Source organism: Lemur catta, chromosome 20, assembly GCF_020740605.2.
Source record: "Lemur catta isolate mLemCat1 chromosome 20, mLemCat1.pri, whole genome shotgun sequence".
Taxonomy (NCBI): Eukaryota; Metazoa; Chordata; class Mammalia; order Primates; family Lemuridae; genus Lemur; species Lemur catta.
In genome coordinates this window covers 9,771,048-9,838,054 of record NC_059147.1, presented here as the reverse complement: position 1 = coordinate 9,838,054, position 67,007 = coordinate 9,771,048, and the positions used below count along the sequence as shown (strand labels likewise).

Here is a 67,007-nt window from a genome sequence, read left to right as displayed (position 1 = left end):
AGCTGCCTCCATCCTGCAAGGCTACTTCCCCACCCCTGCCCTTACACAGCCCCTTCCCTATCTCCCCCTCTGCCCCCCTGCCCCAGCCCTGAGATGCCCAGGTGCTGGTTCCAGTGTCATCTGGTAATGACCCCTGCCTAAAGGCCTAAAACGCACCCCCCTTTCCAGTTGTGAAACGTCCCATGAAGACGGCAAACCATGAAGTTATCAGCGGTGTGGGGGAATTTGTAAGTTCCCTTTCTAGCTCCATACTCACTGTTCAGAGACAGGGCAAAAGAGGGATATTTTCTCTCTTTTAGAATGGCTTGCAGCCTGTTTTTGAAAATGTTATTGGAATACTTTTGTAAAAGTGTCACTGGAACACAGCCACACCCTCTTGTCTACGGCTGCCTTTGCATCGCAATGACAAAGTAGTTGCAGGAGAGATAACTCAACACTGATTGAGTTACCTGGGCCCTGCCCGTGCATTTGACCTCAAGTGCAGGAAAGCCCCAGTGAGGAAGATAGTAAAGGATGCGTGGCATGTCACCAGAAAGGGAAAAGAAGAGGGAAGGCCCACCAAACGGAAACACTGGCTGCTGCACAGGTGGCATGGCACTGGCTGTCCCTGCCAGGGTCTACCCCAGGAAACCAGCCAATGGGAGAGAGGGCGTACAGGCCGGAGGGTGGGAAACAAAGCTGGACAAGTCCCCTGGTCAGGTGGTGAGAGGCTTTGTGGATGTTGCTGCAAAGTGGAGAAGTGAGAGGCAAGAGGGTGTCTCTAAAGGATTTAAGCAAGGGCATGAAATGATCAGATCTCATTTTAGGAAGATCACTGTGACAGCAGGGTCGAGGCAGACGGGGTAGGGATGTCTATGCTCTCCCCTAGGCTGCTCTACCCTCTCCACCATGCCCACTCAGAAACCTCCTCCTCACCCTTTCCTACGCACCCCGTGCAGTTCCACCCCTTCCTCCGGCTCGTAGGGCACCTTCTAGACAACTGCAGAAATGGTATATTTCCCATCCCTAATTGCCACTATCCGAACTGCCTCCTGGTCCCATGCTTCTTCTATCTGTAGTGAAAGGCCAAAGGTTTGTTTCTTTGTAATTTCTGATCCGCTGTAGAAAGGTATTCTTATAAAATACAAAATCGTACACGTGAGTGTCATGGCAATGTCAACGTGCTATACAAGTCTCTAGATGCTGTCTCTCATTTTGTGCATTTATCTTGTCACAGGTCAACAAAAAATGCTTGTGGACTTCCAGTTTCCAGTCTGGCATGTAAAGGGCTTGGATGTTACCACTCCATCTCAACAAGGAAAAAGCTGAACAAACTGAAAAGTCAACAAATTTTCTTAGATCTGTAAGAGTGAGGTCACAAGACAAACTGCTGCCCCCAGAACTGGAGAGACACACAGGTAGATACAGAAAACAACTTGGAGCAAAACCCTCTGCAGGATCCAGGGTTAGGGTAGGAACATCTGAATTGTAACTGACCAATTGCCAGAGACTCAGTGCACAAGTCTGACAGTTAAAACCGCCAGGAGGACCCAGTCACGGAGGCCTACAGCTTTGTGCAGTTTACCTCCCGGAGCTCCAGGTTATCACAGTGAGTACTGGGGGTTTGGGGTGAGGAAATAACCATTTTAAAATATTCCAGAGCATTCTGTTCTATTCTGTTCTTCTTAACAAGATCTGCCTTCAAGAGAAACTACTGAACCAGAGCCCGCTAGGGCTCTAGTGGGGTATTATCAGAGCCCAACTGGCTCGAGGGAAGTGAAACACCCCATTTCTGCCCCCTCTAGACTTCCACAGGGGACAAGGAAAATATCCAGCCTCAGCCCCCTCTAGTCATCCTGTCCCATCTAAGAGGAGGACTAAGAAACGTGGGAAGTTCACGGTCCGAGGCACAGACTCACCAAAACACTGAGACCTGCTCACAGGTCTGTGGAAAGCCTCCCCTGCCCCACAAGTCACCACCACGGTACTACAGGCCTATTTACAGCAGTTCCTTTACCCAGAACGACATTGCCAGCTACCGGAGTACAATTACAAGGCACACTAAAGGGCACAAAAACACAGTTTGATGTGACAGAGTTAGCATCAGACCCAGACTCAGATATGGCAAAAACGTTGAAGTATCAGATTGGAAATTTAAAACAACTGTGATTGCTATGGCTTGATTGTTTTTGTCCCCTCTAAAACTCCTGTGTTGGAAACTTAATCCCGAACGCAACAGTGGTGAGAGTAGGCCTAACTGAAAGTGCTTGGGTCATGAGGCCCCACCCTCATGAGTAGATTCATGCCACTATAGAAAGGGCTTGCAGGAGTAGCTTCTCTCTTTTGGCTCTTCTGCCATGTGAGGACACAGTGTTCATCCCTGTTTGCCTTTCTGCCTTCTGCCATGTGAGGACACAGCACGAAGCCTTCACCAGACACCAGGTGATGGCGCCTTGATCTTGGACTTCCCAGCCTTCACAACTGTCAGAAATAAATTTCTGTTCTTTATAAATTACCCAGTCTGTGGTATTGTGTTACAGTACCACAAACAGACTAAGACAATGATGAAGATGCTAACAGTTCTAATGGATGAAGTAGAGAGCATGACAGGATAGATGGGAAATGTAAGCAGAGATATGGAAATTCTCAAAAAGAATCAAAAAGAAATGCTAGAGATCAAAAACACTATAACAGAAATGAAGAATGTGTTTGATGGGCTCGTGAATAGACGGAGGAAAGAATCTGGGCTTGAAGATATCTCAATCAAAACTGCCAAAACTGAAAAGTAAAGAGAAAAATGTCTGAACAAAATTGAACAGAATTTGCAAGAACTGTGGGACAACTACAAAAAGTTGTAGCCATGTGTAATGAGAATACTCGAAAGAGAAGAAACAGAGAAAGGAACACACCAAAAAAATATTTGAAGCCATAATCATTGAGAATTTTCCCAAATTAATGTCAGATAACAAACCACAAATCCAAGAAGTTCTGAGAACACCAAGCAGAACTGATGCCAAAAAAACTGCACACCTAGGCATATCATATTCAAATTACAGAAAATCAAAGATAAAGAAAAAATCTTGAAAGAATACAGAGGAAAAAACATTTTTTCTACAGATGAGTTAAGATAAGAGTTACATTTTACTTTTCAGAAGCCACGCCAGCAAGAAGAGAGTAGAGTGAAATATTTGAAGTGTTAAGAAGAAAAGAATCCCACCAACATAGAATCCTATACCCTGCAAAACAACCCTTCAAAAGCAAAGGAGAAATAAATACTTTCTCAGACAAACAAAAATTGAGGACATGTGTTACAAATAAACCTGCCTTGTAGGAAATTGTTAAAAAAATTTCTTTAGAGAGAAGGAAAATTATATAAGTCAGAAACTTGGATCTACATAAAGAAAGGAAGAAATCAGAGAAGGAATAAATGAAGGAAAAATAAAAACATCTATTTTTCTTATTCTTAATTGATTTAACAGATAATAGGTTGTTCAAAATAATGCTAGCAACAATAGTGTTTTATTATATATGCTTCCTATAGGTGCATATGTTTAAGTAAAATGAATGACAGCAATGATATAAGGAATAGGATGGAGGAATTAAGATTATTTTGTTATTAAAAGGTAATCACATTACCTGTGGATCAGTACAATTTTATTTGAAAGAAGACTTGGATTGATTGTAAAGGTATATTATAAACTCTAGGGCAGCCACTAAAAAACATTCAAAAAAGAAGTATAACTGATATGGTAGGAAAGGAGAGAAAATAGAAGTACGTAAAATGCATAGTTAAAACCACAAAAGGCAGAAAAAAAGTAGAAGACAAAAATAGAAAAAAAGAACAATGGCAACAAATAGAAAATGGTAACAAATATGGTACATATTAATCCAACTATATCAATAGTCAGTCTAGACATCAATGGTCTAAAGGTACCAATTAAAAGACAGAGACTGTAAGAGAGTGGATCAAAAAAAAAAGACCTAACTATACATTCTCTATAAGAAATCCATTTTAAATATAAACACACATGCAGATTAAAAGTAAATGGGTGGAGGAAGCCATACCATGCTAACACTAAAACACTAATCAAAACAAAGTAGAAGTAGCAATATTAGTTTCAGACAGAGTAGATTTCAGAGCAAGGAAAGTTATCACTGATAAAGAGGGGCATTACAGAACAATAAAGGGGTCAATTCTCCAAGACATAATAATCCTTAATGTGTAAGTACTCAATGAAAGAGTGTCAAAAATACATGAGGCAAAAACTGATAGAACTGCAAGGAGAAACAGATGAATCCACTGTTACAGTTGGAGACTTCAACACCCCTATATCAGAAATGGGCAGATACAGCAGGCAGAAAATCAGTAAGGACAAAGTTGAACTCAACAGCATCATCAATCAATTGTACATAACTGACACCTAGAAACTTTTTCAGTAACAGCAGAATACACATTCTTTATAAACTCACATGGAACATTCATCAAACTAGAACACATTCTGGGTCATAAAACATACCTTAACTAACTTAAAAGAATATAAATCATACAATATCTACTCTAAAAACAATGCAATTGAACTAGAAATCATAAACAGAAAGATAGCTAGGAAGTCCCAAAATAATTGAAGATTAAACAACACACTTGTATAATAGATAACATATGGGTCAAAGAAGGAATCTCAAGAGAAATTTCAAAACAGTCTGAACTAATGAAAAATGAAAACACAACTTATGAAACTAGAAAAAGAAGAACAAATTAAATCCAAAGTAAGCAGGCAAAAGAAATTTAAAAAATAATAAATAATAAAAATTACAGTAAGCTTGAAGTTAATATACAAGTCAATTGCTTTCCCAAATACCTGCAATAAACAAGTATAATTTTAAATTAAAAACACAATATCATTTACATTAGCACCACCAAAAATAAAATAGTTATAAATCTAACAAAATATGTACAAGATCTATATGAAGAAAACTACAAAACTGATGAAAAAATCAAAGAATTAAATAAATGGAGAGATATTCCATGTTCATGGATAAAAAGACTCAATATTGCCAAGATGTCTGTTATTCCCAATTTGATCTACAAATTCAATACAATCTCAATCAAAATCCTAGAAAGTTATTTTGCAGACTTCAACAAACTTTTCTAAAGTTTATGTGGAGAAGCAAAAGACCCAAATTAGATCGCACAGTATTAAAAGGGAAGAACAAAATTGAAGGAGTGACACTACCAACTTCAAGACTTTAAAGTTACAGTAATGAAGACAGTGTGAGAGTGGTAAAAAAGTAGACAAATAGATCAATAGAATCCAGAAATAGACTCATATAAATATAGTCAATTGATTTTTGTCAAAGGAACACAGGCTAATACAATGGAGAAAAGATAATCTTTTCAACAAATGATGCTGGAACAACTGGACATCCACATGAAAAAAACGAATCTAGACACAGGCCTTATACCCTTCACAAAAATTGACTAAAAATGGATCATAAACCTAAATTTAAAATGCAAAACTATAAAACTCTTGGAAGATAACGTAAGAGAAAATCTAGATGACTGGTGTTTGGCAATGACTTTTTACATACAACACCAAAGGCATCATCCGTGAAAGAAAGAATTGATAAGCTGGGTCTCATTAAAATTAAACATTTCTGCTCTGTGAAAGACACCATCAAGAGAATGAAAAGACAAGCCACAGATTGAGAGAAAATATTTGGAAAAGACATAGCTGATAAACGATTGCTATCCAAAATATACAAAGAACTTTTAAAACTCAACAATAAGGAAACAAGCAACCTGATTTAAAAAATAGGCCAAACACCTTAACAGACATCTCATTGGAAAGTCATCCCATGCATATATGGTCAACTGGGTGCCAAGAATACACAAGGGGAAAGGATTGTTTCTTTAACAAATGGTGCTGGGAAAACTGGATATCTACATGTAAAAGAATGAAATTGGATCCTTATTTTATACCATAAACAAAAATTAACTCAAATACATCAAAGACTTAAATATAAGACCTGAAACTGTAAAATTCCTAGAAGAAAACATAGGGGAAAAGTTTTATAACATTGGTCTTGGCAATGATTTCATGGATATAACACCAAAAGCACAGGCAACAAAAGCAAAAATAGACAAGTGGGACTACATCAAACTAAGAAGCTTTTGCACAATAAAGGAAACAACAGAATGAAAAGGCAACCTAAGGAATGGGAGAAAATATTTGTAAACCATTTGTCAGATAAAAGGTTAATAATTTTTGCTGTTGCTATAACTCAACAGCAAAAAAACTAATAACTCAATTAAAAAATGGGCTAGACTTGGAATAGACATTTCCTCAAAGAAGACAAAAAATGGTCAGCATGTATATGAAAAGATGCTAAATATCACTAATCGTGAGAGAAATGCAAATCAAAACCACAAGATATCATCTCACACCTTTTAAGATGGCCATTATATTAAAAAAAAAAAAGGCCCCAAAGACATGTATTGGTAAGGATATGGAAAAATTGGGAATCTTGTACTATTTGTGGAAATGCAAAATGATGCAGACACTATGGAAAATAGCGTGGAGATTCCTCAAAAAATTAAAAATAATGCTATCATATGATGCAACAATTCCATTTCTGGCAATCCCAAAATAATTGAAATCAGGATCTCAAGGAGATATTAGTACTCCAATGCTCATTGCAACACTATTCACAATAGTCAAGATGTGGAAACAATCTAAATGTTCGTTGACAGATGAATGGATTTAAAAAATGTGGTCTATATGTACAATGGATTACAATTTAGCCTTAAAAAAGAAAATTCTGATACATGCTACAACATGAATGAATATTGGGGACATTAGGATAAGTGAAATAAGCCAGTCACAGAAGGAAAAATACTGCATGATTCCTATACATATATGAGGTCCCCAAAATAGTCAGACTCACAGAATCAGAGAGCAGAATTATGGTTGTCAGGGAGTAGTGGCAGAGGGAATGAGAGTTGCTAATCATTAGGAAATAAAGGCTCAGTTATGAAAGATGAATAACTTCTAAAGATTAGATGTACAACATTGTCTCTATAGTTAGCAATATTGTACACTTAAATATTTGTTAAGAGGCTAGATCTCATGTTAAGCATTTTTACCAAAATATTTTTTAAAAAGAAGAAGTACAGGCTGGGCTCAAGTGGCTCACATCTGTAATCCTAGGACTCTGGGAGGCCAAGGTTGGAGGGTTGCTTGAGGCCAGCCAGGAGTTTGAGACCAGCCTGAGCAAGAGCGCAACCCCATCTCTACAAAAAATAGAAAAATTAGCCAGGTGTAGTAGCACACACCTGTAGTCCCAGATACTCAGGAGGCTGAGGCAGTAGGATCACTTAAGCCCAGGAGTTTGAGGTTGCTGTGAGCTATGATGACACCACTGAACTCTAGCCCAGGCAACAGAGTGAGATCTTGTTCAAAAGAAGAAGAAATGCAGATGGCAAATAGGCATATGAAAATATGTTCCATATCATATGTCATTAGGGAAATGCAAATTAAAATGAGATACCACTACACACTGATTAAAACAGCCAAAAGCTGGAATACTGAAAACACCAAATGCTAACAAGGATGTGGAGTAACAGTATCTCTCATTCATTGCTGGTGGGAATGCAAAGTGGTACAGCCACTTTGAAAGACAGTTTGGCAGCTTCTAACAAAACTAAGAATATTTTTAGTTTGACCTAGCAATCACATTCTTTGGTATTTACCCAAAGGAGCTGAAAACTTAGGTCCACATAAAAACCTGCATACAGATGTTTATAGCCACTTATTCGTAACTGCCAAAAGATGGAAGCAAGCAAGATGCTCTTCAGTAGGCGGATGGAAAAAAAACTGTGGTACGTCCAGATGGTAAAATACCATTTAGTGCTCAAAAGAAGTGAGGTATTAAGTCATGAAAAGACAAAAACAAATGTATATTACTATGTGAAAGAAGCCAGTCGTATGAGGCTACAATTCCAACTATATGATATTCTACAAAAGGCAAAACTGTGGAGACAGTAAAAGATCAGTGGTTGCCAGGAGTTAGGGAGTGAGGCATAAATAGGCAGAGCCCAGAGGATTTTCAGGGCAGTGAACTGACTCTGTACCATACCACAGTGGTGGGAACCTGTCATTACATATTTGTCCAAACCCACAGAATGTACAACACCAAGAGTGAACCCTAACGTAAACTATAGACTTTGGGTGATAATGATGTGTCACTGTAGGTTCATAAATTGCTACAAATGTGCCATTCTGGTGGGGGATGTTGATGATGGGAGAGGCTGTGCGTGTGTGGGAGCAGGGGAGGATATGGGAAATCTCTGCACTTTCTGCTCAATTTTGCCGTGAACTGAAAACTGCTCTAAAAATAGTCTATTAAAAGAAAAAATTGTGGCCTGTCAACAGTCCATAGACCATACTTAGAGTCATACCGTGGACTGTGGACTCTCTAGGCACAGAGACCTTGATTCCTCAACCCTGTGTCCCTAGCCCCTTGTTTCAAGTATCTCTGATGGTGGGAAAGACTAAGGTTTAGAAGACAGAATTGACCCAACCCGACAGAGAGGAACGCTGACCCGACTGGGTAACCGGGGAAAGAGCGATGCCAAGACGAGGTGCTGAGGGCACAGAGAGAGGCAGGCTCAGGCAGAGGAGACAGAGCAGGGCCACCAGGAGCTGTCCCACCCAGTAGACAGCTGAAGATCCCAGATTGGGGCTCAGGCAAAGGAGAGGACTGAGGCGGAGGGCAGCAGCACCCTAGAGAGCAGCGACCTTTGGGGGTACACCAAGGGAGGGAGCCCACAAGGCAACAGAGGCAGAGTCCAAGGAGGAACCCGGCAACAATATTATCTCAGGAGCCAGGGACACGGTCACATGCGCACAGAGCTTAAACAGGATGAGAACTGAAAACCACCAGAGTTGGCAACTAGACTTTTTTTACTTTTTTTTCCTTTTCATATTAAAACTTGTGATTTTTTTTAAAATTCCAGAATATTACAGGGGTATAAATGTTTTGGTCACATAAATTGCCTTTGCACCGCCCGAGTCAAAGCTACAAGCATGCCCATCGCCTTTGGATAACTAGAAAACCAGACAGCGTGGGGATGAATCAGAAATGGGAGTGGAGAAAGCTGACAGAAACACACGTCTCTACAAACACGGCTTTCTACCAGCCAGCAGTTAAGGACGCAAATAAACCCAGCGGAGCACAGAAGAAGACACTGAGTCTAGAGGGCTATTTTGCAATGGGAGTGACCGAGGAAAAGAAACTAAGCGAACAAGGAGAATTTTAAGACACAGAAGAGAGGTAAGAAATCAGAAGAAAATGGAAAAGAGAGAACAAATGTGATTAGCTAGACAGAAGAAGGGCTACCAATTCCCTTGAAAAATGAGAGACAGAGAGGTTGGGCACAGAAAAGAAACAGAAATAATGCATTGTGGTTTGCTTACAGAAAGATCTTATTCTCCTTCCACCGTGGGAGGACACAGAGAGGTGTCATCTATGAACCTGGAACCAGGTACTCAGCAGACACCAAATCTGCCTGTCCCTTGATCTTGGACTTCCAGCCTCCAGAACTGTGGGAAATAAATTTCTGCTGTTTGTAAGCCAGCCACCCAGTTAAGGCATTGTGTTATAGCAGCCCAAACAGATTAAGATAAGAATGTTCGGAGCCACACTCTTCATAATAGCCAAAAAATGGACACTGCCCTCATGTCCATTAACTGATGAATGGAATAAATGAAAGCAGCATATCCACACAATAGAATATTATTAAGCCACAAAAAGGAATAGAGTAATGATACTGATGTGTGCTACATGGATAAAACTGAAACGATTATGCTAAGTGGAAGCAGCCAGTTAGAAAAGATCACATATTGTGGGATTTGATTTATATGAAACTCCCAGAACAGAGAAATCTATAGACAGGAAGCAGATTAGTGGTTGCCAGGGAGAGAGTGAGAGAGGGAAAATGGTCTTATGTGGTTTCATAATTAGAAGTCTACATTAGTTCGCTTCTCAGTGTATTGGCAAGGTTTTCAAAGTCAAAATTTCAAGGAAATACCAGGTTCTAACTTCCTTCTAACTTTAAAACCTGCATATTCAATCTCTACTTTTTTATACTCACCCTTTTGAGAAAACAAGTCAAAACTCCTTATTTGTTAGCCATTCAGGAATAACTAGGAGCTACTGTCCATGTCTGGGGCTGTTCCCTGCCCTGAGGACTAATTCCACCCACCCCACCCCAACAGGCAAAAGTCAAGGCGGGCCTTTCTCTCTCTTTTTCTGTCTACCTGTGAGCACAGCAGTGCCTTCTCATAGGAATAATACATGCCCATTATTCTAGGATTTAAGAATCATAAGTTGTTCTCATGATGTGTATTCATTATATTAAGCAGATATTGACAGAAATTCCATATAATGCTATCTTCCAGTTTATAATCCACATCTAGACTATAAACTCCATGAGAGAAGGATCATGGCTACTGTGGTATCCACTCCATGGCTAACATTGTTCCAGTACTTAGTAGGTGCTGAATACATTCAGTCATATGTCACAGAATGACATTTTGGTCAACAACAGACCACATATACGATGGTGGTCCCATAAGATTACAATACCATATTTTTGCTGTACCTTTTCTATGCTCAGATATGTTCAGATACATAATTAATTGCCACTGTGTTACAGCTGCCTACAGTATTCAGTACAGTAACATGCTGGAGAGGTTTGCAGCCTAGGGAAATAGGCTGTACCATACAGCCTCAGTGTGCAGCGGGCTATACAGCCCAGGCTGGTGTAAGGACATTCTATGATGTTCATGCAGTGATGAAATCGCCTAATGATGCATTGCTCAGAACATATCCCCGTCATTAAATGACACATGACTGTGTTTGTGGAACGGCTGTTTGAGGTACTAAGATCTAGATAACAGCATGAAAACCTGAGAAGACACTAATCATTTATGCATACGTTGTAACCAAATTCATCGAGTTTCTAAAAACAAAAATATTCGTAAGTGCTTTTTTCTCTGAAATGTTTCACCCTTATCTATCTTTAAACCTCAAAGCACAATTGAAATTTATTCCACTTAATTCCTTGAAATCTTTAGGAGACAACTAGAGCTAGGAATATTCTTTCTCTTTCCTTCCTTTGCATACCTTTGAACCCTATCTTTTTCGAAATAAACATTGCTCAATAACATTGAAGTTTGTCTGAAGACTTGCTTTATACCAGGCCATTATAGCTGTATTATACAACAAAACACATTTAATAAAAAAGAAGACACATTTCTTGAGAAATTTGACCTTTAAGAGAAAAAAAATTACACGAATATGAAAGGATAGATCGTGAATTCCTTATTTTACTTGCACCTCAAAACCAACGGCTCGGCCCACACTGAACATGCATCCTTTTCCCCTCTAGACCTGCTTCTCAGGGGATCCATCTCAAAACATTACCAACACAACCTAATTGTTTAAGCCCTCTGGACACCCTGTCAACATGCTCTTCCTCTGCCTTCACATGTAATCAGTCACCAAGTCTGTTTATTTCTAGCGCCCGAGTATCTCCTATCAATTCATCAACATCTCTCTTTCCCCTGGATGCTGTCTTAGCTCAGGCAATTGTTCTCTCTCACCTGGACAGCTACTTGCCAAAACCTAACTGGTCTCTCTACATCCACTTTTGCAGGTCTCTAATGCACTCACATGCCACTGACAAAGTGGTATCTTTAAAATGCAGATCTGGTCAGGTGAATGCTTAAAACCTTTAAGGGGCTCCCCTTTTGGCAAGATGAAGCCCAAGCCCCTCTGCTAGGTACATGAAAGCCCTTCATAGCCTGGCCCCTGTCTACTCTCCTCTCTCTCCCATTTCTGCACACATCCCTCATGCTCCTCTCAAACTGGACTACTCCAAGGCTCTTGAGTCTTTGGTTCCCCTGCTTGGTCCTCTTCCCAGCAGAGTTCACCCCCGATGCTCTCTCCCCTGGGAAGCTTTCCTTAACCCCACTCACCACCCATCAGACTGGGCCCCTGTGCTTTCCCCTCTTACCACGCTACGCTGAAATGGTCTGTTTATGGCTTCATCTCCACAAAAGACACTAAGCTTCAAGCTCTCCAAGGGCAAAGACTGCATGCTCCAGGCCAGAGCCCAATGCCTACTTTGTTGAATTCAGGGAATATCTGACTCCCTGTATTTATCGCAATGTTAAAACACAGCAGATATGTCTGAATAACAATGAATAAACGGAATATTCTACTGGCTGAAATCCAGTTCTGAGATCAACACACTAATGTTTGCTACTTGTACCCATATCTTGTGCCAAAATGTGTCTATGACATACAAAAGGCAAGTAGACATTTATTTCTGACATGTATAGAATAAAATATTACTAAGAATAGGATTGTGATACAAACACCGATAAGTCAAATTTCCAGAAGTTGGGACAAGCACCTTCGAGTCAGCAGCATTTGCTTTAGAGTCAAAAGATAAGTTTAAATCCTAGCTTCAGAAGCCTGCAAGTGGAAGTGGCCTGCTATTTTTATGCATTGAGTTCGAAAGGCAGTTTAAATAAGAAAGCTCCTGGAAAAAATAAAATAGTCTACAGACACTTAAGTGTATTCATTATGTAAAGTGTAAAGACGGCACGTAGGTTAAAGTAATTTAGCAATAAGTCATTCTAAAATCATTTTGTGGAGGAAATATATATGAACAATTATAGACAAAATTATAAAGTGCCTGGTATTTTAAAAGAATGTGCAGTGAATACAGCAATCACTGCAGAGTCAGGAAGTCTAGTGGTAACCAACCTATGATTTGCAGTATTTGTAAAATTTTTTAAAAAACTGTTTATAAGTTCAACATTTTCTTTTTCAGTTATTTTTTAACTGCTATATAAACAGTATTACAAGATGATTCCAAAATGCTTTGTCATTATATATACTCAGAACTTTTAAGTGACTGGCCTAATGTAGCCCTTTCATAAAAACACAATTCGATTTGGCCTCCTTATTGGCAATGCCATATAGTTGGGGATACTGAATCAATATTATTACATATAAAATCCTGAGTATCTTAATTTTAATGTCTTTTATAATTACCTTGATCAAATCTGATTGTGTAAAGAAACTCTGATAGAAGCTCACATCTTCCACTTCCCAAGTTCCCAAGTTAGAGGGGCCTCAGCCTTATCAGAGCTTCCTGTTTTAGCCTCCTAAAACTGGATGCACATTTAGAAAAGGCTCTTAGCTCCCTTACTACCTTATATGCTTTAAAAAAGTAATGTACAGAAATACTTGTATTAGTATTTTCTTAGGTTGCTCAGAAGTTTTGTGGTAAAGCCATGAGCTTTGTGCATAATCTTACTGATGTATTCTTTATATAACTTTTGATCTATATGTGATCTTACAGTTTTAATTTTGGAGCTCTTCCAAGACAGCTTTAAGTTCTTTTGTTACTTTAAGCCTAAGATAAACTAAAATTTTAAAAAGTATTATAGTCTTACAGATTATGCATTTAAGGTACCAGAAAAGTATAAAATCTTATTCCTTATCAACTATAAAAAGATGACAATAATGTTGTTTTACATATAATCGCACACCCACATTCACGCACCCTCGCTCACAGTCACACACGTTGAGCCTCATAACCTAAAGGACTCTTTCAAGCCCTAGTTTTATGATGAAGACAACCCATTTGTTTTTCACTCAAACTCACATATTTAAATTCAAGTATTACGCTTTTTAAAAAGTATGCCTCATTTCTGGCCAGTTCCTAAAACATAGGAAACTGGTAAATGTGCTTTTGGGCAATGATATACCCTTTTGATGCCCCAAATTCTGAAATTCTAACCAGACCAGGTTCCACCTGCTTCCAATAAATCGTGTTCCAGTTCATTTCCCTCTATCTGATGCCCTCCTTTCTCCATATCACATAGATGCACCTTAAAAGTTCAAGCCTCTTGTTCGGGACAGAGAGGGGAGGAAGAGAGATTGGTCAATGAGTACAAAATTACGGATAGGAGGAATAAGTTCTGTTGTTCCACTGCACAGCAGAGGGACAACAGTTAACAATATTGTGTTGTACATTTCAAAATAACTAGAAGAGAGGATTTTGAATGTTCTCACCACAAAGAAATGATAAATATTTTTGAGGTGATGGATAAGCTATTTACCCTGATTTGATCATTACACAATGTATACATGTATTGAAACATCACATTGTACCCCACAAATATGTACAATTATTATGTGTCAGTCAAAAATAAAACCTAAAAAAAAAATCAAGCCTCTCCTTTTCTGTGAGGACTGCTGCAGCTCTACTAGTATTCTTCTCCTGAATTCTGGATGTTCAGAATTTCTAATAATGCATAATCATGTTGGTTTCTCAGTCGCTTTTTACTTTTTCCCCTGTCCTCACACACCAATCTAAGAGTTATGAGAACCATGCTAAGAGAACAGGGGCTGTGTTGTCTTCTTTACTATTAGCTTGCCAGTGCCTAGAAGTTCTAGAACACGAGATGCTTCAATACCTACTTAGTGAATGAATGACTTATACCGGCATTTAAAGATTCCATGTGTCTATCTCCTATCTTTTACCCAGGTCATTTTTAAGGGAAAAGAGCATTTTATTATCTTATGTTATTTGTATCACTGTGGTCATGACCATAATGGGCTAAAGATGAAACCATACTTAGATGTATTGAAAGACTGGAGTCCCCGGAGTACCACACTCAAAAAATGTTAAAGATTTATAATATTGACTGTTGTTAGAAGGATGACTGTGACCAGTTAACTATGTCCAATGTTTCTTAAAAAACAAAACAACAAAAAAGAATGGAGTTATTACATCTTTGGTAAGAGTTCTAAGACTACATATGATGAAAAATCAGAGTAAAAATTATCTTTGAAAATCATTTCAGTGAGTCTCCCCAAGAATATAATATACATGATTTTATACATACTTCACCATGTCTCAAAAACTATAATGTCATTTAGTATAATTTCCACCAGGGTTTGGTGGAAACAGAGTTGTCTCCCCCATTCTTCCAAACGTGTTTCTTCCAAACATCCATGATGTTTCTTCTAAGCACCACAAAAAGTAGCTGCATTTTTAGGGGTCATGTACTATAAAAAGACATTTTTATTAAATTTCTTTGTTTTTCCTTCCAAGTGCATATAGTTGAACTAAATGAGCATTTTCTGCAACAGCATAGAACACATCATTGTAAAGATAATGAGTTAATTCTACAAATACTGCAAGCAAGATGGTAGTGACAAAAATTAAGTCTATCAATTTAGAAACAATCATAATACATCCTTGAATGTCAAGTTTCTATTAATACTTGGAAAACTGTCCCCAAATTTTCCCAAGTACCCTGTCATCTCTGCAACATCTTTTCTATAGTCTATGTGTCTATATTTACTCCTTTACACAGAAATTATTTACCAAAAAAAAGAAGCAATTTTTTCAAAAGCTAAAATAAGAACAAAATCTAGGATCTACAAAATATACTTTCTTTTATCTGGCTACAAGTTAAGATAGTTTGTATGTTTTAAAATCATAAACAAATCTAGTGAAAACAAAAACACTACAGAAATCTAAATGCCCTCCTTGCCTCTCCCTCCCATAGACACAAAATCAATTTTACTCTTAAAAAGAAATACTCCATGTAATTACCATCTGACCCACAATTTTACTCCTGGGCATTTATCCCAGGAAAATGAAAACTTATGTTCACACAAAAACCTCTACAGAAATGTTTATAAGCAGTTTTATTTGTAATAATCAAAGATGAGAAACAACCCTGAAGTCCCAACCAGTGAATGGTTAAACAAATTGTGGTATACCCATACCACCGCATACTACTCAACAACAACAAAAAAGAAACAAACTATTGACACAAATAAGTTGAATCTCTAAAAAATGATGATGAATAAAAGAAGCAGATCCCAAAAGGTTATATACTATGATGCCACTTATGTAACATTCTTACAAGGACAAAATTATAGAAATGGAGAACATGCTAGTGCCTGCTAGGGTTAAGGAGGGGGTGAGATGGCAGAGAAGTAGGGGTGACTATAAAAGGGCAGTGTGAGGAGTCCACATAGTGATGGCAACATTCTCTGTCTTGCTGGTATCAATGTCAACATTGCAAAATGTTACTGTTGGGGAAAACTGGGTGAAGTATTCAAGGATCTCTCTGTATTATTTTGTACAACTGCATGTGAATCTGTAATTATCTCAAATACAAAGTTTAATTAAAAATAAAAAAATTAAATATTCTAGCCTAATAAATTTACATTACTATAGTGAGATCTAAGCTTAAGAATTCATTCTAGCCCTTGGATGCATTGTAAAAACTATAGAAGTGGATGAATTATATACTGTGTCACTCACAAAATAACTCCCAGCAATTTCTACAACTGTCATCAGCATCTGTGAATCTCCCCAGTGCCCTCCCTAAGGGCTGCTTCTGGCCAGACATACCCTTCGTTTCCCCCTGTTCATGCCACAGAGGCTGCAGGCCAGCCTGTACAGAGGAATCCTTCCCCTTTCTTATAGCTGCTACAAAGCCCACAAGAAGGAATTTCCCAATGGCAAGGTAATCTTTCATTACTCAGGCTACCCAAACGTAGGAATTCTGTGAAAGAACTAGATGTCAACCTTCTTTACATAAATCAAACACGTAACAAATGCTTTACCAGTTAAGGTAACTTTTTCTTGGATCGGAATTGAGCTAATAGATTTGTTCAAGGAGAAAGTGTTCTATTCCAGAGGGACTGATACAGAGAATTAAAATATACATAGGAATACCTGTCAAGTCTTTTTCCTCCCATAAATGTAATAGGGTCACATTAGAAAGTGATTTTAAACCCACTGTAATGATATCTGACTGTCAGAAGAATTACTATGAAGGAGAAAGGGATTTTTTTAACCTTCTTTTCCAGGTATAAACATTTATTCAACCCAATAAAAACATTTTAGAAAAAAGTCAACATATAAATTTTATTTTTCCTGTACCTTGATTAATACAAAAAATATTCAGTGATACTCTGTAATACTAAACATTTTCAATAAAGTTGGTGATCAAGAAGAGCTTAAACCACCTTCTGCGTGACAACTGAGGATTTTAATTGGAAAATACTGCAGTCTGCAAATAGGAAGATCCAAAACATATTTAAACCACTTGAACACTTGATTTTTCCATGTCCTTTGCATCTAGATTGAAACAGATCACAGGAAATGTCAAAGAGCACCAGCTGAATCTAAAAGAAAAAAAAATCCATTTAGTTGTCATGATCATTGTCACCATCAATCCCTAATATCTTATACCTCACTGATCACACTTAACTTTGCTATACTGCTTTATGCTTGGGAGAAGACAAATTATGAATCAATTATGTATACTAATTTAAAATGTTACCTTTAGGAGGCATTTTAATAACTTAGTAATAGGGGTGAAGTGTTTCCTTTAACTGCTTACTTTAAAACATTTTCAATAACGGTAGCTAGGATACACTGAACATTTGCAAACACTTAATGCTACTGTCTACATAAACTATCAAATTGCCCCCCAAAAGTGGTGGTACAATTCTGTAACTGGTTGAGGTCACGTGGAAAATAGAATTATATGCTAATTTGTTCCTATATTAAGTTATCATAGAAGGTCAGACCAAGAACAGTAAAATGAATTCTGGAAAAAAAATTAACTAAGTAGATTGGTATGTACCGTATCAAAGTAAACTGTTTATCTTAATAGATACAAATACAAGAAAGATTTTTAAAACAGGAGCATTTTCTCCTTTTAAAAAACAAATGTTTTAACCAACCCCAGTCAATGACTTGCATGATTTAAAAATACTTTATATAAACAGTTTTTCCCTAAAGGAGAACAAGGTATTTTCCCCCCCCAAAGGGAAAAAAGAAACGGAGAAGGGCACAGTATCCAAAAAAGAAAAATTTTCCCAGAAAAAGCTTTACTTTATCTACATGTTTCTTAAATTTAATTCACACAAATAGTTCTATACATGTACTATAAAATGAACATACAGGTTCAAACTAAATGATGAGGTCAGGAGTATTGACTACAATACGTTTATTATTTTACTCCAAAATAAACTAAACAACAATATAGGTGTTTTTCTTAGCATAGATTTATCTGAAGAAAATACGTTATAGTTAAAAAACTACTGAGGAAAAAAATCAATATTTTTTTTCTGGAAGGCGTAAGTAATTCTATGGTTACTATATCAACTTAAAAACCTATAAACCAACTTAAACGTTGAAGAATATGAGCTATCAGTTTCATATATGATGATGCTACATCTCTCATATTTCTATATTTCAAAGGTCTTTTTATAGAAAAAGGGAAAGAATTTAGAGGGGGTGATGGAGAAATGAAATACAACTTATGAAATCACAGGTCAAGTATTTTGTAAAGCACCCAGTTTCATTGCTTAGATACAACTAAGACAAGTGACAAAGATCATCTGTGTCACACCCTTAAGCAAATTCCTGGGAAAAAATAAAGTTATAATTTTGTGTTCTAGAGTCTATCCTGTTTTCCATTAAAAGATATATTCATGCTTTCCATTTTATTTCAACATTTCCAATGCCATGCTACAAGAGAACTAGTACTCACAAAGAGCCATCTGAATTTTCTTTAAATTATAACTCATTTTTAATTTCTAAGCGGATTTCACCTATTGACTTTTATAAAATTTTATTACTATTAGTTACCATAAAATAAGTTAGGTGCCCATGAAATATCAGTTTGACATCTTGTTCAAATACTTATTTTTCTGCTATATATTACCAGCATTGTTTGCCTTATTTTCTCCTTTCCAAGTTGAATATGGAGATACTAACTTAGGCAAAAAACCTCCAGATACCTTGATGGACTATAAAAATAAGGGTATATATTTCTTAGTATCATTCTTGTTTGAAGGATCATATGTATAGGGACCTTAATCTGTAATAAGTTGAGAATTACATAAAAAAGGGGGGGAGACAAGCCTGACAAAAATGAAAACATGCACTGATGCTTAAAAAAATCAGGACTTAAGTAAATTAATCTTCATTCCCATTGAAAGCAATCTGATGTCCAGAGACTGAGAGTTATTCTACCATAAAATACAGCACATTAAATACGACAATAACCCATTTGAAATGTCTTAATATAATTATGATGTCATCTATAAATGATTGTATATATATTTTAATATTCATTACTGGAGGTTCCAATGCAAAATATATTGGAATTATAAAAATATTGCATAGTTAAAGATAACATCAAACAAATCAGTACTATTCTATGACTAAAAGTAAGACTCAAAATAAGATTTGAAAATAATCACTAAAGGCAAGGGCAAAATATTTGGACCCTGGTTATCAGAAACAGTGCTATCATTCCTGATGGTTTCCTCATAAAACTCTGTATTTCCACCAGCTAGCTGAAAAGAATGAAAAGCTTCTTACAACCAGCTAAAAAGAAAGTCTTTACCATGCCCCTTGAAAAAGCTCATTTTCACATTACTCAGGCTTCATTATGCTAAATCAATATTCGTTTAGTCACTGGGGTTATTGACATATTTTAAAATAAAAGTATACCCTTCAGCTACTGCACTCATTACAGGTAATTTGTCTTGTCAGAGAGCAGGGAATATTATCCTAGTCTTTCAGGGGCTGACAGCCCATGGAAATACCTCCCCATGGTTACAACTGTAAATAATTTTAAGGTAAAATATTGAAAAATCAATGACTGTTTCCTGCAATCTGTCACAAACAAATCAATCATAATCTGTACTGCCAGAGAGTATGATTTGAAGGAGATGGGAGCAGATGTAATTCTTGGCTGGAATCTCTCATTTCAAAATCACTTCACATAATGGTGCCATCATTTAAACACTTAACAGTCAGTGCAACTGCCACTGTAACATCTAGTTGGACAAAACCACAAGGAGGAGGAGGAGAAAATGCCATCACTATTATGTTAACAAACATTTAATTTAAATGGTTGCTGCATTAGTAAATTTCAGCTGAAAACCGTTTTACCTGCCCCCTTTCACAGTTCTAAATTAATCAAGGCTGCTTTTCTATGTTCTGATACTTAGTAAATTAGCCCATGACTCAAATTTTACTCTCTAAAGCACATATACCTTTTATTTTAAAAGTCCATTATAGAGAATAAATTTGGAATTAATAAATGACATCTGGATTGTAGAATATCCATAATTCTGTCTATATAACCAAGACAAAAAGTGTCACAGATGTCAAGATCATATTTTTAAAGTAGGTTTAAAGGTCTGTTGCCCAGATATTAAATTTTATATTTTTCTTCTATTAATAAATATTACATTTCAACTTTGTAATACTGTAGCATATTTTAAGATGACCAGCAAGATCTAGCAATTCTAAAATATCCCTGCATTCCATATACATTATACCATAAACTGATATATTTAAAGTCAGAGTAATAACCCAAGTATATGAAGAGCAGAAGTTAGTGAAGGTCATAATATTGAATTGTTTTGCAAACGTAAACTACTTTCCAAGTAATCACTTTGATATCACCTTTTTTTCCTTGACTACGTTTTAATGGCTTCCTCAACTGCTTACAGCCTCTACACAGGCATGAGTAAAAGAATCTGAAATTGGTGTGTTCTCCCTTCCTGTTGTCTTAACCAAAAACACTACTTGACTTAAAGATTAAAGAGTCTTTTTCCTGAAGATTTTTGTTTTTACATGTATACTAGTTCCTTTAGTGGAAGAAATCAATTTTAGCCACCACATTTCTTACCAATTTCCTAATTATATAGATACCGTGAAGCCCTTCATTGTTTTATTAATATTCCTCCCCAGATATAGTTCAGGGGACAGGTATTTTTGAGGACTAGAAAAGTACATTATTCTTCTTAAAAGGACAACAAATAGATATAAATGCCATCGCACAATTTAAGCCTATACATACATTCTTAGATACAGTAATTGGTCTTTCATAAAAGAGTTTTACTCTGTTTTTAATTTAACTTGCATATTCAGTGTGACAACACAGCATCAGAGGACAGAATCTCTTCTGATAGATACAACTTGAACCCAGTATTTGTTCTTCAAGAATCTTAGATTGATTCTTCAACACCAATATCAGGGTTTTAAAAATGAAAAAGCATACAGGTAAATTATCAAAGAAATCATCCAGAATAAAACAGAACTCTCCATTCCATGTGAATCCCTGCAACAGCTGCAAAGTAAGTAGCAAGCCAACCTAGCAAGAGGAAAAGGATTACACAAAAAATGGAAAGGGACCTAAGGCTCTGAACCAGGAAAAAAACCCACGTGCAGGAGCTCCTGGCCTCCAGTACACTAGAACACCCCAGGCTGGGCCCAGCTAACTTCTTGGCAGAGCTCTGGAACCAGTTGCCAACCACCAGGTCTTCCACTGAGAGCTTGGTTGTGGCTGCCAGTAAATCACCCTGCAGAGAACACATACCCCCAAATGAAAGCAACAAAGAACTGGGAGGTAAATGAGGACAGTTAAACAACATGCTAACTGCATGCACATCAACCACAAACTAAAATGGCATCTACTAGAACTGTGCAGGACACCTTTGCAGATCTAATTCTCAGAAAGGAGCTATTTTAAGGATGCTGAGTATGGCTAAATGATATTTCTCAGCTCTCCCAACATAGTCCACAGCCCTAGGAGAAGCAGGCTCAAAAACTAAGCAGAAGAAATTAAGATAGTTTCTATATCCCAAATTTAAAGAAACTGCTGTCTACTGGACAAAGTTCTTATGTAATAAAGGTTCAGGATTACAGAGGAAAGTATTCTTTTAAAAGAGATAACATTACCTCCCTATCTTCAGAATCTCCTTCTTCCAATAGCCAATACAGTAGGTCCATTATGAACTGTAGACTCTTAAAGAGAAAAACAGCAATAGTTAGCTTCACCTTTAGTACTATTTCCTTTCTTCATGGAATTACAATTTAATTACCAATACTTCAATTGATTTTATTCCTGGATGATACATTTCTCAAAAAGCATATTCTTTAGCTATTTCCACTAGAGAACATTTAGAACAACCTTCTCAATTAAGCAACCATAACCCATTACTTCTGAAAGGATATGTTTTCTTCATATTTTCAAGAATGGGGAGCCCCCACATACATCTATTTTATACAAAAGGAATATTAGATACGACTCTTAATAAATTTGGCTGACAACAGATGTAAAACTCAACCAATCTTCATATGTGTTTATATTTTTCCTATATTAATCCTTAGGAGGAAAAAAGAGAAAATCAGTTTCCTTTATCTTTTAAATTCAGTAACTTTATATATGGTTTAAAAAAAAAACAAAAAATTAAGATTAAAGGCAAACAAAGAGGAATCAGAGTGCTCACTGCTTAACATTTTCTTTTTATTTGTGTTTGGGTTTTCTAACATCCTGCAATGCTTCAGCTCTCAGTCATACATGAAACCCCATTTCCACAAGACCCAACCAGTATTAGGGGAACACAAGGATGTTATTTAAAAACTATTATATATTAATTTATGTGACATTAAAAATCATTTTAATGTCTTGGAAAGTATTCAGAGAGAAACATTTGTTCTATTGCAGGCTATACTAACTATAGCTGCCTTCTGTAAAATTAGCTCATTTTTTGCCATACAACCACTCTTTTTCTTAATAAAATAGTCTATATCACTAAATCCAGTTCCTTGCTCTGCCCACTATACAACACAAATATTCTGCAAAATAATTCTTTCTCATAGCTTTTCTTATCTACCTGTACTCAGCAGCCTCTATTTTGATAAGAAATAACAAGTTTTATGTCTATCTGTATACCCTTTATCATTGAAAGAGTTTGGTTAACTATGACTAGAACTTATATTCCCACTAAATTTATTCTTAAAAGAATTAGGTAATTAAAATAACCAAAAAGTGTGATTTGGCATAAACAGATCATTTCTCTTAAGTAATAATACTATTTCTATAAAATATCATAAACTTCATCTTGATTTTTGTAAAAAGCACTGAATTTATAAATTTTGCTATCCAACCCATACTGTTAATTATTCAATGTAATTCCATGATAAATGACAAATAAATAAATGGTTCACTGTCATTTCATGAATTAAAAATTTTTATATTTACTGCACCCTTGTTTAACGCATTAATTTAATCGAAGGCCTCAAGTGACATTCTCTACATTCTGTACCCAGCCCCTATTCCCAATATAAACGCTTTGGTAAAACCAATGCTGATGTTACTTTGGCTTAACTCCACACACAAGCACGCTGTGTGCAGACACTCACTTGCAGATGAGCTTTGGGATGTACAAGGACAAATTTCAGCCAAAATTTGGAGGAACCCCATAGTTCAGAAGTGAACTTAGCTGACAACATCCAAATGTATTATGGAAGCATCATACCTATCACCTGCACAGAAAATGGAAATGATTCTGTTTAAGAAAACAGAAAACTAGTAATACTTTGGGGATATTAGCTATGAATATCTAATTTTCTCTAAGGTATCACTCCATATTATGGCAAATAAACAAATAAAAGCTGTATCAAGGTGTGGAATAACATTAGCTTGAGAAAAGAACAGAAAACTGGATTACATAAATGACAACTGCAGGAGAAAATTATATTCCCTTCTCCTGAACAAATGTTAAGTGCATCCTTACTAATAAAGACTTAAACTCAAACTACATTAGAATATACTGGTTTTCAATTTTGAAGCATCTAAGTTAATTTGCGAAGCTAAACTGGTGCTTAGGTATACCACAACTATAAAAACACTACAGATTTATGCAGAAATAAGTCATCCATGGGTATCATAATTCAAAGTAGTGCTATGAAAGCAAATCAGAGTCATTACTGAACAAGGAAAAAAGAATTTCTAGATTTTACATGTTCTTAGAGTTGCAACAGCTGTTGTTTTATTAGGAAAAAATATTCTCTACAAAACAACTAAAAATATACCAAAAAGATATTAAAACTACAAAAATAAACACCATATGGAAATTGAAGAAAAATATACAAAGATAGTAAGATACTACCACTGAAAATAGGCTACACTATCTCAAAGTTAAAACATTATTCCAAACTATGATATTGTGTTCATAATCTACTTTAAAGAACATGCTTAATTCACTCAGAATTCCATGATTTCATTTATTTCTGTGTTATCAACTAAAGAACATTTAAATTTTCCCTAAATAATTATCTGGTATTATTCATTAAAACGGGATGATGGGTAATTAGTTCATATTCCTCTTTCACCTCTTTTAGTGCAACATATCAAATTTGAAAATAACATGGATAATAGCATAAGGACACTGATTGTAGCTGCCAGAGAAAAAAATTTTTGATGGGAGTGGGGTGTGAGGGATACATAAAGCAATTATCTCCAAATTAATGCTCATTTTAGTTTCAGCAAACAAATCTAAATAAGTCTTTCTTTCAGTTTACCATGTAATTCTAACCAGCTAATTATCCTTAGAGTCAAGAATGAGCTGTGAAGCTACACCTGGCTTTTCCGATCATATGCCTATGGTCCCCTCTGCTTTCATTTCCTCTTTCTACAATGAGTTTTAATATTAAAGAAAAACACACACGCTCACACACTCATACACACTGATGGACAGCCAGCTTCCAGGAAATCATGAGCTACAAAGAGAGGTGAAAAATCTTAATGCAATACTTATGTTAAAGGGTATTAGGTGCTGGGTAAGCCAAGGGTAATAAGATCAACAGCATCCGTCTTGCCATTGTTTTTATATTTCGAGATTGGGAGTAAAGGACAGTAATATTATTTTAGTGGTCATTCAGGTTATGATTCAGATCCTTAAACTAATAAGAGGCTAAATGCGCTGTCTTCACTTACACATCAATTCAAATTTACAGAACAGTATTTTGGAAGAAATTATAGTTTTCTTTTATTCCTAGAAATATAAACAAGGCATTCCATAAAAATTGTAGCTAGATACTTGATGATATGAAAAAGATTTTAGATCACTAAGACACTCTAGGAGACTGTTTCTTTTCCAAAAAATGAAATGGCATAAATTTCTCACGTATTTACCTTTTTAGCATATTCCTGTTTCTGCACATTCACCATGCCTTCCTAGACAGATTTATTCTGAGCACTAATAAATAATATACTGCTCTATTTTATGCTTTCCTTTCAAAGTTAGAAACCATTATTCCACAAAGCTAAAGCACAAAGAAAGCTAACACAATGAAGGCATTGCCAAAAAGCCACAAGTAGTATTAGTACATGCCAGAACACTTAACATTAAACTATCATTTCTCTCTAAAACTTCTGTTGCCAAAGTGCTCACAAACTCTGGAAGCTCAAAGACAGGTTTCAAGTGCAATTAAATTCTCCAAAAGCCAAACTGTACAAAAATATGCCGCCCTTCTTATGTCACCATTTATAGACAACATTTTCTCAGGATCTTAATTAAGATAACGATGCACACCTGTGTCAACATTCTCTGGCAAGACAGCCTTATCAATCATAATCCTTTAAGCACACTCCAAAACAGCAAAGCGATATGACAGAAGCAATCTGTTGCCTTTCCGAGTGTTGCTGTTGTGTCTCTCACAAGAATGATGAGATCTTTAAAACACAGCAGACCTACTTTTATGAGTCTTTAAAGTTTTAGCTGTAAACAGCTATTACACTAAATAAACAGGAATAACCTCTTTTGCACTTGATTGAAACAATGACAACTGTACTGCCAAAACTTGAAGAGCAAGCTCTAGGGCCATGTCTTGGCAATACAATTGTGAATCTGATTTTAAAGCTTTAAATTTTAAGAGTTACGGGTAACTGAATCCGTGCAGACATGACAAACCACTAAGCCCTCAGGAAGTTTTAAAATGAGAATATTTAATAGTTGTACGTTAAAAACAATCAGAGCAAACCTATCCGTAGTGTAAGTTAAAATGTTTGGAAAGATACAAATGCAATAAAAATCAACAGTCTTCTTGGTAACCTGGGAATGCAGGCAGATAGACACCACCTCAGCTGGGGTAGAAAGAGCTTCAGTGACAAGAGACCAATGAAACTACCAGCTAAAAAGTAAGCAGGTTCCCAAACGGAAAAGCTGATAAACAGAAAGTAAAGAAGGGGGTTACAGGGGGACATATATCATCACCACTATCAAGATAAAAAGTTAAAAACTCGTGTTCACCAGCAAAAAACGGAGAAAACGTTCATATAAAAACGGAGAAAATCCGTCAGATGCTATCTGAGCTCCGTCCGCCTGCTAACGCCCAGCCCTTCGCTTTCACATGTTAACACAATTCTATCTCCGACGCCGGGCGGCCTCGGCCAGCCAAGCAGCAGAGCCATCAATGTGCAAATAAAGCAGAAAATAGAGACATCCTTAAGAAATGAGTCTTAAATTTGACGTAGAGCGGAGGTGACAACCACAGCAACAGAACCATAAATTTCTAACTGCTTCCATATCTTGCAGGATTCTTTCCAGTCCCCTGACACCAAAAAGACAGTAAACGGGAAGGGGCAAAAAAAACAAAACAAACGAGGGTGGGGGGACAGCGGTGTGGCCCAGAGTGGCAGGGTGATGTAATGAGGATGTCTGCGTGACAGACTCGGATTCTCGGGCACAAACCTTCATGGCTCCATTTCAGAAAGCATCGTCCCGGACGAGAGCCGAGGCGGCGATGGAGGGGACACGCGTGGACACAGGGGACACGGCCACGCGCGACCGCCAGGGCACCGGGATGTCAGGAGAGGCCGGTCCGACACTCACGGGGCCCAAGACCAAGGGGCGCGCGGCCGCGCGCGGGGCCCCGCCGCGTCCACCGGGTCCACTACCGGCCGCGCGGCACCGGGGACCCGGGGCGGGCGGGTGGGGCTCACCTCTCCGCCGCGGCGCGGGCGCGCGGGCCGCGGACGCTCCCTCGTGGCTGGCGCGGGCCCCCGGCGGGCGGCGCGCGCGGGCCGTTACCGACCGTTAGCGCCAGCGGCCGCGGCGGCGGCGGGCGGAGCCGGGGGCGGGCGCTGAGGCGCGGCGGGGCCGCGAGAGGCGTGAGCCGAGGGAGCGAGGCGGGGACGCTGCGGGGCGCTCCCCGTGACGACCGGGCCTACACCGAGCCCGGGAAGGAGCCGCCGAAGAGGCCGCCACTGGCCGGCTCCAGGCTCCCGCATTCCCGGGCCGCCCGGGCCGCTCCGCCTCGGTTTGGTATTGGCGGGCTGGCGGCCACCTCAACCCGGCAGTCCGGGGCACCGCAGCCGCCGGCTTCCCGTCTCCATGACAATAGCGCGGCCGAAGCCCAGCCCCGCCCCTTCGGCGCCGGACTTGGGGGGAAAGCGGGCGCGCGTCGCCAGGGGGCGGAGCCAATGGAGGCCGGCGTCCAATCAGAGGGGAAGGCAGTGCAAGGGAAGGGCTGGGCGGGCCGAGAGGTTCTCGGAGAATGTAGTCTAAAGCGGTGGGGGGGAGGGGCAGACGGAGGGGAGGAGTCAGCGCGTGCATGAAGGCGCGCCGCCGAGCGGGCGCCAGTGTGGTGTGGGTGGGCTGCTTAGTGTGAGCCGGGCTGGAGCTCGGGAAATAAAGTGTACCTCGCCGGTCAAAGTCAATGCGAGAAACTTTGCATGTAGTTATGCTTCGCCTGCGTGTGGCTTCCTGGTAGAAGGCCACAAAGTTCTGATACTACGGGCTCCAGCAGCGCGCCCACGCCGCGCCAGCCGTTCTCCTGGTTCACCAGCGCCCCTGTCTGTCCCAGAGTTCGAGTGCGCTCGTGGCTGCGGCGGCGGGAGGCGCGGAGGAGGGGAGCGGGTCTGTTTTGTATTCTAACTGTGTGGCCGTCGTGGGCAAGGACTGCCTGTGACTCAGTTGTGTGTTTGCCTCGCCAGCGCCTCGCTGCACAGACAGCGGTTGGGTTGGGCACTGCTCTGCCCAGTGTTTGCAGTGTAACATGGGCGGGCGCGAGGTGCGTGCGAAGGGCAAGGCGACTTAGTTGAACAAAAGGGAAGGGGACCCGCACCCTCCACCACCGACTTGGCCGGGCGAGCTGCGGATGGCAAGCCTGGAGAAAGAGGCTGGGACGCCTGGGGGTGGAGGTTGGCACGCCCCGAGACCTACTCAAGTGTAGCTGCTTCTCGATCTGGCAGTTCTTGCCCACTCTCTCTCCTCTAGAGAGATGCTAGCCCGGGAGTCCCCAGGTCCCCAGTGTGTCCCCCTCGCCGTCCAGTGAAGGTCGGTGAAAGGAAGGCGAGCCGGAGACGTGTAGACGTCTGAGGCCTGTCTCTCGCCCACCTGCTGCTGCTGGCACAGAGGGCCAGTCATCCCGACTCCCTGCGCCCAGAGCGCGGGCATCCATCTGGCTTTCCCGGGGACCTCCATTCCAGATCTTCAATTCGCTGTCCGGCCCCCTGGGTTGGGGGAAAAGCCGGCGAGGGTTGGCCACGTACCGCCTCAGAGCCAGCCTCCGGGAGGACGAGAAATCCGCAAACTCGGCGATTTACTGTGGCTGGGAGAGAGCGGAGCGTTCGCTGGAGCACAGTCCGCGGCCTTGCTCCCTTAGTGCCCCGACCCGCTCGCTGCCAGGGCGTTGGGACGGCCGCTGCGCCCGAGTTAGCAGGGCAGGAAAGTTGGAAGAGATCGGCGCGGCGAGGATGTGATTGTCATCCTGGGGCCGGCGCTCGAGAGTCTGGGAGAAAGAGAGAGGGAGAGACCAGGGAGGGGAGGGGAGCAGAAGGGAGGAGGGAGGCAGAGAGGAGGGGGAGAGAGGGCCGCGGAGGAGAGGCGGGCGCTGGGGAGGAGCGAGGGGAGCGCCAGCGAGCGGGAGAGGGAGCCGGGGAGGAAGAGGGAGAGGGCGAGGCGCGCCTGGCGGCCGGGTTGGCTGTGGCCGCCCAGAGGCTCCTGCCAGTCCTCCCACCGACTACACCCCGGGAAGGAGGAGCTTCGGGCGCTCACAAGGCGTCAGAATCCTCAATTTCCAACTTAGCATCTTGGCAGGACCTTTGCGAAGCCAAAAGCAGAGCCCCCCGGTGCAAAGAGCGAGGGGAAAAAAGAGAAAGCAGCAAGGGAGGGGAGGAAAAGAGGGGCCAACCCGGGCGAGCGAGGCGCGCAGAGGAGCGGGCGCGGCGGTCGCAGCCGGAGGCGCGCGGGAAGCCAGCGAGGAGGCGCGGCGGGCCGGAGCCCGGGAGCCGGGGCCGAGGAGCGGCGGCCCAGGGCAGCCAGAGGCCAGGTGCCCTCCCGCTCGCCCTCGCAGGGCGCCGCCCGGCTGGTTGGCGGCCGCGGCGCGGCGCGCCCCATGCCCGTGTGTGGCCATGTCCTACCCGCAGGGCTACTTGTACCAGCCGTCCGCCTCGCTGGCGCTCTACTCGTGCCCGGCGTACAGCACCAGCGTCATTTCGGGGCCCCGCACGGATGAGCTCGGCCGCTCGTCTTCGGGCTCCGCGTTCTCGCCCTATGCTGGCTCCACTGCCTTCACGGCGCCCTCGCCGGGCTACAACTCGCACCTCCAGTACGGCGCCGACCCCGCGGCCGCCGCCGCCGCCGCCTTCTCCTCGTACGTGGTGAGTGAGCGGGATCCGAGGCGGGCGAGGGCAACCGGGGTCCGCCGGCCGGCCCGCCGGGCGGGGGCTGCAGGGGACACGGGCCTAGGCGCCGCCGCCGCCGACCTCCCCCGCCAAGCTTCGCGGCCCCTGAAAACTTGGACGATTGTCTCGCTCGGCTTCGCCCGGGCCTCGGGCTCAAGAGTTGTTCGGAAAAGAGAGCCGCGGCTTGCTCGGATAGCTGAGCTGGCGGGAAAGGTTTTGGGGGGAGAGGTCGCTGCAATTAAAGAGCAGCATTTGGTTCAAACAGAAGCCCCAGTCCGCCCTGCAGATTTTATATTTTTGGTTTTGTCATTTTGGAAAAGTAGTCCGAAAAAATACACCTGAAATCTGAGCAGAAGAGTGCTAAGTCTATGTAAATGTGTTTGGCCTCGCTTTTAATTAGTCCTCCAAAATGTTGCAAATCCGTAATCCTATCTTCCCAATCCGATTTGGAGGTATTAAATTTCTGAAAAGTCGGCCGAGCTGCGGTGTATCCGGGATTTTTCGGCTGGGTTGTGACTGGTTTGGGGGAGCATTTTTGGAGAGTAGGAGTGCTGAGGCAAGCCTCAGCTTTTCGTTTGCGTTTCTTTGAGGGTTGAAAAGGAAAAAAAAGCCTTGACTTCCCTTGTTTCCCTCCTTGCGCCCAACGTGCAGCTGCCGGGCGCGGAGCGCAGAGCCGCCTTCGTTGCCCAGGCCTCTGTCTAGATCCAGGGCCGGGCCGCAGTGGCCAGATCTGTGCACAGGGGACTGACGTGCCCAGGCAGACGGGGGCCTACAGGGTGGCATCGAGGCTGGGACAGCTTCAAGGGTTCTCGAAGGACTGGACTCATGAATTGGGGGCCCCGCTGCCTTCTGAGGAGGGGGAGGAGTTGCTCTTGGGTTTGAAACCGCCAGCCCTGTCCCAAGGGAAGCTGGAGTGCGGGCCTTGCCCGTAGACCCCGGGGCATAGGGAGAACGCGATTCTGTCGTTTAGGTGGCAGTCAGACCATGGCCCGCGCTCACCTTCTCTCTGACTCTCCACCGCAGGGGTCTCCCTACGATCACACACCCGGCATGGCGGGCTCCTTGGGGTATCACCCCTATGCTGCGCCCCTGGGGTCGTACCCGTATGGGGACCCCGCATACCGGAAGAACGCCACACGGGACGCCACTGCTACGCTCAAGGCCTGGCTCAACGAGCACCGCAAGAACCCCTACCCCACCAAGGGCGAGAAGATCATGCTGGCCATCATCACCAAGATGACCCTCACCCAGGTGTCCACCTGGTTCGCCAACGCGCGCCGGCGCCTCAAGAAGGAGAACAAGATGACGTGGACGCCGCGGAACCGCAGCGAGGACGAGGAGGAAGAGGAGAACATTGACCTGGAGAAAAACGACGAGGACGAGCCCCAGAAGCCTGAGGACAAGGGCGACCCTGAGGGCCCTGAAGCAGGTTGGTGGACACGGGAAAGGGCGTGTTGGGCGGGAATAAGAAGGAAAAGGGGGGGCAGGCGGGGGCGCGCACGGGGCCTGGAGGTTGAGGGCAGGGGTCTCTGCCTTTGCGGGCGGGAACGTGGGCCCCGCCGCCTGGCCTCTGCGCCTCTGACAGCCAGGGTTTCGCCCACAGGAGGAGCGGAGCAGAAGGCGGCTTCGAGCTGCGACCGGCTGCAGGGGCCACCCACCCCCGCCGGCAAGGAGACCGAGGGCAGCCTCAGCGACCTGGATTTTAAAGAGCCGCCCTCGGAGGGCCGCCTCGACGCGTTGCCCGGGCCCCCCCGCGCCGGCGGGCCCTCCCCGGCTGGGCCAGCAGCAGCGCGGCTGGCCGAGGACCCGGCCCCTCACTACCCTGCGGGCGCGCCGGCGCCCGCCACGCACCCAGCAGCGGGAGAGCTGCCCCCCGGTCCCGGCGGGCCCTCGGTTATCCACTCGCCGCCGCCACCGCCGCCGCCGCCGGCAGCGGTGCTCGCCAAGCCCAAACTGTGGTCTTTGGCAGAGATCGCCACATCCTCGGACAAGGTCAAGGACGGGGGCGGCGGTAGCGAGGGCTCTCCATGCCCGCCGTGTCCCGGGCCCATAGCTGGGCAAGCCCTAGGAGGCAGCCGTGCGTCGCCGGCCCCGGCGCCGTCGCGCTCGCCCTCGGCGCAGTGTCCTTTTCCTGGCGGGACAGTGCTGTCCCGGCCTCTCTACTACACCGCGCCCTTCTATCCCGGCTACACGAACTATGGCTCCTTCGGACACCTCCATGGCCACCCGGGTCCCGGGCCAGGCCCCACAACCGGTCCGGGCGCTCATTTCAATGGATTAAACCAGACCGTGTTGAACCGAGCGGACGCTTTGGCTAAAGACCCGAAAATGTTGCGGAGCCAGTCTCAGCTAGACCTGTGCAAAGACTCTCCCTATGAATTGAAGAAAGGTATGTCCGACATTTAACGCGGGCTGCGTCGGTCCCGGACTTTTCTAATTTATTAAAAACATGGCCTTGGCAGTTATTTTTCCATCACCAAGAGAGATAAAAAAAACATAAACTACCCCTCCTATTCAAAAGTTTATAGTTTATGGAGATGGATACATAAAAATGTAAACATCTCCACACACAAATAATGTCTTAACCAACTGAAGAGAAAAATTACAAAAAAGGATTTGTATTAAATCTTATTCTGTATATTTAATGTAGCATTTTGTATTTAAATTGATAATTCAATATCTTTGAAGTAAATTATGAAATCAAGACACCTGTACAGGCATTTAATGTTTTTTTTGTAATGTAAATATATACATTTGTGTTTCCCCAAAACTGTTTCATAGTTTAAAAATACAAGTTTAATTTAATTTTTTACACCTATTGATTCTTCTGGGTATGAGCTAAAGTATTATTACAGAAAGGACACAGGTTATACTCTTAGATTTAAAAAGTAAAAGAAACTGCAGCCGCCTTTGTAAAATGCAAAATATTTAATTAAAAGAGATTTTAACATAATCAGAGCCACTCATTATTTTTTAGAAGCCTCAATAAACTGTCCATTGCCTTGGTCAAAAGGTGCAGCCTGCAACTTTTTTCAAAGTGGGGATTGAAAGGTTTCACAGACCTTCAGTGTGCCAGGGGAAAACCATAATTAGGCTGCAAACCCCGGGGAACCTGGCCCTGCCCGGAATGCAGATTTGGATCACCGATGCGGGCTGCTTGGGTGAGATTGGACCCTGGAGGAAGGCGAAGAGAGACCCAAGTGTGTGCCCAGAAGGGAGAAAAGATGGCAAAGCCAGCTAGGGACACGCACCACGCGAGCGCCATCGCTTAACCTAATTACTTCCAATCAGTGTCGTGTTTTATGCAAAGCAATCAGCTGGTGAACTTTGCTAATGAGTTCGATTTTATGCCGGATTTAGCCCTTATTACTATTTCAAAGGTGCTTCGGGCTAATACGGGCGGGGAGCGCGTTGGGGGATGCCAAGGGGGAGGCTTTCCCAAGTCACTGTCTTCTCTACCCCTTCAAAATTGGGCATTGATCTCTTCTTCGGATTTGATTAAATTAGTGAACGTTCCATCCGCGACGGTGCGGGTGGCGGGCGGCCCAGTAGATGCCCGCTCAGCTGTGGGGTTGGGGCCGCGGGACGGGCGAGGGGATGGTTTCCCCCTTTCACAGGTAGGTGTCACACTTGTCCTGAATTTCAAGCCTGCACTTCGCAGAGTCGGAGATTGCAGAGTGGGCGGAAGGGGAGGAGGGAGCGCCACAGCCACTTGCGGGGAGCTAGGGGAGCCCCCGAAAGTATCCCTCCCCCTCACCATGGGCCTCTTTTTGGACAAGTGGCCTTCAAAAGTTCGAGGCCATTTGCCTAGATAACAAGGTCCTTGTGGACTCGATAAGGCATGTCGTCGCTTTAGCACTTTTCCCAGGTCATATTCAATAGTCCGAGTAGCTACAAAAGTATTTCTGAGATTCTATTTTCTCATTTTAATTCCGTATATTTCATCTCAAAATTGAAAAGTCAGGATGTATCTCAATCCTAAATGAGGAAGAGCCACCGCCCCTCGGTGACCAACGCTGTGGGTTCGGCTTGGCTGCGGTGCTGGCGTCTACATTTTGCCCCGAGATAGGGAGCCGCCGACGTGCTGTATTTCGTGGGAAATTTTCGGTGGTCGGGGGAGGGGTGTGTGTTACAGCAAAAAGATAATCCGGCAAGGGGAATTAATTTGCTCTATTAAACCCAAGCCTGAGTGTTGAGAGAGAATGTGTTTGCACATAACACTGCTTTAATTAGGCTAAATCAAAATGCACATATTTGCATTTCTACTCAAGATTACTTTTAACCTTACTAGGTGTTTTAAACACACCCCAAAGTTTCACTGGAGTTGTTGGCTTTTGCTATTTTTTTTTCCCAAACCTGCAACCGGGCTCCTTTAGCTCATTCGAATTTAAACAAGTTTGAAAGCTGCATTGTCCAGATGTTTTAGCGAACAGCGGTCGACTTCAGGGTTTAAATTAGTGAGAAAATTCACGCAGGGAAAATGGTTTCAAAGCTGGAAGTGTGAATGATTAAATATGCATGAGACGATCGTATTTTATTTTGTCCCTTTAATTATAAATGATTTTTTAAACAATTGAATTCCAGAGATGACTTGCCCTCCCCCTCCTCCCCGCGCCTCACCCCCTCCACCCTTCTCTCCCTCCCCCAACAGCCTGGTTCACAATCAGCTTTTCCCCCTTGTTGAATATGCAGCCCCAGGAGTCACCTTCTCTTCTAAAAAAGTCAGAAGAATAGGCCAGTCCCCTTCTCTTAAGAGAGAGTTTAAGGACGACATCAACTCGGCGGGGTTTTGGAAGCACTGGCCCAAAACCCAGCCCAACGATTTTAAAAAGAAAATTACAGGCCTCCCTGAGTTCCCGGGAATATGCAAATGGCGCGGCGCGGGCCTCCCAAATCCGACTGCGAAGGCCCGGGGCTGAGAGCCGAGAGCCCGCCGGGCTGCCTGGGAACGGGACCTGCGCTCCCGGGAGCGCGCGGCATTTCTGTTCTTCGAGGGGCGGCGCGAGGAGCCTCCGGCAGGGGAGCAAAACCGCCGGGGGCTTGGCGGCGGGGGCCGCAATCTATCCCCTGCCCGCTGTCCCCAGCCCTTGGCCTCTGCAGGGTCTGCTTTGCGTGCTTGCTTTTGAGTTCCAGCCCCCAGTTAAGTCTAGGGGTTTCTGCTTTACAGAGCTGGGTTTTAGTGGCCAGTAGTTTTTCTGGTGTCTAGCGACTTTTCAGTTTGGGAGGTGGCCTGCCAGGCAGATCCGGGTTCGGGGCATTTAGGAAATGTGCCCTGCGTTTAATCTCAGAAGTAGCTGTGTGTCTGTAGGATCCCAAGTCCCTCCTCGAGCCTCTGCTTTGCCGAGTCTCGAGCCGTCCAGGAGGCCATGCGTCGTAGAAGCGCTGGGGGGAAAACGTCCGGGATGTACCGGGGTCGGGGTTTGTTCTCAGGCTTGGATTGGGGCGTGGAAGTCGCGTGAGGCAGCGCCTAAAACGCTTCAGTGCTGGGACTGCGCGGGCGTTTGCCACCTGCGTGTGGCTGGGCCGGCTCCGGACTCCGAGGAGGGCAGAGCTTGGCACCTAGCGGCAGAGGTCACGGGATCACCGCGTGGGGTCTCGCAGGCAGTCCCTGGAGGCAGCGCCAAGCCGGGGACCGGCCGGGTCTCTCACTCCTCTGCACGGGGCCGAATCACTTCATGGGATCACTCCTCTGTGCGGGGCCGAATCACTTCCTGTTCCCCGGCTCTGGGTACCAGGGCCGGAAATGTTCCCCAAGCCGGGGCGCGGGGCCTGCAGCGAGGCCTCCTGGTTAGCAAACCCCTCAGGGCCAATCATTCCCCCCGACGTGCGCAGCTCGTGGGGCCTGGAAGGTTGGGGGCAGGGAGGGTCATGCCTGCGGTTTCGGCACGACGACGGTGCCTCCCAGCCCACTTGTCCCCCACAACTAGCTGTTAACCTGGACCGAGGCACCAAATAGCGCAACGCAAAGAGCCCAAAGTGAAAGGAATGTGATTGCGCTCTCCAGAGGTGGCCGGACGCGGATGCAGTTTAGGAAGGGCGCCGCCTACTGGTCTCGGGGAGCCACGCGGGTCGCAGGGAGGGGGGAGCTAGGCGACATCCTACTATGCCCACACCCGCGACGGGCCCGTGGCTCCAAACTCCAGGCCGGACAAACGTAAGCTGCTTCGCCACCGCAATTCGGCAGAGCCCTGGACCCAGGACCCGGTTAGCATTGAGGATTTGGGGAGCAGGGCTTGGGACTAGAACAGTTTAACCCTACCATTCCCGCCACGGCTTCGGCACAGTTTCAAAATCCAGGCAGCGGGCAATTGAGAAACGTGCCTGCGGCTGAAACAGCCTGTGGGTGGGGCCCGCCGGGCGCAGCGCAGCGGGTGCGCTCCTGCTCCCGAGGCGCTTCAGGTGCACGCACTTCCACTCCTTGGGGCCTTTGGCGCTCCAGTTCTGGACCCTCCGCGGTCTTAATTTGCGGTTTGGCATATTGGGGAACTACCACGCAACCGCGTCCCCGAAGACCGTTTTGGTCTTAAGAGCTTTTGGCCGGTGGGGTGGACATCTATAGAAAAATGAAAAACACGCAAAACAAAACTACCCTCTCATTGCTTCAAACCCTCCTATTCCGAAAGTGCCTTTAATGAAGTCAGCGTGGCAAAGCATGCGGTGCTCACTTCCGCTTCCCCCGACCCCGGCACAAGCACGAATGGGTCGTATTAGCTGGTCTCCCTCAGATGCAGGGTCACTGGGAGAAAACGGGGCGCGCCGTCAGTCTGAATCTTTGCCTCCTTCGCCGCTCGACCATGTAACAGGAGGAAAATCGGACCCAGCTGGGACCTTGCCACCCGCCCTCCCCACAGACTAGCCGAAGATTGGGGACCTTCCCTAGACCCACCCCGCAGGTCTCCTTCTGTGGCCCGGCCAGAGCCAGTCTCCTTTTCGTTTTTGCGATAACTGCGACTTGGGCCCTGGGCACTAGGCGGGCCCGACTGCGGCCTAACAGGAGATCGCCTCGAGGGTCGGGCCGCAGCTCCTCCATCCTTCTTGCGTGGCCCGTCCCTCGGGGCCGCTGGGGGTCTCCGGCCTCTAGTCGGGCCTCCAGCCCCAGCCCCGAGTCCCCAAGGCCGCCTGCCGGGCAGCACTTGTTTCCGGTGCCCCAAAGAGCCCCGCGTGCCCAGACACCACTTTCCCAGTGAAATCTGCTTTTATTTGCTCCGAGCAAACCCCGGGCTCTCAGCGCTCCCGCCTGATGGATGCAAATGTAAATGTGCACTTATTTAATTGGATCAGGCCCCAAGATAAAAGAGATAAACGGCTCCCCGTTTGCTAACTTATTTTCTGAGGCATGCAGCGCCGCGTGGAGGGGAAGCTAATGAAGGAGCTGGCGGCGCTCGGCGCTCCACTTCTCCGCAGCCGCGACAAGCTGGCGGGCCGGCTCCGCGTGGGCTGTGACTCCTCGTCCACCTCCTTTGCACTGACTCTGCCCGTCAGGTAGGGTCCCCGCGGGACCTTCTGTGCGCCAGGCTGGGAGTTAGAAGGCGTTGGCGTCGCGCTTGCAAATACACCACCCTGCCACTATTTTTTCCACTTTGGCTCGTCCCTCCTCCCCCTTTCTTACCCAACTCCCCCGCGCTTGAGTCACACCGGCTGGGCCCCTTCGATAGAAAATCCTTTCTGTCTTCTTCCCCAGGCGTCGTCTTCCACCCCAGGTGGAGGTTTCAGAAAGAAAGACGCGAGGGCCACCAGGCGCCCCGTCCAGCCACCAGGGTTCCGTGGAGCCGCCCTCAAGAAGAAAGGACCTTCTCTGTTCCCAGATGGTCCTCTTTTGGAGCCTGAGATTTCTTTCAGAATCATCTGGAAGACATGGATTAACCCTTCCTCCTCCAAATAATGTACACAAATAAATGCACGCAGTACACACAACACTTCAATCATTTCCAGGGGTCGCGGGACCCCGACATCCAGACTTTAGGAAAAAGAGCTACCTGGTTCTTGCCTCCCCGGGCAGGGGGGAGGAGGAAGGTTGAAAGCTCATTGACCCAGCATCCTCCTTCGACACGAGTTCGTTCGTTTTCCAATTTGGGGTCTTGGTCCCCACCCCCCCACTCCCCGCAAAGTTTCTCTTCTGTTCAGAAGGAGTGGGCGGTGGAGAGAGGCCTGAAGAGACAGCCCGCAGAGAATGGGTAAAAGAGAGGGGGGCTAGGGGAGTCCTAGGCAGAGATCCAAATAGCCCCCCGAGTCTGGGCTGGGCAGGGCTGGGTCGCGTGAGGCCGGACTGGGCTGGGCGTCTGGCCGCGCCCCATCCCCGACGTGCTGATGGATTGGCTTGTCAGGAGGGCTCTGTGCGCGGAGCCCATCAGAAAGCACTTACCTCGCTAAACTGAAATTACTGTCTTTTCAGGGGCTAATTTGTGTAACTCCCATGGAGGGGCTTGGAGGGGGGTTGATGAGGCATAAAATGATGATTAATGAATTTATTGGCCGCTGCTCATCAAACAAGGGCTGGAGAGCGCGCGCGCGTCCGCACCGGCGACCTGGCGGCCGCGCTCAGCACAGCTGGGGTTCCGCCTGGGGCGGGGGGCGCTGAGCGTCTGCTAGGGTTTCCCCGAGTGCCGGTCCTGGGTGCTTTCTGCTGGTGGTCTCCCATTCCGGGTGCAGACTCCAGCTGCGCTGCCATCGCCCCCTGCGGGCCGGCTGCTCAAGCCTGGGGTAGGGGGAGGCCGGCTGCAGGCCACGGGGGTAGCGGCCTCTCCAAGACTTGAATGTGACTGTGACGCCTGAGGGAGCGTGGAGCTGGGAACGTGAGCTGTGGTCCAGAGACTGGGTGGGCGCATGGGCCTTGGTGGTTCAGCCCTGCCTCTGCAACTTACTAGCTATGTGTCCTTGGACAGGTCCAATACCCAATCAGCCTCAGTGACCTCATCTGTGAAATGGGGTTTACCACTCTGGGTCTTGTGAGGATTAGAGTGCGTGGCACATAGTTAATCTTCAATATAGTTATTAAAGTCATGCTATTTTAGACTGCAGTTTACTGGAGACACTAGCCAAAGCCTGGGGGAAAAGGCAGAGGGGCTTTGGGTTCTGACTTGAGGGGAGGATCCTGCCAGAATGGCAGATCTTCCTTAGCACTTCTCTCCCACTCCCTCCTTCCTTTGGCTATGCATCACTTTTGGGGGCTTGATGGTGGGACAGTGAAGAAGACTGGGAAGATAGTAAGACCCTAGAGTGACCTGCTCAGAGCTGAGCTTTGGGAAGCTGAATGGAGCTGCCTTGTGGCTCATTTTTGCAGGCAGAACCACACCTAACTTTGAGGTTCATCTGCAGAATGGTTCAGAACTTCTCCAGCTCATAACCCACCTTTTGTCTGCAGGCTCCTGTCTTTTGGAATCTGTCCACAAGGACCTTTTGGCTATTTGATGGTTTCAATCAAGAACCTGCAACCCATGAACTTACAGTTCACCTTGCACACACCCCCCGCCCTGCCAACTGCCCCTTTCACACCTCCCAAGAATTGGCTCCATCTTTGCCTCCCCTGGACATCCTGCCTTGCTGAAACAGAAGGCAGGAAAGACCTTGACATTGCCCTCTTCCATGAAATGCTTATGCTAGTCTCCGTGTTAGTGCAGCTCCTCTCAAGCTGTTCCCTTCCCTTCCTTCAACTTATGTTAACTGAGCACCTATAATATGCCGGATGCCCTGTTCTAGGTGCTGACCATGCAGCAATGAACAAAACAAAGTCTCCGCCCTTCTGGAGCTTACACTTTAGAGGGTAAGACAGAAAATAAACAAAGGACTGAGGTAATGACTTAGCACAACGTCCAGGTGATGAGGGTTATGAGAAAAGTTAAGTGGGTTGAGGGCTTAGTGAGGGCAGTCTGAGAAGCCTCCCTAGGTATTTCCGCAAAGACCTAGAAGTTAGGGAATAGGCCATGCAGATATTTGGGGGAAGAGAGTTGAAGGCAGAAGGAATAGCAAATACAAAATCCTGAGGTGGCAGCAGATTTGAGCAACATCAAGGAGACCTTTGTGGGAGGGGATGAGGCCAAGGCCAAGTCCAAACCAGGGTCAGGATCTATGGGGCCCTGTAGGTCCTGGTGAGATATTTGGGATTTTCGAGGGGGCGGGGGAGGAGGTGTGGAAGGGTTTTGAGAGGAGTGATAGGATCTAATTTATGTTTTAAACGCATCCCCAGGTCTGAGGAGCTGAAATTCAGGGAGGGCAGGAGTGGGAGCAGGGACCAGTTAGGAGGCTGATGGAGGGTCCAGGGGGAGGTCATGCTGCCTTGCACCCACCTCTACCTGGTGGTAGCCGCAGAGATGGGGAGAGGTGGTCAGGTTTGGGTTATATTTTGAAAGCAGAGTCAACAGACTTTGCTGACGTATTAGATGTAGGTAAAGAGTGGAGGGGAGTTCTGGATGCCTCTAGGAATTTGGGCCTGAGCACCAAGGGCAATGGGGGGATGCCATTTGCTGAGATATCAAACATTAAGGGAGGAACAGGGATTATTTTTTCAGGGAGAGGGGACGTAAGATACATTTTGCTCTGACCCTGAAGCCTCTTTGATCCAAAGGAACCGCTCTTATGGACATGTGGGACGTCCAGTGGCAAAGCACTGACATGTCCAGGGTGGAGGCACACGTCCAGGGAAAACTCTAACGTGAACACACACCCTCACTCCTGAAACATCGATCTCAGAGTCCTCTGACCACGTCTTCCTGTTGATTTCTGCCTCTTTACTAGTGGAGAAACTGAGGTTCAGGAAGTGAAAATGACTCCTCCAAGCTCACACGGTGAGTTTACAGGCAAAGCTGACTCTAAAACCCAGGTCTCCTACCTCCTCGGCTCGTGCTCTACCCTGACTCCTCTCAGTTCTCTAGGATATCTGTATTTTAACAGAGAACTCCTGGAAATAAAATGCCTTAACAGAGAGGAATGAATTTATAATGGTGGAATCTCAGACACAGTGACAGGCTGTCAAGGGAGATATTTTTAGGCTGGGCCAGGAAACATCTTAGCCCTCCTCAAACACTGCCAGAGGACGGCCGCCTCCTCGGGACTCCATGTGTGAAGTACAGATGAGGGAAGAGCTCGCATGTGCCATCTCTCCCAGAGACCCAACAACAAGGAGGAACTGGGACCGTCCCCCCTGCCAGGGAGTGTTTTCTTCCCTAAATAATTGCTATGTGAAAGGATTTGCTCATTTCTACTGTTCAGAGTGACTTCTGCACGCACACAATTATCTCACATGATGTACACAAAAATTAATGTTTCACTGTCTGTCATTTTACAGAGTGAGTTTTATCAAACAAAGATTTGGGTTGGGGGTAAGGCCCCAAATCATGGGTCTTTTCATGCTTTTGTTTTGAATTTCCTTTTTCCTTTCTTTCTTTCTTTGTGGTTCTTTTTTTTTTTTTTTTTGACATCTCAGTTTGACTGTTTTTTCTCAATCCTTTTCTTGACGTGGGGATTTTTTTTTTTTTCTGTAAACTTTCAGTGTCTTTGTCCTCAAGGGAACCCACAGGCCCTTAGGAACAGCATCTCAACATCTTTCAAGCTGAGTGAGACGCCTGTTAGCCCTAGATTCCGAATACCCTCACTGTTCCAGAATGTTCCAGACACTTTCCCCCGCTAACATGGTTTGACATCAGATACCACACGGTTGTTTCTGCGACTTCTTTGTTTTTCTTAGATCCAAACCACAAGCGTTTTTTGTTTGTTTGTTTGTTTGTTTTGTTTGCCCTCTATTTGTATCCGGTATCTAAATCCAAACTCTGTGGTAATAGGTGTCTCTTTTTCCAAATCCTCATCTGTGCAAAGACTGTCATTGGTAGCTGACGACCAGTTTTCCTGGATCATAAAAGAGTAGATTAGTGGCAACTCAGACAAAAGGGCTCATTTGAAATAAACACCACCTCTTTGCTCTCACGAAGAGCGGGGCAGAAACATCGCTAGTCTGGTTTATTTTGGTTGGTAGAGTTTATTTTTCTCTCCAGATTTTTTTTCCTTTCTTATCCTTTTTTTTTCTTTTAAATTTTGCCTTTCCATCTGGGATAAAGGCGTGACAAGTGCTAGAGCATTCATGAGGAATGTCTGAGAAGGCTTTGTAAGACCAGAGACTCCTCAAAACTCACTCATTCCAGCCCTCCTTGGTGTAGCCTCTAACTATTGGAGCTAATGTTTACAAAATAATTTCCTTCAAATTTTGTAATTTGCTTATTTTGAGAGGAATATTTATATTGCCACTGCCATTGAAACAGAAGACTAGTTGTTAAAAAAATTAATTCAGTGAGGTTTTTGGTCCCATGGGCATCTCTCAGGGTCTCAGGTTACTCCTGAGAGTTCCCTCAACCCCATTCTTTCTGCTTTGCAGGCTGCCCTCAAAGTTACGTGGGCTGCATGAGTATCTCTCCACCCCCACCTGAGATCCTCTAGGGCAGGGGTCCCCAACCTATGGTGAGTGGTATAATTATTTCATTATATATTACGATGTAATAATAATAGAGATAAAGTGTACAATAAATGCAATGCACTTCAATCATCCTGAAACCATCCCCCTACCCCCACCTCGGTCTATGGAAAAACTGTCTTCCAGGAAAACAGTCCCTGTTGCCAAAAAGGTTGGGGACCGCTGCTCTAATGTACCTGCAGAGGTGTACTTGCCCCCCTCTGGGAAATAGCAGCTGATGGTTTTACAGATATGCAAACTGAGGTCCTGGGAAGCTAAGCAACTTGCTGAAGATCACACACCTGGTGGGGCCAGAGCCTGGGTGGGGTTGCCTGCCCTCCCCACCAGCTCCCTCTGGGGGCTCCTTCTCATAAATCCCTCGCACTCTGGTCCTCATCTCAACATGGGAGGGCTCTTGCAAACCAGCAGAGCTCTTGTTCCTTCTATGCCATGGGCTCTGCGATGCCTGAACCCTTTTTCCTGTCTGTGGGTCACTCTCTGGGGTAAAAGGCCAAGACAATGACCGAACATGCCCTTTGACACCAGGAAGCACCCTGGCCCCTCTTTCATCCTGCAGGGATAGAAGAGGGGGCTGGGGTCCCCAGCTCTGAGCAAAGTCCAGGGTGTGGGGAGTTGGTGGTTCTCAGGTAACACCACAATGAGAAGGTGAATGCCATCTCTCTTCCAGAAGTTTCTGCCCCAGCTGCCCCTTCTATCTCCTTTCTCCAGCTGCTCACAACTCGGGGTTTTCCATCCCACTCCCCTACTTCCTGAAGCCAACCGTGGTGACACACGGAAACTGTTTAGTATTAACGAGTGGGGAGCTAGTGGGTTCCCAGCTGTAATGTCACTCAAAGTCAACACCCATTCTTTGCCCTATTCCCCCTCTTTTCTCCATGGCTGTGGAATGAGCTAGTTCTTCCCCTGCCTTCCCTGGAAGGTCAGCCCTTCAAGGGTGCGACAGTCACAGCTGGCTTAGCATCCAGCCCTGACTCTCACCCTCGCTCTCAGCCACACATCCAACTACCCAAATATGTACAGGTTGAGCATCTCTAGTCTGAAAATCCAAGATCCAAAATGCTCCAAATATAAAACTTTCTGAGCCACTGACATGACACCACAGGTGGAAAATTCCATACCTGACCTTATGTGACAGGTCACAGTCAAAATGCACACAACACACAGTTTATTCAGTGTCCCCAAGGGAAAAATAAAATGACCTTCAGGCTATACATATGCTGGGGATATGAAACATGAATGAAATTTGTGTTTAGACTTGAGTCCCATCCTCAAGATATCTCGTCACAGATATGCAAATATTCTAAAATCCGAAAACCACCTAAAATCCAAAACACTTCTGTGCCCCAAGCATTTCAGGGATAGGGGGTACTCAACCTGTATCTCCAGCTAGAAGGACCACATGCAACTCAAATTCAAAATTCCCCAAATGAAGTCACCTCCTTCCCATTCCTACCCTTAACCCAACCTCACATCAGCCTCTCTTCCTGCTGTCCTGCGTCTGGTCATCCAGTCCAGTGGAGGGACTTCAGAAACTTCCTGACACCTCTCTTGCCCGGACCCTCACATGCATTCCCCCCCCCTCCGGTTGCATGGATCCTTCTGACGGACCTCCTTCAATTCCCTCCCCTCCAGGGCACTAGTCTGAGCCTTTACCTCTGTTTTGCATACTATCGCGTATCCTCTAGAGCATCTTCCTGCCCCAGTCATCTTCATAGCACCCAACACGGAGCCCAAAGCCTGGTGTGTCCTGGGTGTTCAACAAATGTGCAAGGAAATGAAAACAAATGAATGGATCCCAAACTAATGTATTTGTTTGCACTTTGCCATAGAATTTTCCCATGAATTTTGAAAGAGTGCTGGTGTTGGACAGATGTGGGTTCAAATCCTGATGGTGCTCTGTTATTTTGAGTATATTAGTGAGCTGGATTAAATGACTCACTAGAAATCTGAACAGAGAGGCCCCAGGACCCGTGGTGAGTGAGAAGGTGGGCTCCGGAGCCCGGCTGCCTGCATTCCATTCCCATCTGTGCCATGTGCCAGTGGTGGGACCCCGGGCAAGTTCCTTCACCCCTCTGAGCCTCAGTGTGCCCATCTGTAAGACGGGGATGATAACAGTACCGAGCTCAGAGAGTAAATGAGAGACTGTGCAAAGCCCACCAAATCACATGGTTGACTCTCAATAAATATAAGCTCTAACCATTATTACTCAATAAATATTGTTTCATGTTATATCAAAAAGGACTTCATCTGAGAATTTCTAAAATTGTGTAGTGTGTTTTTCCCAGTTCTTAACTGCTTCACATCTTTTTGCTGACCAGCAATGTTTAAGATGTCAAGAGTTAAAAAAAAAAAAAAAAAAAGCTTATTTTAAGAATCACTCCTTGGAACATGATTTCATTACTTCAACTTGCTGCTGACTCATCTGTCCCTTGGTAACTGAGACTTTCTTTACCAATAACTTTAATTACATCAATCACTCATTTCCAAAACCGCTGAATAATGAAAACTCCTAGAGGTGACACCGTGGACTTCTGTCACACAAGCAGGGACTTGTGGAGGGAGAACAGGTTTTTCTTTTCTTTCTTTCTTCTTCTTTTTTTTTTTATAGCATTCAGTACTTCAAACAGGGAAAATATGTAGTTTTCATGATTTACTGTCTGTCTAGCTCTCTATGTATCTATAATTAGCAATATTCATAGCAGGAGAAAATGACAATTCATAACTTCTTCAATTAAATTGAATTTATTTCATCTTCTGACATTTCCAAGTGATAAGTCCCAAGCCTTTGCCTCTGGGGTAAAATAAATGATGTTTGAGAATTCCAACACCAATTACTTTGCTAAAAAGCTGCTAATCACATAGTTCAAGGGTTAACATATTATCTAAACAATCATCTTGATATCAATTATAATAGCTGCCTTATTAAGCTCTTAGTATATGCCTTTTATTGTACTAAAGGTTTTATGTACATGGTCTCAGTAGAGCCTCATCAAACCCTATGGAATAGATGCTATTATCATCCCCATTTTACAGATGAAGAAACTAAAGCACTGAAAGGCTAATTTGTCTATGTAGGTATCAAAGTAAGAAATGAGCCTGGGAATGTCTGTGTGTCTCATTTTTCTATGCCTTGACGGATCCCAGAGAGAGTGGCTGGCTGTTCTCCACTGCTGGAGGCATTAACTCCTTTCCTGGCTATTCGTGGCTCAGTTCTACTGCGAGTAAAATAAGGTACTTGCTATTTGCTAAGCTTGAAATGTTATCTGACTTTGCAGAGAAGCAGTGATCCTCTATTTGATGAGAGTAGGAGGATGCTAGGGTGGGATGTCACAAAACCCTGCCCCAAAGTGCACTCTCTTCCTTCCTTCCTTCCAGGCCCTGTCATCTTGCTCCTAGACTGTGACATCAGCCTCAATCTCTCTGTCTCCAGGATCTCTCTTCATCTTTCCATCTACATACCCTTTCCTTATTAGCCAGGAGACAGTGGAGCTATGGAAGGTTGTAGAGCAGGAGAGTGACAAAACCAAAGCAGCACTTCAAAAAGATGAAAGTCCCAGGTGCAGGCTCTGGGGGCAGAGAAATGTGGGTTTGTGTATCACCTCTGTCACGTATCAGCTGTGTGACCTTGGGCGTGTAGCTCAACCTCTCAGAGCCTCAGTCCCACAATAGTAAAAATGCTGATATCTGTGTCCTGAAACTAGTGTTAGCATGAATATGCCTGTATCTTGGGAGTGCCTTAGGGAACTCACTCAATCTAGCACTGCCTGCAGAGCCAGGTGTGTTCACTGATGACATACTGAGTGCCCACGTGTAAGACAGGAAGCAAGATGATTCCAAAAAGCACACACTTCTGTGAGCTCTGTCTGTCTTGAGCCAGTACCATACTGGTTGTCTCACTATGGCTTTGTAATATGCTTAATATCTGGCATGGTAATCTATATTTTATGCTTCTCTTGTTCAAAACTATTTGACTTAGCTATTTCAGGGGGCATTTATTCTTCCACACAGATATGGAGATGAGTTTATCAGGTGTTTAAATCGTTACCTTTGTAACCTTTCTATGACTGACACGGAGTTTTAGCTTCAGGGTTAGGGGGGGTGAGAGCACCCAGGTGATTCTTTCATTGGACTTGGGGCTTCCAATGTACCCACACCCCATGAGGGAGGTTTCCTCACCCCAGCTGGCATTCCCTTAGAGATCCCTGGCCCAGTCCCGAATCCTGGCCCTTTCCTATCAAATGCCAAGTACCAGGGACCCAGACATATTTTGGCTAAGAGCGTGGGCCCAGGAGGCAGGCTTCTGGGTTTCTGTCCCTCCAAATGCACCACCTTAGCAAATGTCACCATCATCTAGAAATCCGGGAGTCAGCCAGTTTGCCTATTTCCCAAAATTGTCACATCCAGTTACCAAATCTGGTTGATTAGACATCCTTGATTTTTTGCTTGAATCTCTCCTTCTCTCTATTCCCATGGTCACCACCGGGATTCAGCCAATGTCACCTCTTGCCTCCTCAGTGGTCTTCCAGTTTAGTCTTGCTCCCTGCAGTTGGTTTTCCCCACTGAGGATTAGCTGCATGGGTAGTAATATAACCCCTCTGCCTAGAATATTTAATGGCTCCCTATTGCCCTGACATGTGGCTCAGAGACTCCTAAGTATGATGCTCCTTCAAACTCTAAACCTGTAAAAGTGTTTGGCACGTCTGTGCACGATCTTGTCTCTGGGCTTTTGCACACACTGTCCCTCCGCCTGGCAGGTCCCTTCTTTCCTCCTCTGCCCCCACCTTCCTACAGTCAGCCCCTGCACAGTGAAAGATCTGTGCTTAAAACTGCCCCCGCCCAGTATTCTGCCCCACTCTGTGCTAAAAGAATAAAGTAAGGAATAAGCATGAGTTAAAACCCCACTTCTATCCTTTACTAATTGTGTGACCTTGGATACTTAATCTGTCTCTGAGTTTGTTTCTCCATGTGCAAAATGGGACAAAATCCTAGCATTAAGTGTTCATTCTAGGACGACACTTTAGAAGTCAATGTATGCTTCACTGCCTTATAGAACTGTGAAAATTAAAGGAGGTCATTGCAGGCAAACTTTATAGGCCTTTGGAGAAATAAACAGAGGCATGAGGTCCTAGCTTTAAGGAAATTTCATTGAGATCAGACTCATTCTACTATGGCTGGAAGCTTCTTGAGAGCCATTTTCTTCTTCTTTTTTCCCTAAGGCACCCCAGTTTTGTTTGGGGTGGCAATGTGCCCAGCCCTAAGGGATGAACCAATTCCATCTAGGCTAGCTGTGATAATTCCATTCCCCTTTGCAAAATGCTCATTTTCCCAGCCTGCCTTGTAGCTAGGTGACCATGTGACTAATTCTGGCCAATGAGACATAAGGAGAAATCTACTAAACTTTCTGAATCTCAGTCTCTTCTTTTGTAAAAGATGGAGGTAGGATCCAAACTCAGTGATATTTAATTCTCCCCTGCCTTTTTTTTTTTTTTTTTAAAGCAAAGGATCCTCTTTTTGGTTCCAAAGAAATCTTATATGGAATCCTAACATATATAAATAACAAACAAAATACAATTGCTCTAATTTAAAGGGAGATTGGAGCGTGCAGGACCCCCATCCCAGCCTTTGTGGACAGTCCCAAAAACACATCAACAAAACAACACCTGGAAAACCACTGGCTCAGAGCATCTCTGCCTTCTGTAGTGGATATGTGCTATTTTATTTATTTTTGGGTATCCAGATTCCATTCCACCACCCTGAATTTTCCCATGGGTTCATATGCTTTTGATGAAGTTAATTCCACGTTGGTTCCAGGGCTAGACATGTGATTGAGGCATGACAAACATTTCATCCCCCGCCCCCCAGGCACAGTGATTGGTTTAGGAATCTGCACATGACTCATTTTAGCCCACTGAGACTGAAGTCTAGGATGTTTATTAAATTGAAAAGAGATAGAGGGTTTCTTTTCCCATTGAACTTGAACCCCCGGTACTATGAAACCTGAAAATGAAGTCACATGGAAGGGAACAGAACTGGACGATGGAAAGAGACCAGATCTTAGAGGTGTTCGGCCATTGGTTTAGGCTTTGCCTGAAGATAGACTTCTGGTTTTTGAGTCAATATTCCCCTTCATTTAAGTAGCTTGAGTCTCATCTTCTATTATTTGTAACCCAGAGAGTCCCAGTTAGTACAGATTCCTTCCAGATCCAGAATCCTGGAGTCCTCAGAGAGGTAGATGTTGGGGCTGTTCACAAACTTCCCAGTTTTCCTCCTCCTGGGTGCGTGACAGGATTCCACTTCCCCACCCATTCTGAGTGAGGCATGGCATATGACTTTCTGTGCCAACAAAGTGTGAGTAGAAGTGATATGTGTCACTTCTGGGTGGGCTCTTTAAAAGTCAGTGCATGATTCACGCCTCTCTCCGTCCTTCCCATGATAATGTTCCAGATGGCCGAGACTCCATCAGCCTGGATCCCAGATTGAGGACCACGTGGTGCAGAGACCTCTGCTGACCCCTGTTGGATATGTACTGTGAGCAAGAAATAAACCTTTATCGTTTTAAGCCATTGAGATACTGGCTCATTTGTTATAGTGACATACCTTAGCCTATCCTCAGAGATACGTAGATTCTCCTCCTGCTCCTCCTTCTCCTCTTCTCCTTTTTCTCCTCCTCCTCCTCTTCCTACTTTCCCTTTCTCCCTCCCTGTTTTTCTCCCTTCTTGCTGCCCTGCTCTGCCCAGCAGTCTTATAACTCTATTGCTTAACTTATCTTCTGTCAACAGACCATGAAAAGGCTTCCATGATTGCTCATCTCCAGCCTTCCCAGCGGTACCCAGGTGGACACTGGCAGGAGATAGCCAGCCTACCCCAGCAAAGCCGTGCCCGTGCCAGCCCCACCAGTGCCAATCAAGTACCTGTCAGTCATCATCCTCCCCACCACTGGTTGGGGTGGGTGGGGGGGCAACTTCCTAATCATATTACTGGACACACAGAATCCTGCGATCTGGAATCAAACCTTCTCCAGAAATCCCCATTTACTGTCTTATGAAAATTAACAAGATTCTGAAGTTTTGTGGCATGATATTCATAACATAATGCTCTGCCAAGATAAAATATAATATATATATACATACACACATACACTTTATATATATATATAAATATATTTATGTATATATAATACACACACACACACATACACATCAGCTTTAGTTGTTAATAAGCAATTTTTAGAGGTGATCAGTTAATGAAGCCAGTACGCAAGATTCTGTGGCTGGGGTGGAGTTTGGAAATGACTAAGTTCTTTTGAAAGTGGCAGAGTGGGAGTGAATCGTTCCCGTGGCCCCAGCGTGATCAGCACCATTGACACTGTGTGGCTCGGGGGTCTCAAATATATCCGCCGACAGGGGCCAGACAGATGGTGTTAGTGGTTAATGCAGGGCAGATGGGGGTAGCAGGGAGCTGTGCAGTGATTCATCTTCTACATTCAGCTCTAGCTGATTGTCACCTCATAGGAATCAGGCCCCGTGTTGCCAGTTTTTCCATTTTTTTTTTTTAAGGAAAACTTGAAATCCATATAACTATATCATATTTTTTTCTAAAATACTATAAGCTTCAAACTTAGTTGGCAACCACGGGTAGAATGTTGGATACTATATGACACACAGTCACCCTTATTATCTCTTGCCATTCTACATATCTCCATGTTAAAGATTAAGAAACCAAGGCTCAAAAAGGTAAAGTGACTCACCCAAATGGACATGACCGGGTTCTGAAACTTGAATCTATACCTCGTGACTCCAAGTCAACTGCTTTCTCTTCCTCCTGCGTCACAGCTCTGTCCTCACGGCTCAGTGTGTGACAGCCAGGCAATTGTATACCACAGGTTCATGCTCCCATTTCCACCGCAGAGGCTGTGAGTGGGGAGCAGCTACAGCCAGGGATGACACTGCCCAGCGTCTCGTCTAGATGAAGTCGTGTGACCAGTTCCTGCTAATGGAATAGGACAGGGAGTGATATGTGTTATTTGTAGGCAACAGCACTTAAAAAATGGGTGTGTCTTCTCCGCCTTCTCGTTCTCCTCCCACAGCTTGCCGCAGGTGACCGCAGCAACCCTGGGAACCGAGTGTGGACCATGAATGGACCACGAAGTCAAATGAATCTGGGCTTCTGAACCATCATTTGGAGGAAAGTCACCTCCAGTGAGAAGCATCTATTTTGGCCTTGACATCAGGGAAAAATAAACTTCCATCGTATTTGGGCCATTATACATTTTTGATTTTGTTTGTTACAGCAACTAGCATTACCTTGACCAGTACAAATACGAAAGGATTTTAGAAAACCTGTCCTTTTCTCGTTCCCTATTGGCAGGAGGAGTTAGTAACGAACAGCGTTGTCCACTCGAAGCCAATGGGATTCGGATAAGATAATGACTCAAATTAGGTTTGGTTTCTGGGGATGGGGGAGTAGTGGCCCTGAGTGTCACAGTGTCACCGCTCTCCCTCCGTGCCCCACCCATCCCACCTGGCTCCAGAGTGAGGCTTGTTCCTGTTCCAGCTGGAGGTGAACATATTATCACTGCTCTCTCCTGGAAGAAGACAACAGACAAAACAAGCATTTGGCCTGTCTGGGCCGCACACCCTCCACCAAGATAGGAGTCAACATGTTTGGGAACATCAAAGACCGTGTGGTATCTTAAGCATAAGGAGATTAACATTTACAAAGGTTTGCCCCTGGCCTAGTCCCAGGAATCCAGCAGACAGAGCCAGAAGGGACAATTAACATTACCCGTCCACACTGGGGTCTTCTGGCAGCTCATATGAGAATTTCTTTTGAGCTTTCTGCTAGATTCGGGATGGAAGAGGCAAAGTCCGGTCTCGTATTTGAGCAGACAAGGGAGATGTTAAAACATGCTGGGCATGACAGCATTGGTGTGAAGTCCTGCAGGCGAATTCTGGGCCCCGGCGCCCAGAGGGAGAGGGGCACAGAGAGTCTTTATCCAATTCCCATAGTCAGAAAGTCAGCGCCCTCCTAAGCCAGCCAGGCGGTACAAGGGGACCGAGGAGGTCTGCACAGGCGCTGGAGGGGTGACGCACTGGTTTGTCTCGAAGCAAGAGGCCAAGAGTAACTCCACGCACTTCAAGTACCGGCAACAGTAGGCAATGCGTGGGGACGAAAATCCCTTGCAGCTGTTGGAAACCATACCCTATTCAGAGATAATTGGCAATTAGTTAAACAACTCCTGTTTAAAACACTCCTCCTCCCCACCCTCAAAGACAGCTGTGTTTAAAAAGGGGCGGGGAAAGACATCCCAGGAAATGTGGAAACCTAATCTTCCAGTCAATAAAACGTAACAGAGCTCTAGGAGTAAACGAGTTAAAGAATTTAAAAATATGTCCAGGCAACGGAACGTCTATCTAAAACCCACTGCTTCAGTTTTCTCTTGCAGTAGAACCTAGCAGTCAGGAGCACAAACTTTGGGGTCAGAAAGGCCTCCGTTTGAGTGCCCGCTCTGCCACTTACCAGCTGTGTGAACTTTCACATGTTGTCTAAATGCTCTAAGCCTCAGTGTTTTTATCTGTAAAATGGGGATGATAGTAATTGCACGATGCAGATTAAATGAGATAGTATGTGAGGGGCCGGGCGCACAGTCAATGCTCAGAAGTGTCAGCTCTTAGGCATACAGGCTTATTATTCAAGCCTAAATTCTTTAGCCTGGCATTCAAGGCCTTCTACAATTTATCTACAGCTGATTCTTCGAAACTCTTTCCCACTTCACGTCCTTATTATCTAGTCAAAAAGAACCAATGTCCTAGCCCTTAGTTTCCTAATCTGTGAAATGAGGTAGACGAACTAGATTCTCTCTAAGGTCCCTATCAATTCTGCTATTCTAGGCTTTGGAAAATTTCCCACTCCTGTGTCTTTGATCGCACAACTCCCACTGCCTAGAACACCTTTCTTCTCATGTTGGTTTTCCAAAGCCTTCAAAGTCAGGCTCAAATGCCACCATGAACCCTTTCCTGGGAAAGGATTTATCTCTTCTTATAAACCAGCTCAAACCAGAGTTGTAAACTGGTGGCCCTTTTGTTTGTCCTGCACTGTATTTTTAAAAATCAGAATATATCACAACACTTTAAAATTTTTCAACTTTTAAACATTCAGAAGACATGGAGCAATCCTGGCCCCACATGTCTGGAAAACAGTCTGGAGATGGGTGACTGCTGCCCCCTGCAGGTGGGGCAGGCATTGCTGGATTTCTGCACGTCAGCCGCATTCCTGATTGCCTGCCAGAGCCCAGAAGGCGTGGCGTCCTCCCTCCTCCCTCTTCCTCCTCGTCCTGCTTTGTCTGATCCTCCTATTCCTTTGTGTGTGTGTGTGTGTGTGTGTGTGTGTGTGTGTGTGTGTGTGTGTGTGTGTGTGTGTGTGTGTGTGTGTGTGTGTGTGTATGTGTGTGTGTGTGTGTGTGTGTGTGCGCTATTTATTCTTTTCTACCTTCTCTTGGAATTACAGATGTGTAAGTCATCTCCATCCATCTCCCCTACCAGATGGGGAGATCCTTGAGGACTGGACTCTTATTTACCTGTGAAGCCCAAAGGACTTGGCCCAGAGTCTGGCTGTGAGGAAGGGATGAACAGGACCCTGCGTCTGTGTGAACAGAACCCCTGGGGTTGTGCAGCCCAGCCCTGTGAGTGAGTGAGCTACTGAATGAGTGAATGGATGAATGAGTGAATGATGATGTGCATTTATACAGCACCTATGATGTGCCAGGCACTGTGCCAAGTACTTAACAGATATTACCTTATCTACAAAAATGAATGAATGCTGGAATGAATGTTGAATGAATGGGTCCCTATCATGAGTTCTTAGCTCAAAGCAGATGGTCTCTTCTCTCTGGGGGTATGAACATGCATTCCCAGGTGTGAGCCCCCGCTGGTTTGGGAGCTCTGTCCAAGCGCTAGACCTTGGTCTCAACAAGGTCCACTCATGTTGGTACAATGGGGACAGAGGAGGTTGTGATTGTCCCAACCTGATAAGGTCATTGATTGCCCAAACTGCTGCCCCCGCCTTCAGTGGAACCCCAAGACCAGTAGACAGAGGTCAGTATAGCTGCAAGCTGGAGTGTCTACTTGGTTTTCCCTCCAATATTACTCAGGGTATCTGCTTGCTCTTGTTAGCGACTCACTCCCTGGGGTGAGAGTAGGACAGTCTTTGTGTTTGCACAAATATTTGCACCAGTCTGTCTCATCTATGTGCCATTTTAGAGCTCCGAAGTAGATTCTCATTCATTATCTACTTTGATCTTGAAGAGTTGCCCCATTTCTCCCTCCTCCTTCCCTTCCTCTACTATGAGGTACATTAAACAGGCATTATCTTATACCCATTTTACAGATGAGGAAGCTGAGGTCAAAATGGAGGAGAGGATTTGCACTAGGTCACACTGCAAGGCAGAGATTCAAACCTGGACTTCCAGCTCAAATCTTTTCCTAATTCATTGCAAAAATTTACTAAGGGGAGGAAAACATACCAATCCATTGGCCACCATCAGTGATTGATTCCAACAGTGAGGAGGGCATGGTGGCTGTGTAGACTGGGGGTGCTGGAGGGAAGGTACAGGGGAGAGGCCTGGTTGGAGGCAGCTGAGAAACACCCTCAGAGGGGCCTTGGGAGCAGAGACAGAGGAGGCAAGAGTGACAAAGACCAGGGAGATAGAGTCTAAGAGAGTCAAAGAGCCAGAGAGCAGGAAGGGGTCTTAGGAGCAACAAAGAGACAGCAGGAAAGAGCGAGTGGGCTCATGGCTTCCAGAGCCAGGTCAGCCTGTGTTCAAATCTCTCCCACTTCTAGCTGTGTGAACTTGGACAACTGACTTAATCTTTCTGGCCTCAGTTTGCTCATCTGTAAATAGGGATTGTGATTGCCCACACCTGGTAAGGTTGTCGTGATGATGACCTGAGCCAGTATGTAGTAAGTGCTCAATAATTGTAGCTGTTATAAGTATTGGCTACTTTGATCTCCTGGCTACACGTTTGAGGGATCAGGCTTGTCTGTAGTCACACAGTAAAGGAGGGACGGAGCCTGAGCCTCGTGGCTTCCAACCTACTGCTCTTCCAACACATCTCTCAGGATGGGTGTCCAGGAGGCCCCTGTGTGAGGAAGCCCATTCCCAGCAAACCGACGCTGCGCCCACTGTCTTCACAACTATAGCTCCACCCAACCTCAGCAAAGTTCCCCATCGCCTAAAAGCCAGGTAGGAGGCCCAGGGGGAGATGCTATTGCATGTCGCCTTCAGTCTCTCCTTCTCCCCCAGAAATCTGTGCCTTCCTCCTGGGCTGGGAGCGCGGGTTCTGATCCTGCCCTGCCCCCCTGAGGAGGTCCCGAGACCGCAGGAACCAGCTCAGCCCTCCCGAGCCCCAGACCAGCCCACTCCATCTTGGTCATTTATAGCCACCAGCTGCTACCTTCTCCTCCTCCCCCAATAATGGTCCCTCTTCCTAAGTCTGCTGTCCCCTCTCTGCGTCCTCACTAAAGTTCAACTGCTCCTCTACCTATGATCCTTAGAAAAGGCAACCATCGCAGAGCCATCAACAAACACAATAGGAATTAGAGCCAGAGAGAGAGAGAGAGAGAGAGAGAGAGAGGCAGATACATAATTTATGGTACAGTGGAGTGTGAGTGACAGGCAGCAGCAGGAGGCCTCGGCACCTTATCGATCCTTTCAAAAAACCCGAGAAAGGGCCCCGTGCTGAGGGCCAGGGGAGGCATGGAAGGTGCAGGCAGGGGCAAGGCCATTAAGGACGCAGTGCGACCGGGCGGCCGCCGGGGGTGGGCGGGGGCTCCAGCAGGTGGGGTGCACCCGCGCGCCTCCGATCGATGACACCATGTCAAAACATAAAATGCATGCTTTGGCTCTTAAGCCAAATGTGCGTGAGATTTTTTAAAAGCATTGATTCAGGATGGATCAATGGAAATCGAGGCATATTTTTTTTTCCCTGTGCAAAAAGGGGGTAAGAACACTTTGCAGAGAGCACCCGGCAGGGGTGGCGATGATGAATGTGCCATGAGGAGTGCCTTCTCCTCCACCGGCGGCAGGAAAGCTCAGGGAAGAAGGTCAAGGTGTTTGCCTACTGCCTTCCCTTCCGGGGCAGAGCACCCACCGCAGCCGAGGGACTCGCCCTGCCGTGCAGAGCTGCCGGGCGTTCACTTGGGTCTCGCCATGTTGTCACCCGGGGATGGTTCCAGTCTTTCTCCGATTCTTGAGCAAATCCAACCAGCCCTGCCTTCAAAATATATCTAGGATACCCCTGTCTTGCCAGCCCCACTGCTTCCACTCTGGCCCATCTCTCACCCGACCACTGCGCCGGCCTCCTCCCGGCCTCCCCGTCTCTGTCCTGGCCTCTGCCCATGGCCAGGGAGCCAGAGGGATCCTGCCACCCCTCTGCCCTCACTCCCATCTCGCCCAAGTGAAATCCGGGGTGGTGGTCCTGACCTCACCTCCTACAACTCTTCTGCGGGCTCACAGACCCCTCGGGGGTGCTTTCCCTCCCCGTCCAACCTAGGGTCACCCCTGAGCTCTCCATCCAGCCCCCCTACGCGCACACTCGTTCTCCATAGTGCCTAACACTGTTGGGAGTGCTGTTGTTGGATGCGTTTGTTTATTGTCTGTAGTTTCTCAATAGAATATAAATTACATAAGGGCAGGGACTTTGTCTATCTAGCTCACTGCTGTATTCCTGGGATTTAGAACAGGGTTTGGCACAGAGTAGGTGCACAGGAAATGTTTGTTGAAGGAAAGGAGAGAGGGAGGAAGGAAGGGAAGGAAGGAAGGAGGGAAAGAGGGAAGGAAGAAAAGGAGGAAAAGAGAGAAGGAAGGAGGGAAGGAAGGAGGCAAGGAAGGGAGGAAGGAAGGAGGGAGGGAAAGAAGGAGGGAAAGAGGGAAGGAAGGAGGGAAGGAAGGAGGGAAGGGAGGCAGGAAGGAAAGAGGAAAAGGAGAAAGGAGGGAGTCACACCCAAGTAGGAGACAACAGCGCGTTGGGAAGCTACCATCGGCATTGTTACTACAAAACAGAAAACGAAAAGAAAACCACCAGTTACTATCTGCAAAGACTTTCCCAGAGGCTGTTGATCCTTAGCTAGGAGTTCTAACCAGGAGCTCTGAGTGTAGGGTTTAGTGTCATGGAGGAAAGTGCGTTATCTAGGGCTGCTCTTTTTGGAAGGGTACAAGTTCCTCTGCCTGAGTCAAATGAAACTCCAGCAGTGTCACAATCCTTGTCCCTGCTCCCAGCTCTGTTGGGGTACGGGTCATACTCAGGGCAGAGCTTTGCTTTCCCTGGAGTTCAGGAGGGTGGTGGACTCTTCTGCCCTAAAACCATGGAGCAAGGAATGCAGATTTTGCCGGAGTCTCAGGGGAGTCCTGGGCCCCCATCATTCTGAGTGCTGGGCCCCCACTTGAGGGTGGAGGCTGGAGTCCTGCTTCCGTGTCGCTGCTGTCCTGGCCGGAGCCACGCTCCATTTTTCATCGTCTGGAGCACTCACCTGCCTGGACGGTCAGACACGATGATGAAATGAATCTTCGCTGGCGAAACAGAGAGGAGAGAGACAGAGACACGGAGGGACAGAGAGGTAATTCCACCAGCAGGCCCGTGCCCTGGTCCTCCCCCACGCTGGGCTGCACCTTGGAAAGAAAAGGTGCCAAAATCAGTTTATTTGGCCAGTGCTCAAGAAGACAATTATTTGTTTCCCTAAATCATTTTTTCAAGAGCCAGTCTCATCCTATTTGTTATTTGGAAGATAACTCAATCACAGACTTCCAGGGGGGGAGGGATGTGGGGGAGGCAGAGATTAAAAAGTGCTTGCTCGAAATTATTCTGTCTCCTCTTCATTTTTTTCCCAATTGCTTCAATATGTCTCTCTTCTCTTCCCCTCCTGTCTCACTCTCGCCTCTGCTCCCCTCTCCCCTCCTCTCTGTGGGCTTCTCTTTCTGCACTAATGGCTCCCTCCTCTCATCTCCCCACTGCCTCTGCCTCGGCCCACCGCCCGGCTCACAGACAAAGCTGACCCCTGATGGTTCCTGACGGTGGGCAGAGCGAGGCGTCCGCCTTCCCAATCAGCAAGGCCTTTTACTGGTCACATCCTGCGGGTTTCCATTAGTGAGAACCAGCCCGATTCCCAAGGCTGCCCTGGCCCCTGGGGGGGCCTCTCCTTCTTGGGTTCTCAGGGTCCCTGCTGAGGGTCCCTCTTGCCCCTGCTCTGGGCTGTGCCAGGGACCATTCAGCCATTATTCTGGCATTTTTCAGAGTCAGGGAGGCTGGTGTTTCTCTAGATACTCTCTCCCATACCTAGGTGCTATTTTTGCACAATGTTCCCTGCAGAAAAGCAAAGAACTCTGGAGCCAGACTGTACCACTTACCAGCTGTGTGATCTTGGGCAAACTGCTTAACCTCTCTGGGCCTTGATTTCCTCATCTGTCTCATGGGGGTAAGTTGTAGCTACTTGATAGGGTTCATGCAAAGCTTGCACGTGTTAATACGCATAAAGCACTTAGAATAGTGGCTGCCATATTACAAGTACACATCCAATGTTGGCTGTGGTCAGTATCAATTACCTCACGTCTCCACTCCTGGGGGTATGTGTGTGGAGCATGGGAGGTGCTATCTGGTGAGGACCCCCCAAGAAAAAAAAACCACACCTGTTAACTTACTGCAAACAAGGCTTCAACCTTGGGCAAGTCACCTTTCCTCCTTGAATCTAGGTTGCACCATCTCTACAATGCAGGTACTCATAGTACCCCTGTCACAGGAGTGTGGGGAGATGAAATGAGCTAATGCACGTTAAGAGCAAAAACTCTAAAGCCAGGCTTTGTGAGTTCAAATCCCAGCTCTTCCATTTATTAGCTGTGTGACCTTGGACAAGTTACTTAACTTCTCTGTGCCTCAGATGCCTCATCTGCCTATAATCCTGTCCCCCTCCACCCCCAACAGGGTTATTGGGAGGATGAAAGAAGTTAATTTGTGTGAAGCCGTTAGCACATAGTGTCTGTCGCAGAGTAATACCCAGGCAAGTGTTAGTGGTTACTGTCATCCAAGTGTTGTTGATACGCCCTGAAAAATATTTTCTCGCCTGCCTCCTGTCTCCGAAGGATTTCTTCTCTCCTTACTCTCTTCCCATTGGGTGGCTTGGGGCAGAAGTACCTAGTAGTGAGCCAAAGTCTAAGTTATTCTGACAGACTCAGTCTAGCAAATCTTACCTCTGGAGGCAGAAAAGGGAGATGAGCCGTCAGGTGGGGAACCCATGGCAATGACAAACTAGGGAAGGTGACAAAGAGCTGAAACTCCTAGGGCCAGGCCTTGAGCTTGGACAAGGCCCTTAACCCTTTTTGGCCTCAGTTTTCTCATCTGTCAAATGAGGATGACTCCTGGCCCACTTCCTACATTAGCACAAAGACTCAAATAGGACAACCAGCAAGAAGGTGGCCTGAGATTGGGAAAAGTCTCGCAAAATCCAAAGCTGCCTGTTCCATTTGGGTTCCCTTGGTGGCAAGGTCACTCAAGGGGTCTCATGAAACGGAGGCCACAGGGGCAGGACCAGAGGGAGAAGGACGGCCAGCCGCCACAAGGGCAGGACGGGAGGGTGGCTCCGGCCCTAAGGCAGGAGTGTCTACACGGGCTCTGCCGCATTTGGGGGCTCGCTGGAGATCTGCTCCTTCAGCCCCCCCGGAACACCTCATTCCTCTTCTCTCACACCATTTGCTTTCTCAGAGTTTTTGCTCCCGTATAATAACAACTTGCATATGGCCTTGTTTGGCTTCTGGGTCTTCTGTCCACGTCATAGGTCACAAATGTGCCTGCCTGTGGGCCCAGAAGCTACGATAGTGGGTCCAGTGGTCCAGGTGGCAAAAGGGACAGCATTGGTGCCATCTGAAGGGTGGCCCACCTGTTCGCTCCCGGGTCCGTCCCCCTCCCATGTCCTGCTGTGCTCTGTGTGGCAGGGGACGACCTCTGTAAACCATATTTCACAGGCTCTTTCAACAGTTGGCCTCCAGCTAGGTTCAGCCAATAGGAGGTGGCGGTTGGAGGCTGGGGGGTGGGAAGAAGGAAGAAGCCAGATGTTTCTCCTCCTCTCCTTTGGGAGTGGTGAATCTCCTCTGTGGCTCCTCCTCCCACAGCCCAGCCCCTCCCTCTGTGGCCCCAGCCTTTGCAGAGCATGCTTTCCATGGGGCCAGCCTCTGCCGGTGACTCTGACAACACCACCTCTTCCCTTTGTCCCCCCAGTTGCTAATCTCAGGGCTGCCTCACCTCCCGATTGCTTTTTTAGCTCTTCGCACACCTTTGTAGCCACTGCCCCCCCGCATTCAATTCCCTCTGTTGAATTCCTAGAGCAGGTTTTGTTTTCCAAGTTGCCCTCTAAGAGATTCAAGGGGCAGCCGCCGTTTGGTGCCAGACAACTAGAACAGGAACAGACGTGTGGGCCCAGCATGGCCCGATCTTCTAATCTCACAGACTAAGCTGGTGTCTGTATCTTTATATGATGTCTGATTTTCGCACGTTAGCAACGAATTCAAGTTTCAAAACACCAGTCTGAAGGCTGAATAGAACAGGTGCACAGGTCCCACTTTGCAGCTCTGCTCCTTATCATGACTCAAGGTTTTTGCCACTGCTTGCTTCTCTCGGTACTTCTTGGGTCAGACCCTAAGGAAGGGAGTAGGGTTGGTCAGCTAATGTCTTTACGCCAGGTGGGCTCCTGACCCCTCAATGGATTCACACTGCCTTTGGGTTGAGTGTTTTCCCTTGGCCGAGCAGCTAAGGTTAGGGGTGATTATGTGGGACAAAACCAAGTTGATTAAGATTGTCCCTCTGCTAACATGGCTTGCCCTTCAATCCAAACACTTAGGCTTCCTCTAGTTATTCATTAATTTTATTTTTTGGTCAGAATCAAAGCCAGGACTATAACCTAGACTTCCAGACTTGGATGAATCTATTAGGACTTTAGCTTATTTTTCTGAAGGATGAGAAGCTCAGGCCTTCTTTCTGAGAGTCCTTCTAGGCCTGGTTCTAGAGATACTCTTTCTGTGACATCCACCCACTCATCTACCCACTCATCTATCCATCCATCCTTCCATCCATACATCCACCCACTCATCTATCCAGCCAGCCATTCATCCATCCATCTATCCACCCTTCCATCCATTCATCCATCCAACTATCCATCCACCCACCCACTCATGTATCCATCCATCCATCCATTCGTCCATCCATCCATCCATCCAGCAAATATTTACCAGTGGTCTACTATGCACTGGGCACTGTGCTAGGTGCTGGATGAAGTAGTAAATAAGACAGACAAGCGCTGTCCTCATGGAACTACATTCTAATCAGGGAAAAGAGACAAAAAATAAATAAATAAATACATATATCAGATGATTTTAGATAGTGATAAGTGCTATACAAAAAATAAAACAGAATAAATAGGACCAACGCTGGTTAGGGAAAGCCTGAGTGAAAGTGACATTTGAGCTTGGATTTGCAAGTAGATATGAGAAGAGAATGTTCCAGATAGAGAATGTTCTGGATAGAGGGTCAGCAAGTATTATCCAGAGATACTGAGAGAGAAGGGAGGAGCAAAAAGAAGGCCAGAGTGGTCAGAGCCCATGAGGGAAAGAGTGGTAGGAAATAGAGATATAACAGGGGCCAGATCTTCTAGAGCTTTGTGGGCTGAGGAAAGAACTTGAGGTTTGATTCTGAGCACATGGGAAGCCATTTCAGACCAGCAGGGAGTCCCCTGGTCTGTCAGCCAGCTGTGACCACTGCTGGGGTGTTACATCGCCATGGAGACCAAAAGCAGTTGACACAGCTGGGTCAGGCCCACAGGGGACCCGTGTCAGGGATGAGGGAGGGCGGACATCCAGCCCGGCCTGGGCGAAGCTCCGAGACCCGCCCTCAGGGCTGGGCCTGTGCTTCATGGTTGGGGGTGGGGAGAAGGGCCTTGTTACCAGGCAATTCACACCAGGGGTGAAGAGTCAGCTAAGCTGGGTGAAATCCTGACCCTGCGACTTACTAGCTGATGACCTTGCACAAGGTACCTACCTCCTTGATCCCCAGTTTCCCCTCTGTATAAAGGTCGCGATCACAGCGCCCTCCTATGGCCGTTGAGAGGATTCACTGAGCTAATGCGCGGAAGAGCTGAGTGCACAGAGCTCCAGTATGTTTTAGCTGTTTTTCTCATCGTTATAGTATCCTCGAGAGCAGGACTCTCTGCAGTATGGATCTTGTGGAATGAGGTGGGTGCGGGGTCCTGGGTGCCATTTGTCTTAGCCCGGTGCTCTGTGACAGCAGGACTGCTGCCTGAAACAGCTGTCTCTGCCACCGCCTTACAGGGTGGCCTGAGGATCCCAATCTGTGACATGAGGGAAGTGGACTCGGTGCCCTCTTGGCCCTCCTCTGACGTTCTGGGGCTCAGCTCTGACCACCCCCCAGAGGTGGAACTGAGTTTGCCCTGAGCCGTGGGAAAGTTGCCCAGCCCTTGGGGCTGCAGGTTGGCAGAGGGTTGTATATGGGCTGGGTTGACCCAGGGTAGGATCCTCAACTCCTGTTCAGCTAAGCTTACAGGTCCTTGGTAGCCAACTGGGAAGAAACTGGTCAAGAGCAGATAAAATTGTTTCCTTTGCTTAGAATATAGTTTCAACCAACCAACCAGCCCAGCATCCATCCATTCACAAAACACCAAATTTCCAGCACACGCTGTGCTCCCCCATGTTGCAAAATTACTTCCTGACAACTCTGTGAAATAGATTTCTTCATTTTACAGATGAGGAAATGGTGGATCTGAGAGGTCAAATGAATTTTCCAAGGTCACACAGCAAATGCACGTCTGGATCTCAACTTGGTCCTCTTCTTCATGCCTTTACTGCTTCCCCCAGTCAAAGACACCACCGTCTCACCTGGAAGACAACAGCAGCCTCCCTTCTGGCCTCCTGCTTCCCTCCAATCCATCTTCCACGGAGAAGCCAGACTGATCTTTAAAAATCACAGAAACTTCACCCCTTGTATGTACCAGGCACTGTCCTGGGTGCCAGGGATAGTGCTGTGCACACTCTATTCATGCTACCCTGGCTTCCTGCTGCTCATAGGATAAAGTTCAACACATGTGGTGGGGGGGTGGGCAATGGCAGTGGTCTGCCCTAGGGGCAGGCAGTAAGAGGTTCATTGTCTGCAGAGAATGTGAAGACAATAATAAAACCAACTAAAAGTTTATCCTTCTTTATTATCATCCTGCACCAGCCATTTTAGACAACCTGAAAGCAGGTGGTCAGATAATCCTAAACATGTAGGCCCTGTGAGGTCTGGCCCCTACCTACTTCGCTATCCTGACATTTTGACAGTTTCTACCTCATTTGAACTCAAAAGCCCACTCCTGGCTCTACAAACTTTCCGAACTTCTGCCTGCCTTGGGGCTCGGTGGGGCGGGGCATACTCATGGCTTTCTAGCACCTCCATGGTCCTCACTGAGGATCTGCAGGTCATGGGAACTTTTTAGGGTCTTGTCGAAAATATCAGATCCTCAGAGAGGCCCTCCCGGCTCCTAAGCCTGGAGTAGAGGGTCTCTCCTACCTCATTCTTTTCCCTTACATTTCTTATTACAATGGTGATTGTTTTGTTATTGGTGTGGTTAGTATTTTATGACCCTGTCTCCGGGCAGGTTTTAAGTGCCATGCCATCAGAGGCCATGTCTGATTTGCTCACAGTTGTACCGCAACACCTAACACAGTGCCTGGCACATAGGAAGCGCCCACTAAGTATTGACTGAATGGATGGATGGATGGCGGAGCTGAGATCCAAACCTAGCCTGACTCGAAAGCCCACTATCTTCCCACCACCCTCAATCCCAAGAATGCCAGCATGGTTGGAAAAGTGGATTATATCTGGGCAAGAGACCCTTCTTATCAAAGTCAAGGCCAAGATCAGCGGGAAAGGATCAGGTAAAAGCAAGGGATCCAGATGTGCAAATTCCCTTCAACGAGGCAGATGTGACTCAGTGATTCCATGCCAGGCAGAACCGTTGCATCTGATTGCTCATTTCCATTAAAGGAATTGTAGCAGGTGCAAAAACCGGAGATTATCCCAAGAATTAAGATATGAAAAGCATGTTAGATCACTAAACTCCAATTAGGGAAATTAAATTGTGCACACTCCCCACCTGACGCAATATTGGGAGCTTGCATTAGCTCTGGGCTCCGGTTCTAATAAAATTAGAGAATAACACTTTAATTGAATTGTGCTTAAAAGGATCATGCTGACAAATGTGATTGTATCTGGCTGCGATGCACACCTTCTCCAGCAATCATTAAATCCAATGAAATGCCAGTCTCAGGATCTTGACAGTTTTCTGAAACAATCTGTGAACCGTGCTGTATCTTGGAGTATCTAATCAATTTAGAGCCGCCTCATTAGGACTTGGCTGCTAACGGATACTTAAAAATCAAAGCAAATTACTGCACTCCATGGATAACTAGCTAATCATATCGATACAACATGGCTGGATTGTGTTGCAACAATTCATTTCCTCTTTAAGAAGCCACTGTCACCTGTAATTTAGGGATTGAGATTCATAAGCCTGATGCAGACAGCTCCAATGTCAAGGATTTTCCTGAGCACAGGGCCAAAGGGTGCATGCCACCCCTGCTAAGGGGGGTAAGCCAGAGCTAGCCAGTGACTCCCTTCATTCACACCCTACCTACTCCTCAAGCCCATGCCTGGATATTGAGACCAAGACCCTATTGTACAAAGCAAGAATCTGAGGCTCAGAGACAGGTAGCATCTTTCCCAAAGTCACACAGCAAATTAGTGGCAAAGCTAAGACTTGGCCCCTTTTGACATCTCATCAGCAATTTAGAGCAGTGATTATTCTTTCATTGATAGTTTAAATGGGTCTTATTTTAATGTTCTTACTAATAATGGACATCACCATCATCACCACCATCATAATACTAATAGTCTATATTTTATAGATCTTATTAAAAATCTAATTCATTCAATTCTCTTGACATTCCTAGATGTATATTCTATGATTATTGTAGTAGGCATTAAATGCTGTTCACTGAATATTTCTGGCTCCCCTACTTCAGGACACATGGCAAGATTGCACTTCCTGGCTCCCTGTGGTTGGATTGGCTGGGAGACTAGTTCCAGCCAATGAGTTGTGAACAAAAGGCATGTGTGTTATTTACAAGACAGAGCAGTTAATTCCTGGTTTAAGAGCTCCACCATTCTTTCTTTCCTCTGGTTCATCAGCCAGCAAGATTTGAGTGGGTGGCTGCTCTGAACGCAATGAGCAGAAACTTCTAGCTGACCCACAACGGACATGTAGCACGAGTGAGAACTAAACCTGTGTTGTTGGAAGCCACTGAGATTTGGGGGCTGTTTGTTATTGCAGCACAACCTAGCTTGTTCTAACTGATGGAATTCTCACCCCCATTTTATAGATGAGGAAATGAGAGCACACCAAGGTGAAGTGGCTGGAGCCAGGTCATATTCAGACATTGTTAGTAAATTTCTCCAGAGTCCAGAAGTCTCCTCGGGCCTGCAGAGCTCACAGTGAGCGGTGGGTACCAAGAACTCGTTCCAGAGACTCAGGCCAGGCCAGTTCAGACCACGTGCCCCTGTCCCTCGGCCGTTATCTGAGCACACATACTTTTTAATATGCTCTTTTTTAGGCACCTGAACCATTGGCTGCTCCGAGGAAGCCGCTTTGGTAGCCTGAAAGATAAACATCGTTGAGTAGGTGTGTCACGAGACCATGCTTGGCCAAAAGGACTGGCTCTTTGATGGAGAAATTACAGGCACAGGGATAGGCCTGGACAGGAAGCTATATTCAACAGGGAACTTTCCAGGCCCACCCCCAAGCCTGACCCCGTTGGATGGAGGTTAGTTATGGGAGAGGAAGAGTCTGCTGTTGCATTGCCATGCCATGGGCCTTGCGGAACCTCTGACGTGTTGGCTGTTCTCAGTCCCAGGAGCAGTTTGAGGGATGGGGCTGGAGGGAGGGAACCTGAGACCCCAGACCTCGAAGAGGGAGTGGAAGGGAAAGTCCGTAGAAATTGTATACAGCTTCAGCAAATGTATACCCTTTGCGAGCCATATCTGAGTTGGTTAAGACAATAATTGCAGACCTTCCTGATGCAGAGAGAGGGCGGGATGGCGGGGCCTGCTATTATCATGTTCTCTCGGGCACAAGAGCTTGTTTACAGGAGGGCTGTGGACTGCAAAGTGATTATCTGGTGGCTCCGGGGGCAGGGACTGCTCCCCCCATGCATTGCTGGCTCTTGGGCCAAGCCCAACCATCAGTCCTAGTGCTCAATCTGGGGTACCCATAGCCGGGATGCTCAAAGGAGCAGATGGGGGGGTGCAGATGGTTAACCAGGTACCACTGTCAACTCCCATTTAGGCCTCAAGTCTTCCCCACCTGCCACAGGCCCAGAGAAAGCCAGTGCTGCCCTGTCACCCCATCTGGGATGCTTTGCTGGAAGGCACTTGGAGCCTAATGGTCCTGGTCTGAACTGCACTGCTCACCCACTGTGGGACCCTGGCTGGCTCCTTCCCTATCATGTCCTCAGTCTTCCATTTTAACATAAAAGAGTCCCCCCAGATTAGTGTTTCTCAAATTTAGAACCCTTCTAAGAGGGGGTTATGTGCATCTGTTGTGGATGCCAAGGTTTGACACAGATTATTTTTATGTTACTTCGATATTTGTAGGTAAGTTGCAAACAACAGAAAACAATGGTGGCTGATTTAAGCAGAAAACATAGCAATGAAGGGGTACAGGGTGGCTTACAGACTCTCCCTGAAGATCAGAGAACAAGGATGGAGGCCCCGTCACATCAAATCTGGTCTCACAGAGCCTGATGTAGGCCGCTGCTGGTGTAAATGCCAGAGCTTCTCTGCGGATGCCACCCACACTGGACCTCAGATACTGCTGCCCGAGCTAGGTGTAGCAGCCACTCCAGGGGCCAACCTCCCCTGAAAGGATTCTACATATTCTCTTTCCCTTTTTTCTATCACAAGCTTCTGAGCAAAATCTGGTGAGAGTGCATCTGATTGGTGGACCCAGGTCATGTGATTGTTCTCTAGCTGCAAGGGAGGCTGAGAAAGCAAATTCCTGTCATCTTCAGCTTCTTCATTAGCAAGTGGATCCTGATTCATATGATGGGGATTCCACAGTCATAAAAGAAGATGATTCAAATATGGGTGACAAAAGATCCCCAAGTGTCCCCTACAAATTAAAAATCTAAAACTAGCTTATAGCCATCCTATATCCTTTCACTAATATGTTTTCTGTTTAAATTAGCCACCATTTTTTCTATTGTTTGCAACTTACCTATAAAGCCCTTACAGCTATTAAATACAAATAACATTCGAATTTAAAAATACTTATGTAAGATGAATAATATTGTTTTGCCAAAACCAAATTGCCACTTAAAATAAGAATATGATGCTGACTGCTATATCAATGCCCCTTTGAGTTCTGGAAACATTTCATCATACATTTGTCCTTTGGTCCTCATTTAGCACTAAGCCATCTTTTTATATTAAATTTCTCTCTCTTCTTTTCTCCTTAGTCATTGACAATTACACTTGTACTTCTTGATACCAATATGATTGTAAACATAAAAGCAGATATGACACTGCAAAGTGTGGTAGTTCTTAGTTCTAATGTGGTCAGCCCAGTAGCCCAGAATATTCTGAGAATAGTAATGAATGGCAAAATATGGTTTCAAAGGGCTCTATGATGTAAGGGATTATCTCATATGCTCCTCCTGAATCTTTGACGTGGTAGACATTAATCCTCCTTGATGATATTTCCGGTTCTCCTTCCCTTCCGTACACACATAGAAATTGCATTTCCTTCTCTCCTTAAAGTTAGATGTGGTTTTGTAGCTTGCCCAGACCAACAAGTGTGCCACTTCTGGGTGG

At 45.5% G+C, this 67,007-nt stretch overlaps 1 protein-coding gene across 1 annotated transcript; it reads left to right on the top strand.

The window, feature by feature from the left end:
* The first annotated feature begins 28,826 nt into the window (after positions 1–28,826).
* On the top strand, positions 28,827–32,606 carry IRX5 (iroquois homeobox 5). The gene is made up of 3 exons (XM_045533111.1): positions 28,827–29,570; positions 30,618–31,023; positions 31,198–32,606. Exons 1-3 carry the CDS (start codon positions 29,322–29,324, stop codon positions 31,998–32,000), a joined length of 1,458 nt encoding a protein of 485 aa, XP_045389067.1. The 5' UTR covers positions 28,827–29,321; the 3' UTR covers positions 32,001–32,606.
* The last annotated feature ends 34,401 nt before the right edge of the window (positions 32,607–67,007 follow it).

What these genes read in the sequence shown, in the direction of transcription:
- IRX5 (XM_045533111.1), top strand. Translation starts at nt 29,322, where the DNA reads ATGTCCTACCCGCAGGGCTACTTGTACCAGCCGTCCGCCTCGCTGGCG. An exon ending in CCGCCTTCTCCTCGTACGTG is followed by an intron (nt 29,571 to 30,617) that starts GTGAGTGAGCGG and finishes TCTCCACCGCAG; the next exon opens with GGGTCTCCCTACGATCACAC. An exon ending in CCCTGAGGGCCCTGAAGCAG is followed by an intron (nt 31,024 to 31,197) that starts GTTGGTGGACAC and finishes TTTCGCCCACAG; the next exon opens with GAGGAGCGGAGCAGAAGGCG.